This window comes from Adelges cooleyi, unplaced genomic scaffold (assembly GCF_023614345.1).
Source record: "Adelges cooleyi isolate 19-005CV unplaced genomic scaffold, UGA_ACOO_1.1 ACOO_flye_CR_arks_rails_tigmint_CR_PRNA_376, whole genome shotgun sequence".
NCBI classification, from domain to species: Eukaryota; Metazoa; Arthropoda; class Insecta; order Hemiptera; family Adelgidae; genus Adelges; species Adelges cooleyi.
The window spans coordinates 1,665,418-1,726,365 of record NW_026096053.1 but is presented as its reverse complement, the minus strand read 5'-3'; the positions used below and the strand labels follow the sequence as shown (position 1 = coordinate 1,726,365).

The 60,948-nt window shown below is 36.6% G+C and overlaps 3 protein-coding genes across 5 annotated transcripts in view; all 3 read right to left on the bottom strand.

Annotated features, from left to right (window-relative positions):
- Positions 1–302: 302 nt before the first annotated feature.
- LOC126840210 (tyrosine-protein kinase Fer) lies at positions 303–34,982 on the bottom strand. Of its 3 annotated transcripts, none has more exons than XM_050575809.1 (15): positions 34,254–34,982; positions 10,675–10,771; positions 10,200–10,395; positions 9,061–9,192; positions 8,769–8,975; positions 7,523–7,673; positions 7,043–7,423; positions 5,660–5,854; positions 5,415–5,591; positions 4,475–4,688; positions 4,164–4,316; positions 3,585–3,707; positions 2,658–2,780; positions 1,720–1,858; positions 303–1,590 (listed from the first exon to the last, which is right to left on the bottom strand). In XM_050575809.1, exons 1-15 carry the CDS (start codon positions 34,653–34,655, stop codon positions 1,506–1,508), a joined length of 2,775 nt encoding a protein of 924 aa, XP_050431766.1. In that variant the 5' UTR covers positions 34,656–34,982; the 3' UTR covers positions 303–1,505. The 3 variants fall into 3 exon arrangements, with proteins under 3 accessions (XP_050431766.1, XP_050431767.1, XP_050431768.1); XM_050575810.1 differs by having other exon boundaries at positions 7,199–7,423; XM_050575811.1 differs by lacking the exon at positions 34,254–34,982 and adding an exon at positions 11,970–11,988 and having other exon boundaries at positions 306–1,590.
- A 2,206-nt stretch (positions 34,983–37,188) lies between these two features.
- Positions 37,189–44,313, bottom strand: LOC126840263 (glucose dehydrogenase [FAD, quinone]-like). The gene is made up of 5 exons (XM_050575893.1): positions 43,932–44,313; positions 41,001–41,142; positions 40,155–40,283; positions 39,843–40,063; positions 37,189–38,912 (listed from the first exon to the last, which is right to left on the bottom strand). The coding sequence occupies exons 1-5, from the start codon at positions 44,184–44,186 to the stop codon at positions 37,758–37,760; spliced, it is 1,902 nt and encodes a 633-aa protein (XP_050431850.1). The 5' UTR covers positions 44,187–44,313; the 3' UTR covers positions 37,189–37,757.
- Positions 44,314–48,435: 4,122 nt separating this feature from the next.
- Positions 48,436–60,948, bottom strand: part of LOC126840439 (mothers against decapentaplegic homolog 6-like) — a 15,031-nt gene continuing 2,518 nt past the window's right edge. The window contains exons 2-5 of the mRNA XM_050576176.1: positions 60,056–60,109; positions 55,800–55,874; positions 49,890–50,105; positions 48,436–49,793 (exon numbers count right to left, since the gene is read on the bottom strand). Of these exons, the coding sequence (XP_050432133.1) occupies positions 49,471–49,793; positions 49,890–50,105; positions 55,800–55,874; positions 60,056–60,109 (668 nt within the window). The 3' untranslated portion in view covers positions 48,436–49,470. The remainder of the gene's footprint in view (positions 49,794–49,889; positions 50,106–55,799; positions 55,875–60,055; positions 60,110–60,948) is intronic.

Genomic DNA, 60,948 nt, shown 5'->3' with positions numbered 1-60,948 from the left:
TTTATTTGAATTCTTCAACTATTACAATAGTTAAGCGTATAATAAAAATAAATGATGACCAGATTGTCCAGATGAGGCAAAAGCTGATATTTAAATAAAAAAGAACATTGATTACATTTGAACATTGATTATAAATTTGATTATTGGAAACTGACGTTTTTAAGTTTACCGTTGCATTTGACTTAATATTTTCTAAGAAAACAACATTGATTTAGACGTGAGGATATTTTCATAGAACATTTATTAAAATATATATTTCATAATTTAAAAATATAATACTATATAAAATAACACATCTTAGTCATAAACGTACAAAACATTTATGGTTCGATTTGAAAGCACTCCGTATTTTTATTTATTTATACTAATATAAAACATGATTGATTGTTACAGCGTCCTATGCTATTTATCTGGCCGAATAACGTAATAAATATACTTAGAAATTTATCGATTAACATAATAATAATATACATAGAATTAAATTAAAATTTTAACAGGTCGACACAACAAGACGATAAAAAAAACGTAATTTCTTTATAATATATTGTATAAATATACATATTTCTATGTAAAACATTATATTGAAGTTATATTAAAATTCAAACAATTTTTTTAAAGAAAAACAAGTTTAAACAGTAAAAATATAGACATTTGCAATGACATATTGTTTGAATTTGGCACCGATTTAGATCAACAAACTAGTGTAGTTCTAATTACTTAGAACAATATTTTTCGTATCATAATCATTATTTTTTTTTTGTTCTACCTTATCCTTAACATAAGTAAAATAGCACCTATTGACTGAGATTTTTTCCGTTTTCGATAAAGTCCAAAAATCATATCGTTTGAGCGTATATAATAATAATAAAAATATAATATAATAATAATAATAATTTTTCGTAACATTGCAGGTAACAAATTATAATAATGTAAATTATAGGTACATAAAAATATGGTATATAATATTGTAAACGAGAAAGGTCGTCGTGTCTCGACTTTTATCACGTTATAATATTACCGTTATTAAAAATAATAATATTTTCCTAATGTTCTTTAACCGGTCGTATTAACAACTGTTGACTTCTGATATTAGTATCCAACACATAATGTTATTTACAAATACAATAATAAACATGTATAAGGCCTTCGTCGCTTTCGGACGGTCGAGCGCGTGCACAAATTTGACAACACATCATGACTTGTAAAATATAATATGTAAATCGACAACAATAATAATACAATGTGTCCGGTGATAAATAATAATTACTATAATAGGTACGAGTAACAATATATAATATAAATTAATATTTAAAAACGATCACATTTCGGAAGAACATAACACGGCGGCGGTTGCACTACTGACCGTTCGCCATGATTACCATTTCCGGAGACACGACGATGCGGTCCACCTGTACGCCGGCCTAGCAAAAAACAAAATAAATGAAACAAATCCCAACAAATAGATCATCGATCCTCGATCATCATCATCGTCATCGTCGTCGTCGTCATATGCGCAACATAAACAGAGCCACGTTGGAAATGTCGTTGGACTTAGCACCGTCGACGATGCGCATTTTAGGCGGTACCGGACTGAAAACGTACACACACACACACAATTTTCGCGTTAATTAAGCCAAAGCTACGTGGACACAAGAGATAGTATTCATAACACTCAGGTTAGGGTAAAACCCGGCTCTCGACGATGATCTTTAACTTTACCTCAGAGATTTCACCAGCGATTCCATGGACGCGTGGATCCGATCGAAGTGCGGACGGTTCTCGGGTTGGTACTGCCAACACTGTAACATCAACCGGTAAACTTCCTCCGGCGTTCCCTCGGGAGCCGGCATCCTGTAGCCTGCGAAATAAGACGAATTTAGGTAAATTATCCAGGGAAGGAGAGGCTTAAGAGTGGTTTAATGCAAGCAAGGCGGAAAAGAAATTCAGAAAAAATTGGGAAAAGAAAATAGGAAAACGGGTAAGACCGAGGCTATAGTGGGTAATGGCACAAAATAAATAAAAGTAGAAGGGTCGCTTTCAATGTAAACTGAAAAGTGACTACCATTTTGTAAAGACCTATTTAGTGTTATATCTATACACAACTAAAAATAATAATGTATAGATATAACATTATAGTGGTATAGCCTTAGGATGGCCGCTGCGTTTTTTTGCGATAACTGATAAGCGTCTTCCCCGTGTTAATTTGTATCAGTGTCCGGGGCCTGGTAAAGGTTACAATCACAGACGTATATAATAAACTAGATTGCTAAGTGTACATGCAATAAAAAAAAATTGCAGTTACCATTTTTCGTCATCTTTGTGGGAATTAGAACCTTACATGAAAATATGTTTATAACAATTATAAATTAAGTTGATAACACAGAATCATATATATGTATATATATATGTATATTATTTTATACACACATCAATCTCACAAAAATGGCGGACGTAGACTTCTATTCTTATCCTTAGTTAGCGATCTAGTTTACTAAATATATCTATGTTTATTATTATATATACAGTGTGTCTCCCGCTGTTTGACAAGCTTACACACCATTCCTATGTAAAATGACCAAAACACCACGGCGTGAGATACCTTATTAAGCGAAAAAGCTAATCGACCAATATTAATGTCAATTTTGACCGCGTCTTACCGGTATCAATTTTTTCTCGAGCTTTTGAATTGCTAAGTCCGCTGTACGGCGTACCGCCTCTAGCGAATATTTCCCAGCACAGAACACCGTAACTCCAAACGTCACAAAGCGTTGTGTATTTTCCTGTAAAAAAAAAAAAATTAGCTCGTGCTGATGATGGTAATTTTAAGATGTTTATTGTATTCAACGGAAACATGTCTTTCGTCCGAATTAACAGCAGGCATTAATATGCATTAACTAATATATATATATATATATAAATATACGAATTTGCTCAAATATATTTTCGGGTACACTGCATTTTTTTTTTGGTGTTAAATGAAGTATAGTTTTTTTAACATTGTGCTTAGTAAAATTGCTGTCCAATATTTGAGGAAAATATATAGTAGTGAGTAGGTATGTACCTACTCATATGACTCAATTATACACTTCAAATGAAATCTATGATCGACCTTTTGACTGTACATAATTATAATAAAACATGCGAAAAAAATTAATTTAGCGTTACTGTCGAAAAAAAGAAATTAATAACAAATTCCGTCTAACCCACGAAATTCCACGGAAAATTATGCTATAAAAACCCGTTCGTGTATGCTTCATCTTGTTTAAAACCGAATGTTACATTTTCAAATGAAATCAACCGCATCGTAACATTTCAAGGTCTTGTAACAAATAAAAAAAAAATTCCAGACAACCTGTCTAAAGCCGTTCTGATAATATGACGTTACACATACATCTAGGCGTTGGGTAAAAAATATCCAAGTTTCACCGATGATTGAAATTCATAAGTATTATGTCTAACCTGAGCATTTCTTATGACGAACGTTATCAAAATAAACATTAAGCACATAAATGTTTATACCTTTACGATATGCAGGAAACTCTGCCCCTCCCCAATGCTGTAATATGTAAAAAACAACATCTTACCGAAATTTAAGGCTTCAGGAGCCGTCCACTTGATCGGTATTTGTTTCATGCCGTCCGACACAATGTATTCTTCTTCCTCTCTGGACATACCGAAATCGGAAATTTTCACTATGTTGCTGTCACCTGAGTCGACATAAAAACAAATATTATTATGACTAGGTATAATATTAAATACAGGTCGCCGTCATAGATTAGATACACAAATAGACAGACCACACACCGTGGGTTTTTCTGGCAACCACGTTTTGGACGCAACCCTATATAGTTGACCATACCTTTATAAATTGGTCGTATAACATGTGTCCATTAGGCATCAGTGGAGAACCCTACAGGTTGCCAAAAAAAACACGGTGTGGTCTATCTACGCAAAATATGTTCGATCTAAGGTGTTGCCGACTACGGATACGATACAAAGACGGCATATTTTGCGTTAATTATTCAGTTACTGCTGTTGGCGATTTAAATTTTAGTACATGCATACATACAAACAAATGCGACCTATTCGCGAATGATGGCAGGCAATCGTGTCTTAAAAATATCATCAAACGTTATTAACCATATTATGCATTATGCACTCACCGACTAGACAATTGCGGGCTGCGAGATCACGGTGTATGCAGTTCTTGCTCTCCAAGTACATCATACCGGCGGCGGCGTCGCGGCACATTGAGACCAATTGAAGGACAGTCAAGGTCTTGGAGTTATTTCTTAAATACGTCAACAAAGACCCGCCTGTGTACAAAACAAGAAACACCCGGACAATGTAACATGTGTAAGTAAGTGCGCGGTCAGCTATATTATTAAATGATTGATCGTGGCCAAAGCCGGCCGTGGCACGCGCCCAACCGGCCAGTAGGTTTCTTTTCTTTTCCAATTTTGTTTTCTTTTACCTGCGACTAGTTCCATGACTATCATTATCGGTTGTTTCTGCACGCAGATACCGATTAACTTGACGACGTTGGGATGGTCGTACTGTTTGAGGATCCGACCTTCCTGTAGGAATTTCTTTTTGTGCTCGTCGGGCACGGTAACTCGGCACGTTTTCACCGCGACTTCTTTGCTGGTCGACCGCAGTCTCGCTTTGTAGACGTCGCCGAAATTGCCCTGCGAGGGAAAAAAGCCATCGTCAATACCACCAACGCATATAAATATAAGAGCGAAAGAGAAATTTTAATATCCTAGTTTCAGCAAGTTTTGTTGTCCGAACCGGGACCGTACTTACTACGGACCCTGAGCGAGCCCAGCCAAGGATCTCGGCTCTGAATTTTAAAAAAGGCACCTCATTTCAACGTATGTTGTCCAGGAGTCTCATTGGTATAAGACTATGGTACATTATCGATATTCCAACTGTGTTAAAATGTTTGAACATTAAAAAAAAAATCAAACATTTTAATCTGAGTTCATACCACTACAGCCAGTATGAAAATAATGTTTTAAAGCAAATCGCGGTATGCGCAAATTGATATAAATCAAATCTGTGATAAAACGAGTTTTGTATAATATTGCCTATACAATACCCCTTAAAAAATATCGTAAAAAGACTCATAAGTACTTAACTGATATGTGTACATTCATGTCTTATATTTAAATTAATATTTTGCAATAATATATGCTATAGCCTATGTCCCTGTCTTATGAATTTTTTAAACGATGAGCCTTTATGTAAAAAAGATAAGTTGGATACGAATTCCGGCTGTGAAATTGTTTTATTGAGGTAATAGCCAACTAATAATGTAATCTATTTTTTTGTGAAAACTCGGTGTCCGTACTAATAATAAATCTTTACAGGAAACAGATAGCCCATTTATTATAATTATTATTCTAGCTTACTCTGCCGATTTTCTCGAGCAGCATCACGTCGTCGTTGTTCAGCTCCCATCGCTCTCTGGGTATGGGCTGCCTAAGTATGGCCCCCGAACGGCTGGTCACCGGTAACGCGCTCTGATACTGATAAGTGATCAACTCTTGGATGGTAGGAAACGAGGGTCCCTCGAATCGAAACTCGCCCTGCGTTAAGTATAAACGAAAATTGTGTTATTATCGGTGGTCGTCTTATCGTCCGCAACAATACTTACGTCAGAAGTAGTCTGAACTATGAAGTGTTTGTGACCTCCCCAACAGACGGACAGTACCGTCTGGTTTTCGTCGTTTCTGGTCGTTTCCCGCACCAAGAAGTCGCCTTCTTTCGTCAACAGCCTGACCACCTCTTCTCTGGGCAACACTCCGTGAAACCATTCTTCTTCGATCAGCGACTTGGTCGACGAACCGATCTGAGACGAGACAATATTAATTAATTAATGACACAACAACCACCGTATATATTCCCGGCACGTCTCTAAGACATTTCACTGCAAACAAACAAAAAAAAAAGCAAGACGTCTCGAAAACACAAACGACGTGAGAAAACTAAAAAAAAAAAACCGTGACGGGATCAAACCCTCTCTGCATTGTTAATACTTTACAAGCCCGCGACTAAATAACAACAATCGCACAGTGTAAAAAAACAATATTATTCTTGCCACACACGAACTCGGTTAATGGGAATAATAAAACGTAACATTATTATTGACGAGCACACACGGAATGATTTCTATTAGCATATTATTAAGTAGGCACCACGCGTTATCTGAGTCATTTACAGACGTACGGGGATTTACCTGAATAGATAATAACTGTCATTTATACAATGCATATACGACCCGTGTAACGAAACAAACCGCAGTTCGATGGGTATATTATGATATTATTACTATGTTGTATATGCGGTAATTTTAATACACGTTCGTTTGATGTACAGGCAATGAAACGAGAAATTAAATAAATTCATAAATGTAACCCCAACAACCATCTTTTAAGTGCATTCACATGAATACCATGGCGTAACCGCCAAGAAGAGGTTTTCGATTGACTCGTAAGTATATTTTTATCTGAATTCTTTGTAATATTTTATTCGTAATTCTGAAAAATTAAGTTGCAAAAAGGATGTGACCGAAACCGTGTGCAATGAAACTGTAGCGTGTTTCCGTACGTGCCGACGGTGGAAAAATTAAAAGAAAGATGACGTATCTACACCAGATGAGTAGAGGGAATATAGCCTTTGACATGAATATTATGTCTTATGACTGGGGGGGGGAGGGTCAATCCAAAAGTAACGTGGACTTTTTCACGTCACGACCGATGACGTCAGATGAGGTAAGAGACAGCTGATAAGGGCAGAGGAAGGGGACAGAAATAGACATATTAATAAACAAATTCGAAAGTATGATTGTGTACAATTGTGTAGGTACAACGATAACTGAACAATTAATTCGAGTTCCCAAGTTTCGATCGAGCATCCTAGTTTTGGGTGGTGAAATGATTTTGGGATTTGTTGCGAGTGATTTTAATGCGAACCGAACAAACCTGTATTTTGAAATGACAGTAGAAGACGGATTAACGGTGTTAGGGCAAAAGCTTACCACACTAGGCACAAAGTTGTTAGCGTTGTTGTCGGCAAACGTTTGGTACGGCAAAGGCGTGACGATCGGTCGCATGTCGACGATGACCGACCCGTCGTTGCCGTCCATGCTGTCGGACTGGTAGTGGTTCCCGTTATCGCTGTTGTTTGAACCTACTCCTGAGCTGGCCGTGGTCGTGGTCACCGCGGCGGTCTGCATGGTGGAATTGTTGTTGTCCGCCGACGGGTTACCGCCGTTACCAGAGTTCGGTACCGATTTGCGGCGGAAAGGCTTGCGCAGGATGTCCACCAGGCTGGACGTGGCCAGTGTAGTGGCTATGGTCATCATGGACGATGCTTGGCTGACGTTTCCCAGAGACGGCCTCTTCAGCGATCCCTCGACCTGCGCGAAAACGGCATAAAACGATCGGCTTAAAATAACTCTACTACGAACGAGAATAGAAAAAAAATTGTTAAAAGAAAAAAAAAAATGTCTACTTACGATAATGTCCAAATCGTTAATGTCCAACGACGGTAAGTCACAGCCAGACGGCAATTCTTCGCAGCCGATTTCGAACAGCGCTTTTTTTATCACTTCCACCTGTTTTTGAAGTCGGTGTTCTTCGCTCCTGAGTTCGATCAGAGGTAAATCGCTAAAAATAAGAGAATACAATTTTTTTAATCTGACAGTACCTACTCGTAGTAAACAACTGATCCCGAGTGTACAGTTAAATGCTAATATTATATAAATATATATTTTCAAGTACGATGAGTAAATGGCAATAATCCAATAACCCACGCACAATATTTTTTTTTAATAAAGTGGGATGACATTTTTTTGTTAAGCCATGTAAATAATGTTATTTTATGGAACTATATTTATTATAAGAGTAATAAAACGGGCCTTGAGCCATCGAAATATGTAATTAATGATATTTCGGTCACAGCTATTTTCCAACGACAAACGTTTTTCATAGTACAATTTAGACAAGATTTGTCAAAAAAAAAACCGTGGGCGTGTGGTTATCATTCTAAATTATTTAAAAAATATTTGGTAGTATGTTGTAGATTATCCTTCAACGGATAAATGGAACAAAGACGAAAGTTAGGGTAGGGAGACATAAGTAGGAGGTCAGGAAGGTGAAGCCTCATAAAAAATATTAGTATAGCCTGTTGAAAATGTATTGATTGATAATTGAAACGTTTCGACTGTTTTTGTAGTGTCGGTTGTCTATTCAAAGTTCCTTAACGGTAAACCGACATTCGCGAAACGATTTCTCGGTCGACCTATGTTGCCGCTCTGACGTGGTATTCGATTGCTAAAACCAACAAAAGGTCAGGTATATTATATGTACACCACCTTAATCATTCAAATGGTTGAACATAATATAGTGGCAATACATATGTATATACATATAAACGGCAGGCGGATAGGATTATCGTGTACCGATTGGGATCTCGATTGTGCCATCAATAATCGACACGTCTATTGGCTGTAACGCGGACGTTAACAAATTAAATCGACTATACCAACCGGTCGGGTACATTGTGCGTACAGCGGTGCAAAATTACTAACGCCTAATCGATAGACGTTTGAGATAGACATAAGAAAAAATAAATTTAAACACTAGCGATTCAAATAATTTGAATAATTCGTGTAGCCCGTAGGGTCACTATATTTTTAGGTTATCGGCATATCGTTAGAGAAACTATTGGTCCGGCATGGGCTCTCTTTGACCATGACTTACGAATTGTTATCCGAACTATTGTCAAGGAGGCTGGTTTCCATGGCTTCTTGGCATTCCTTCAGTCGGGTTTCGAGCTCAGTCATTTTGTTCCGTACCCAGTCCATGGTCAGGTTGTCGACGGCCAGCTGATTAGCCTGCAGGTGTCCGGACGTGTCGTCCTGCACCAGAGCGTCGTCAAACGTTATCTCGACGTCACCGCGGTCAGTCCTGGCAAAACAATAATAACAACTTTGTATAATTAGAGTAAATCCGACTGGAAAATCGACCACCATTATAAGCTACAATCGCTCACTTTCTAGTGTAATCGTTGTACTCCTCGCAGGGCTGAACGATGTCCGTACAGGATTCCATTCGCACGCCTATCTGCACGAACTCCTCGGACGCCGGGTTCCACTGTGCGGCCAATTCGGACAAAGCGTTTTTCCTAAAAAAAAAAAAAAAAAACCCCACTACATTAATTTTAACGCTCATAAAATATGTGGTTTAAAAATATATCAGACGGTGTAGAGAATTATTATGACGGATTTGATGGGACGAGATGCTTTCATTCAATTCGGATTCAAAACAATCAGGATCATCCTAATAGCGGTCGTACAGGTTAACAATATTGTAGTCATATGGAAAATAAAAACTAAAAGTGCATTTGCCAAAAGTTACAAAGTTACAACGAGTTGGTCCCTTCCTGACCTAAGCTACAGTTTAAACTATTTACTCGTAACAGCTTAGGGTTCAATGTAGCGAATATGTGTTTCATACATTGCTGATTTCTCACAGACATTATTTCCCATTTTCCTTTTTACGAGTATAGGCAAATTTTTAGCAAATAAACGGTAAGAGAATATTTTTTATACAAGTTTAGTCTGATCTTCTGGTTTTCCAGCTCACAGACAGCTTATTAGAATGATAACAGAAATTATCAAACGGAAAACAAATTTGGCCCTAATAGCTAATATTTACTTATAGTGCTCCAGTCAGCACACGTCATCGGTATAGTGCTTATTATATTAGAGGTTCGGTTTACTTCTTTCACTCGACAATAAAATACGTTAACTGTGAACTGAATATATACGTTATAATATGGGTTTAAAGCCTACAAAAGTCACGTTTTATTTAAACTTTTAGGAGAATATTTCTAGAAAAACTACACGAGATAAGTTAAGAAAAAAAATGGTCGGAATGCTTAGTAATGGCTAAATTGTTATACATGCGGTTTGAAAGACAAAACACTGTGTCCTTGTCTAATGCATTTTTTACACATAAACACTAACGAGGCTTCTCGCGAGAAGTGAGTTTCGTTGTTGAGCAATACTCGATTTTTAAAAACAACTAGACGTCTTATTACAAATTTTTTTTTTTTGCAACCGTCCATTCATTTACATAAATTTTAGTAGCTGAAATCGAATAGGACAATAAATAATAGTTATTACTCACCAGTCCGCCACAATGTTCTCCAACTCCTGTCGGTGGTGTTGCATAAAGGCGGGCATCATGACCGTCTGGAAGTCTTTTTCCGACTCTTGGGCTTCGGCGATCAACAAAACGTATTCGTTGTGCACCAGATGCAAACGTCGACAAGCTCTTTGGTATTTCTCTCGGACGTCGTCCAGCTTTCTGCCTCCTCGTCCGCCTAACAAACGAAGATGTTAATGAAGTGTTACTCGTATTACAGCAAGTGCTTTTGGACTCGTCACTTTCAGCAAAACGGACAGAGCATAAGCTGACTCGGCTTGGGCTCGTCGAAATAAGGAAGAAAATTTGTATAAAACAGACGCAATGGACGGAGTGGGTGAACATTATAAAAATTATGAGAAATAGTGAACAATTAATGAGGTTAGGGTTGCGGCGGCATTCCACTTGAATGGATTGTATCGAGTAATGAAAAAAGTTTTAATATTATAAAATTTACTTTTGATGTAGTGTTCTTCAAATCTTGATCTCATCGAACGGTATATTTCTAGGTGCTTGGTGTAGTCGGCTCTTTTCCTCGCCAGCTCGTCGATAAGCTAAAAAACAAAATGGAAATCGTCATGCGTCATTAAAGAGCGTTACGCGCACAAGGATTCATATCGATCACATAATTACACTATTCTCTAAATTTGTCAAATCACCTGGCGACAATAATGACTCCGACAACCTATTAAGGCTGCATTAAGCACTATAGTAGTTTACACAACTTATTATCATAAGATCGATTCGCACCACGACGTTACACAAGATCTAGATTTTAAAGACTCTTTGAAATAAGCAGAAAGTTTTCTATCATACTTCCAACTTGGATAATTTGGGATCTCATACAAGGTTATAGGTATATAAAATACCAACAAATAGACCTTTACTTTAAAAATAGGCGATTATTATAACTACCCACCAACCGTTTTCATAAAAAGGATATTAATGTTTACCGGAGAAGATTTCATTAGCATACTTTTAACTGATTATTTTTTTATATTTAAATTGGGTAAATCACTACTTATGGTACGTGTTGTACCTCCGTACTTCAAAAAAACTTATAAAAATATAAGTACATATGGATTTTAACTATAAGAGACCTTTAAATTTATATTATAATACTAAAAATTGAAAAAGATTGAGATTAAGCGAAAAAATCTTAAAAATATTTTATGGTTCCTTTCCAAAAAAAAAAACAATCTCTGCTCAAACTCTGCTGTACGTTGCAGTAAGAATAAGCCATAAGTAGAATTCTATAATTGCATGATTCATGTATTGTAACTGTATTACGTATAATAACCGTTTATTTAGCTTCGTCTATTTCAACAGACCGGAGAAAAAACTCATCATACGTTTCGTCGCAAATTATTTTTTCGTTTGCAAATTAGTTGCGTTAAACGGTCGTGGTGCATATTTTAATGACGAACAATGATATTCCTATCTCGATCCTATATAATCCTAAATCTTAGTTTCGTTTTCTCCACGGAGCGATCGGATTTCAAGAGTCATCGCGTTTAAAAATCATTGTTACTGTACACTACGGTAAACCAATTAAACGGGCGTAAGTGCGAACACCTATATACCGCATAGTATTCGACAAGCTCTCATACGTTTGCCCAACCATTGTGTAAGAAAATCTCGAGGGAAAACCCATAATCGCAGGTGAATTGCACGCGCCAAACGACGATTGTTGGTTGGGCAACCCGTACTGTAATATGTAAATGGAAATCCTAATTGTATGGCGTTACATACCTGTATGTATAATAGTCGCCGTTACTATAGATATGCGGTACAGCCTTAACGGCACAAAAAATTTGCATTATAACAACACTTCCATCCGGCTCCTCAATGTCAGTGGCCCAGACCGAGTAGGTAACGAATAGATTTTAAGGCGAATAGCAAATCTTCTTATACAGACAATAACACTGCGCTTCTCCGCATCTAAATGACCCGCTACAAAATTCTATGTATTGCGCCAATAACATATTATCGTGCATAATATTGTATTTACCATAAAACAAGTTAAGTGTTATTAATGTACATGCGCGATTTTGACCTCCCGCGAGCACGACGTGATTTCCTACACATGTCCAATGACCTACTGACGTTCCGCCAAGTTCAAACGACGCAACGACCGACGATTATATACAGATGCATTATCATAATCAAAACGTGTTATAATATTATAATATGTGTTATCATGTTTTTCGCGAGACGACGATTTGCTCAACGTGTGATAATATTACAATGTTGACGAGGTTTGCAAAAAACACAAGGGAAATCTACTTAGATTTAAACTCATTTTTAAGAGATACATACACCACATCATGACAATAGTCTTATGGACAACCCTTCACATAATAAAAAATACTCTTCTAAAACAAAATACAATTGAATTTCGTTTTCGATTGACCTCGGCCAGTATTTCGTCTTTTTTTAAATTACTTATGCATACAAGTGTTGTAACCTAAGTTGGTATACATCTTTTTTGGATAGAAGTAGGCGACTAAACTCCCGTCTACAAGAGAAAGAAGTTCGCTTAGCAGTCGTGAAAAGTGATCCTGGCGTCTTGCCTGGCACATGAAAAAGCATATTATTATGCTATGAAATGTTAGATACGTTTTATTGATCGGACAACGCTACTATGGAAATAAGCAATTATCGATGGTCGTTAGATCAAGCATAAACGCGTAAATATATTAGAATTTTATAAGTTTAATCACCTACTCGCTTCAGACTATAATATATCATACAGTAAATCTTTAGATCGTAAATCATAAATGAAATCACCCGTCCTGTTTTCTATGCACCGCATTTTATACATTATGCTGTTAGTAGAACCTAATAGGTCTAACAGGTAACTCGTTGAACTTCTATCGCTGAATTATCATGACAATGACATTTCAATTACCCATTCAGTTACATAACAAATCAAATTAAGTAACAAATCACTAAATTAGTTTAGATATCGAAAACAAGATGTTAAATATATCAAATATATTAGGCGGTTAACTGATAATTACATCGTGTAACATCATATAGTCTATTATAATCTGAAATTTACATGTCATAAATAGTTTGGCCAGAGTCCGTTATAAGATATATGATCGTATTCAATCACCCAGGTCAGTTATTTATAGACACTGCCCACATAGCACAAAAATATTAATAGTTTTAAAATGTTGTCAAAAAGGGTTTTAATATTTTTAAATGAAAGAAAATATTGTCATATTATTTAAAATATACGTAATATATTAGAAATACTTTCATAATACTTAAACATTTTTGTAAATAATCTTTTAAAATACTTAATCTCCAATGAAACCATAATTTTATCATTTTTAAAAACATTTGTTTGCTGAATACATTGAAGTAAATAGTCCAAATATTGTAATTAAATTTTTTTTTTATAATATTTCATTGAAAAGTTGTAATATAATTAATTATACAATAATATGTGTCACCATAGTTTTTCATCATACTGGTTGGGTAATATATTGGGAAATTGGTCGAATAAAAAATATAGCTTATGCATAATTAACAAGTATTTAATCTCTAAAGACTGAGAAGGAAACCTTTCACTGTGGGGTTGCCCACTGAGCCACACGTGATTGACAATCATCCATAATAATCTTTGTACTTTTAAATCTTTTCCTGATTACAATTAACTCGCCCGTTGAAATTATCCAATTTGTGCAAGAATTTATTATTTGAAGACCACAAGCAAAAACGATGAGCTGCACATATAGTTTAAAACGAGGGCTCTTTGTTTTTGCCTTGTGGTTTTCTTTTGTACAAGTTCAAGTAGATTCTTTTAATTGAATTGTTCGTTTAGAACAGATAACGTGCTGGCTAAAATTCATGATAGTGCGAATGTAAGATGACTATGTTAACGACGGCGGCCGAGACGTTTATTCTGGGACCGAAGCGCGTGAGTATATTTCGAGAGCTGTGCAAGTATATACGTCATATAGGTGTACGTTGTCGGCAAATTGGCAGCGATTTGCAACGGCTTACATTATCTTCTGTCGCGCATAAAATAATAACTTACGACCGTCCCTAGTTCGTATATACAATGTATACGGTGCGGGTTATGTCGGCGGAGAAGAAACAAAAGGCATAAACCAAAAAACAACAATGGTCCCCACCTACCGGCGCTTTAAATAAAAAAACCAAAGATACCTACAAGAAATCGAACACGCGGTGCGAATGGCATTTCCGGAGTCTACTTAATATGTATTTTGCATAGCGGCACCGGTGCCCCCCTCCCATCCCCAGGCGACCACCCGACTGCGGCGTTTAAACATACTGTACTACCTCTTATGCGACGCTGAACAAGTACCACCTACCGAAAATGTCATTTATTCTCAAAAGCCAGTCCTGCCAAGTAATGAGAACCATACAAGAGAGCAAATTAAAAATGATACTTTTTAATGTGTTCTCGTGGGCTATTTTGATTCCCCCCTTGCAATAAACCTTTTAAAAATCACATAAACAAAGACAGATAGAAAAACGTCAACTTGTGTAACTTGTCGGTGAGCTGGAAGTACTGGGTTCGATGCCCGTAGCATTGCCAAGCAGGCAATGTTCGCCGCCCCACCTCCTCGCCCAACAAGCTCTGCTAATTTGGGGGCGTTCTAGATTATAAATGCCAACATAAAAAGGTTTGTCGACACGCGCTGTAAAATCAAAACTTGTTTAATAACCCCTTTAGGTCCTCATCCCATTATTTATAACACAACACTCTGGTCTACAATACGTTCACTATAGTGAATTCTCTGTCTTTCTCTCGCTCTCTCTCGCCGTCTATTGCGAAAACGTCATAGCCGCGTTTGCAGTTTACCTCGCCATTATTTTTTTTCCGATATACATACACTATATTATCATGTACCAGTACTAATACTTATACATAAAACATATATATATATATATATGATATACGAGGCGACGTAGACCTCCCGGCACACGAACTCGTCGCCTCACCTCTCTCCGAACACAAGTACCTATACAAAGAAAGAAATATATAAAAATAAAAAAACCGTAGCGGAGCTGTACCTACATGTATAATAATATTATGAGTGTACGTGCGTTGGCCTTGAACGCGGTGGTGGCGCGCACACACACACACTAGTCGTTTGCCGCAGTCGGTCTCATTGTTCCAAAGAAAAGAAGAAAAATATGAAGAAGAACAAGACGCAAGTGTATAGGATGCAGGACACGAGAACGACACTACACGGGCAAGGGGAGCGGCGAAAACTTCTATACAACGCAACACCACATATACGGTGGACGGGACGAGGACGAGAGAGGTCTTGCTTACTTTTTTTTTTATACACAATATTTTATTATTGTTTCGTGTCGCGTTTACCAGTGAGTTATGACGCATTAACCGGCACGAATCAGAAGCGAATCCAGTATACTCCTCGACATTATGTGAAGACTCGAGAAGCATGCACAAAATAATATGTAATCAAACTATCGTCAAACGGGTTGGAAAAAACAAAATAACCAAAAATCCATTTTGACGGGATCAAAGACGGGCCCATTCCATGTCGAAGGAACGGCTTATCAACTAATATCCAACTCGTTAGTAGTCTCTTATGAGTGCGCACACTACCTTTGGTTATTCTTTCGTGCAAAACATCTATCTTACGCAAGTACTGGGCAGTTAGTATAAAAAAAACACTTTTGCTTCGCTCTAAAAAGACTATGAAAACCGGCTCGGTTCGTGTACGTTTGCATTTGCTCGGTTGGTTAACATTGTCTCCCTCGCCTCGCCAACAATTCCCACATCAACGTCTGACCTCAACAATTATTACTTATAAAATAAGAAATGACTAAATATCTGGGTTGATTCATTTTTTACTCATCCGACTCCCCTACACTATCTACTATCTAGTGACTGCGCTGGTAATAAAGGATTTAAGAAGTCGCTATAAAGAAAAACTGTTAACTACAAATATCAATAATCAAATCGATATAGTTTCAGTCAGAACTTACAATATAAGTAAAAGATTCGGTTCAATGGAGAAAACGTTTTTATTTTTTCTGTTGTCCTTCACAAACGATTTTTCGCAAAGCCTATAATAAAAAAATATATTACAATATTATTATTCTGGAACAAAACTAGTAAACCCGTCGATCCAAACAATAATATCACATTTTGTAAAGTCGGACATATTTTCCAACACAATACTATTTATTATATGCCAGCGTAAGTAAATGTTAGCAATTTTGCATTTAGACAATTTCAATTGTAATTTTTATTCGTTCATTTGGACGTATTACAATTGTACAGAAAACAACCAATAATTGAAATGTTTTTTAAATCAAAAACATTCTTATGATAATTTATTTAGTATGAATAAATTCTACGATGTTATTTTTTTTTAATTCCCAGATAAAACATATCGACGCTCAACTTCATTTAATCAACTCGGCCACCTACGCAACACTGTTGGGATATTTGTACAATAGTGAATACTTCTAATCAAACTGTTCATTCTATCTGCAAAAACACATACATAATATACGTCATACAACTAGTAGCATATGAATTAAATTAATTTTATTCGATAAACATAAACAAAGAAAAGCGCAATTATTTCGCTATAATTAAAATCATGAAACGTATTAAAATTGTTTTAATTTGCATTGCTATAAAGTAATAAATCTATGTATAAACACATGATTGCAACGCATTAATAATTTTAAGATAAGTTTAAAAGACATGGTAATTTCAATTTGTTACCTTAGAATAATTGGTTTTTACTTATTATTAAAATTATCATAATAATTGATTTAATAATAGTATGTCGTCAGCTAGACAACCTATTCTCGTGTTAAACAAAATTTACTTTTAGAAAAACTAAGTTTTTAATTAAATGTTACTGTCGTTGGCTAATACATACGTGCTAATATAAAAAAAATTGAACCAACAATACATAATATCCGGTCACGATTTAGTGGGCGGATCATACCTTGGAAGCCGTATACATTTATTTATAATAATAATTAAAAGTTGCATTTATATAATTTACTTACACGGTTAATAATTCAAAAAAGGATATTATATTCAATAAATGGGTATGTCTTCTTGTCACGTATATTGTAATATTATATTATTGTTTCTCGACATCCTATGTTTTATCAATGACCTACAGTTAACAATTTAGATTGTCAATAACCCAATGTATCTATTAAACTAGTATTATAACAATTAATAATATGGAAAATACAAATTGTAAAACCAAAAAGTAATTGGCTACAACAACAAATATCAGTTCAAAGAGTATAGTACCAATTAAAAATAAAATAATAAATTGCAAAACCGAGTCAAGGACTTGCACGAAATGCCAGAGCTCAGGTACACACCTTTGGAATAATTCAAATAGTAATTGCATAATAATAATTTAGTCTATTAACTTTAATTTAGTGACCCGTCATTTTGAAAAAAGTATTTATTTTACAGTCAATAAATTGATTTTTAATATTAATTACAGTTACAATCAAAGCTTTCTTTTCTAAAATGTTTTTTATCACTTTCATGTAGGTAGTATAAAATCTACATTGCTAACTTTAATGTTTTCTCTTACTAGTAGTAAAAATTAAATGAGACAACTGGTATTTTTTAATTTAATTAAAGTAGAACGCGCATTTAGTACTAGTTTTGGAGGCAAGTTAAAATTTTTATTTCATACTTTTACGTTTTTATTTTACATTTAAAAAAAACAATATTTCTAATTTTGTTTTTATTGGTATAAGGCTTCAATTGCATAGATATTATTGGAATTAGACTACAACATTTTTTTAAATTACATATATAAAATGTTTACATATATTTAATTAAGGTAGTTTGCTCTTTTTACTTTACTTTACTTAACTTTACAAATGTATAGTTATAATCCTAATTTTAAAGATCAAAGCAGTACCAACTGTAATCAAATCGCTCCAATGATTGGGATTTCGAAACTGATGTTATATTTTCAACTTCACATAATAGTATAGTTATTGTCTCAATTGTATACAGCGAGCAATGTCTGCTTTATCGTGTAGGTATTATTTAATTGATTTAAAAACAATAACTCCGCTAAGTTTAAAAGAGTTCTATAAAAAAAATATACCCAAACCAGTTTTTATTGCACGTTTTTAATTTACATTATTGTGTTAGGTATTGTTTTTCCGCGTTCATGGCTACCACTAATAAAACTTGTAGACATTTTCAAGGAACAACTGAAATTTTACTAGCTCTTCCGTTTGATTTATTCTTTTTAGATAAAATTTAGGTCAAGCAAAAATCCATTCGTCCATTCAAACCGATAATTGTCGTCATACGACGTTGTACATATAAATGTACAACGTCGAAAGACCCTGACGTTTTTTAATTTTTTTTTTTTTTGATGCAGATTATTGTACCTATTTGTTGTTGTGTACATAAAAACATTGTTGACGCCTTTATGAATCATTATCACTTTCATTAACACCGCATAGGTTATATACCGAAAATTACGAATACCTCCCCCCCCCTACTTTCTATTATTTTTAACAGAGCTAGAGTTTTACTACGTTTAACATTTCTTAGTTTTAGCAATGAAAACATCTCGTCTGATACTCGAAGTAATGAGTGCTATAAGTCGCTAGCTAAGTGCACAGAGTAGATCCGTATGTCAATTTTTTTCTAATGATTTGAAAAAAAGATAATAAATACAAATAATTCAAAATACCACCGACCTATTATTTTTACATTTGTTTAGTCATATATTCAATTATGCATAATATGTATGTATCTATCCATAGTAATAATATAATATATAATTACATGCCTGTTGATACCGATTGTAAAGTCAACACACATATTTAATCAATAAATAATAATAGTAGAAATAATATTTTTCTCATAATTTTACATTTGGCTTTCCTATGTTACCCAACGGAGTTGTTTTGTTCAACTCTTTACAGTGTACCTTTTTACTCATGACATTGTTAATTTCACTTCACTGACAAAAATGTTATTTACCAAAAAAATTCCTTTGTAACAACAGACAGACCATTATTATGCGTCGTGTTTCATAGGCGCAAATACGGGGGGGCTAGGGTGGGCTTAGCCCCCCTAATGCTAGAAATAGCCCCACCAAAAAATTAGATTATGCATATAATTTTAAAATATAAAAATATATTTACTTATATATGTAATTAAAAAAAAATTCCAGCCCCCCCTAAGTTAAAAATTGAAATTGCGCCTATGTCGTGTTTTGTTTATTACATTTGCAAACATTTTGTATATCATTGTTTAATCGCCATATTTGAGCATCTTAGATCACTCGACGACTCTATTAAGTGTACTACATTGTAGAGGATTTACCATCAACTTGGTGAATACGTTCCAAGGTTAACCAAAAAAATAATGTTAAACATTAATTAACGAGCTAAATTGTTCACTGATTACGCTGCTACGCGTACCTTGTCAGTTCCAATGGATTTCAAGTGGTCATGCACGATGGCGAATTCCTAAAAAAACGTACTTCAAATAACTTATGTAGTTTTCTTTAAACTGGATTTCAGTAAAACCACTCGAGCACTAAGCGCCATACGTTTTTACCGAAACCGTATATTTTTTTTTTTCATAATATACAATATTAATTATATACTTATGTAAAAATATCATGCTTCTGGCTAAATGTCAATTTCGTAGACATCCTCACATTAAGTAGCTTAAATTGTTCGAAACATTTATAATACAAAAATTTTGTTAACATAATTTTTAAAACAAATGGATTTATTACTAAGCAAAATGTAACACAAATATTTTGTGGTGTGTGTACATAAAATTATTCACCGTTTGGATACAGAACCAATAATTATTCACAAATAATAATTTACATAACTGGTAAAATTAGTCGTTAAAAGTATAAAATCTAAACTATAAATAAAAAACATAAAAGCTAACGTTGATAAACAACGTTTAAGTTCACAGATTTGAATAAACTATACGAATGACAATTTGTAACAACATCAAAATAAAACCAACAAGCTAGTTTTGTGATAACACTGTAGTAATTTTATTAAAAATACAAAAATCACAAGCCGACACATCCGGAATTATCCGAACTATCGGATATTACTTAAAATAAATAATTTATTTATAAATGTCCATTTTTTTTAATTGCATTTTTAAAGTTAACCATGTCCATAAATCTTGTATTTATATTAAGAATGTAAAAAGTTCAAATTAGCTAAAATTACATCTTTTTTAGTAAAAATTATTGTCTTTATTTATTTTTTTTTTTATTGATCTTTATTTACACTAGCAGCTAAGTCTATTAGTATACATTAGGTTACAATTAGAAATACGTGAAAATTTTATATTAAACTATACAGTTCGGTTTTTTTAAGAAAACATATTAAGTTCGTGATATCTTGGGTGTTTGGTCCTAAGGCTTGATTTTTGTTTTCTCATCAATCATCACTGATGGTTAAATTAAAGTAGATTTTACCTTTGTTACTTGAAATGCAAATCTCGTCGAGCTAGTTACTATTAGTCTCAAACGTCCAAGACGGTTCTACTCGTTGAATAACATCCAAAAAATACACAATGTTCTTGTCGACAAACTACTATTACTCTATGCCAAAGCAGCGTCTTGTAATCCAAGCTTGAACCCGGTAGTGCTATTTTGAGCTCGGCGGTGTCGATCAGGGGACAACGAAATTTTGGTTATTGTATAGGTCGAAGATCAACAGCATGGCGTTATTATTTAAACACAAAAAGAAAAAAAGTTCAACCGCTACGAATATAATATTACATATTATGCAAACCGGTGTTTTAAATGATCTACAGCGCAAGCGCGATAAATGGATCGAGATTGCAAAACTCGAGTTACCTGTTGAGTGTCGTCAACATTGTGTATTACTGTAATAATAATATACTGCATGCGTTGTATGTGCTATGTGTCTGCGACCCGACCGGGTAAACTATTATTGTAAGTAATCCAATAGCGTCTGGCGTTTACAAGAGTCTTAAAGATTACAAAAGAAAAATAATAATATTAACCCCCGACTAGAGGCCGGGTTTGGAGAGCTTTTCTCGACATTGAAAAAGCCACGCAATGCTCGTTGCCTGTTTTACGATAATAATAATATTTGGACACTCATTGTTGTTGTTGTATACGTAACCAAAGAATCCGCTGGCGCACTGTAAGTGTTTAGTCTATAAGCGTTTTCCGACAACATTATTTAGGTCAACAAGTAATAATAACAACAGTGTATTATTATTATATTGATTGTTGTACACACCTGTATATAGGTAAACCATTCCGTCGCATGCGTCGTAGTAGTTTGGACGACTAACAAATTGGCTAAAGGTGCACCGTTTCAAAAGCATAGGCTCAACTAGACCTACATTTTAGGGGGTGCAAATATTATGATGTACACACGACTTAACATAATTCTTATCTCCAAATCATTAGATATAAAATAATATTATATTTAAAAATAGAAATATTCTAAAATAAAAAATGTTGAACCGAGCATGTACAAATCAATTAACAATCAATTACATTTTATGCGTTTACAAACAAGGATTGGGGTTTGGATTTTTGGGGGTGCTAATTTTGAGTCTGGCGTGCTAATGTCCCTCTAGCAACTCCCTAGTTACACCTGCGTTTAAAAGTATTTAAACCCAAAACACGTCCCAACTATAATATGGACTCGTTATGATTATTCAGACAGATTAATAATATAATTATCGAGCGGTAATGACAACGGAAATACGCTAAATTAATTCAGTCCTATGCTAGGTTCTACACGAGCGGGACATCATTATCGATATTAGCAAATAGTTTTCCGAATTATGTTAACAGTGGCGTTATCGAGACAAGCACAATATTGTCGAGTGCACGATAAACGATAAATGCCTTTTTGTACTTGATTTTTTTTTTATATATTGATAGAACTCTAGCAAAAAAAAAAAATGATTCGCAGAATTGGATATTATATTGCTACATAATATTATTATGTGCACACGATGTTACAACCGAACAGACAAAACAGGTATCGGCACCAGAACTAGCGTAAAGCAGACAAACGCAATGGGTTTAAAAAAAAAATAAAAAAACCCCGACAAGTTGCATAATTTTTTTGTCCATTTAAAAATACGTTTGCAATACAATACAATCAATTTTAGAACGCTCAATTTGCATGAACAAAAACATTCACAGTGTTAGCTGGACACAATTTTCTTAAAAAGTCAATACAGTGACGCCTGGTCAGGAGAGGTAGTAATAAATTAAAAAATAAAATTTAAAACCACTTTCGACATAGGTAATCGTTTCGAAGCCAATCTGTCCACACTGTCGAAAACATTTACTTTTATTGTGCACATTAAATTTTGTTACATAACAATGACGTACTTCAAACAAAATACAATCACTAAATCGTATATAATATATTGCATCGGTATTAAACGCTCAAAATTGTCTTGTATATTTTTTTCAATTTAATTAGTTAGATATTAATTGTGTTAAACTGTTGATAAATGGTTGTATAGACTTATAATATTATAAATCCATTACTATCGTTAAATGTAATTGAATCATAATGTTGCTACTTAGTCAGTTATGCCATACGAGTAAATAAATAAAAAACCATCGTTGAAATATTGTTTTGTAATTTATATTGTTGTTATTTTTAATTTAATATTTTATACAATTTGTTTTTTCTTGACAGTAGTTATATAACATTGTTACCGGCTGTCGGCCTAAGTAAACGTAGTTGAATAATTTAGATATGCATTGACCAATTATTGGACATTGGACAGGCGCACAATGTCTTCCAGCTGATTTTTCACGCTGGTCTCTGGAGTAAGTCTGGCCATAACGAACAATCAGTGTCTACGCCGGATTCTGGAATGCTTTACTATAAGAAACCGGCATGTCCACTATACGGACCAGTACGATACAGTCCCTCTAGATATGTAAATTCAGACCTCCTGATCGCAAATAAAAAACGGCGATAAGAAGTTACAACATTGTTGGTTTTGGTTTTACATTGGTAAAAAAAAATCAATATAGTTTTTTAATCGGTTATATCTGCGCGACGACTACATTTTAGTAGGTACTAGTTTTTTTTTTAAACATTACTTGTCGCAGAGCCTTATTATTATTTAACTTTAAATTCCCGGTCAGGTTCGACCGTTTTCGATGGCGTCATAATTATAATTTTGTTTGGTATACCTACTTGCCTTGTTGTGTATGGCCAAGATATAAATTCATCAGTCTTAGGATGGCGCGTTCGCGTTTTGGCGACCGACGACGAGGCTGTGAATCCCGTAAAGTGCTCCTCCTTAAGACCACCTGGATTTTACGATTCCGAGAAATGGAATACCGGTGCTTGTTCGCGTTCCCACGTATGGTGTCGACGGGGAGCATACACATACATCGTTATTATAGTCAAGACTACTCCAAGCACTATATCCATACTATATATAATAATATACAGAAACGCACAGCCGTGTTCGCGTACACGGAAATCGTGATAAAACCTATCCGGACGGCCGCCGGTAAGCAGTACTTGTGTGTGTGTGTTGTGTGTGATTGACAATTATAATTAATTGTTATTTTTACGGGCCTGAGACTGACAATCCGAAGAAAGCGAAAACTCGATCAAAAACGGCAAACGGTCGCACCGGAAACGCGCATCGCGCACACGGCAAATGATTATATTGTTGTGTTAGTCTGCTCATGATCGTCGTTTGCTGTGATTTATAATCAATTCACGTCTTAAGATCGGAGTGCTTATCGCGGAGATGACACTAAAAATAAATAACAAAACAGAATTGTCCGCCGTTATTATTATCTTTATATATACTTTTTTTTATTGCGAATCTAACTTTCGCATATACAGTGTAAGCGTACCTAATATAGTATACAAGGAGTAGGCGTATCCCCTGGCGGATCTCTATCGTACACCAGCCGTTATTATATTATATGCATATCATATTATACTGATAATAACTGGTTGTAAGACGCTGATGAGGTCAACGTGTGCGGTGGCGGCGGCGGCTGCGGTTATGCACCTTTATACATTTTACTAATATTATTATTATTACTACTACTACCATAATGATTCGTCAGCTCTGTTGTTGTTCGGGAGAAGGAAAGAAATTGCAAACGAGCGAACGTATCCTCCGGTTAATTAATTTTAAGTCCGTTCGCGGTTTTTTTTTTTTGTATGGGTTCCGATTTGATTTCACTGCACGAACCCCTCCTCCGTCAGATAATTAAATAATGTGTGTGTGTGTGTGTGTAATATTAATACATATAACGGATAATTATTTTTACTATAGTCGCGTTTAGGTAGGTATACATGCTAACAGAAAGATCTAACAGGGCGTTGAACGTTACCTCCGGTGAATTTCAGGCTCACAACAAGCCCACATGTACAACTGTAAAATGTGTAGGTACGTCGCGTCGCAGATTTTTTTTATTATTATTATATTAGTTCAGAAGAGAAGCTGCGGTAAATTAACTCGTATACACAATACCGGGAGACACCAAGCAGTGCCAATAACAATATAACGTTATTCAATTTACCGGAACCATATAGGAACAACAATAAATCAACTCTTTAATGTACACATAGCGACTAGCGTGGGTGTAATTGCGCACGAAAAAACTAACCGAGATGACACCTGCACATACAGAGATGTTAAACTCGGGCATTTCTCCGGATCGAATTAAAATCATATATATATATATATATATATATATATAATAATTACACACGGGATATCATACACACTCATAGGACCTATGGTCGTGCAATTATTATTGTGCGGTGTGTACGGCTTACAAGCATAATATACCTTGGCTGTATTGTAAGCTGTGTACGGTTAAACGGGCGTGTGTATTTAGTATAATGTAATTTATTAAGTAAACGGAATAATAGCTGCGACACGAGCTGTTTGTTGAAACAATACTTCCTGGCGGTGCACGACCGTAGGTATGTGTGTAATTGAATTACGCTCGAATCGTTATAACGGCTCAAGGTATATTATACGGACAATAAATTATTATTGTATATAAATAATAACGCGCCTCATAATCTGTATACAGTGTTACATTATGTGCGTCCCAATATGATAACCAAGATTAAGGACGCTTGTGTTAAAAAAAAAAAAAACACCCAAACGACCGTATGAAATATTATTAAGAGAGACGTAGGTAGGTACCAGGTAGACACATAAATTTTATTAAAAACGGTTACTTATCTATATGATGTTTGTACCACGCACTCGTATAATCGTACAAACGTAACGACCTCGGTCGAGGTTGCAGTAAAGAACTATATTACTATCAACGTTATAAGACAATAGTAGTAGCTATATTACTTTATCTCTAAAAAATAGCCGTCCATCATATTATTATGTTCGTCTGGACCGCGAGTAATCCTAGTTAGTAGTTACCCAATTGTACGATTAGCCACGGTAACGACAATAACAACAAAATCAACTGCATATTATCAGGACACAATATGAATGGATTGAATAAATGGAATAAATTAAGCGTTTACGGTGGAATGCGTTTTTCTTCGGATATATTGTAATGATGATGATAATGATAATAATACCTCATAGGGCTGAAACGAACCGTAATTAGGAACCTAACGCGGAGGAGGAGTAGACACACGTTTAGTCGGTCGTATCGTGTGTGTGTAGTGCCGATGTCTGAGTCCGGCGATACAGTAACAAAAAAAATACATATACGAGGAGGTATAAAATAAAAATTGTTGTCTATCATGGACTTGACAGATTGCGAGACGATCGAAAAATGAGCGAGAAATGAAAAATAAGCTTTCGACGACGACGACGCCATGTGGAATGCAAATGATATTATTGATGTGGACCTTGATGCTGTATATTAGATGTGAGAAAGTGGCTTAATCAATTTTGTGCTTGCAGTATACCTCAGTGTGGTGCCAGAAAGTGAAGGCACGATAACTAGCCGACGATTGACCGAACCATTTAAATAATTATCAGAATATAATATTATTATTATATATATATACATATATAATACACCTATATGTGTGCATCGTTCACACACACATATTGTGTATACGGCCAGGGGCACAACCATTAACTCAAAGCGTGATAATAATAAACGGGATACCGTGGTTCAAGTGTGTCTCGAGCTGATGGAAAAACTATTATAATAATATATATATATATACTGCGGTAGGGGATCGTCCGTTTTATTTTTTTTTCATAAACGCTATAATCGGTTCATTCCGGTGTTCGACGATCGTGCCTACTTCTTCTTAGGTGGCGTTCGCGTTAACGTGTCTAAGGCGGTGTTCAATGCGCACACTTACGGCGTAGGTAAGACCAAGTCCGCTTTTCCGCCGGTGTAAACATAATACTTCCAGCGGGGTAAAACAAAAAACATTTTCACATAACATTGAACGGAATGAGTTACTATTACCGAGACAGAAATTCGAATCTAACTCCAAGCCTTATAACATAAGAGTGCGGCAATAACATACGATTTATGCTTGTCGTTGAAACCACATAACATATGCATGGTTAGCCAACTATCATGCTATCGAGCATTATAGGTACTCGTTAAACACCATTAGGTATACACAGGGGCGATTTTACGGGGGGAGGGGGGGGTATAGGGGGTTAGACACCCCCCGAATGTCGGCTACTGGAAGTACTGGTCGGCATTTTTTAGATTTCTCACATTCCTAAAAATGACAGTCAGCAGATATTACACTATACATAATTACAGAAAAATTCAATTATATAAATATTGAAACTTCTATAATAACACATTAATACATAGTTCATTCTTGATTTATCCTACATTATTTTCGGCATTCGGATAATCAAGGATATAATATTATATTTAATGAAAACTAAAACACCGACAATATATATAAAGCTTGTATACAAGCTATACATATATATAATATATATAATGGAAAAAATTGTGTGTTTATTATGCCTCGAATACTTAAACATTGACTTCTAAAGATTTTGTCAAGCGCCACTATTATACCGACGACATATTATGTTATTTGTGTACATCATCTGATATACACGGATGCGCGCAGAACATGTCGCGTTACTCATCGTCTGCTGCCAGCCGAAGGTTCGCGAAAATGTTGGAGTTTCTATTGTGCACCGATCCGGCAGCTTAACGAATAGTGTTAACGCTCGAGTCAAAAAACACAAATCTTGGGCAAGTCAAACTGCTGACGGCTTTTCCTTTTTTAGAGTAAGAACACAATGACGCACGCTCGCGAAAACTAGCCCGGAGTGCAGTGTCGTCAAACTAGTTGGTCGACGGGTCGACAGCCTGCAGTTAACGTTTTGCATTACACTAGTGTACCCGGTTAAATCGTAAAACAATTACTTTAACTACGTCAAAAGGGCGATAATATGTCTATCCGCCATCGCGAACCAGTCGAATAGTTCGAGCAATTAAATTCTTCAAGTTTTGAAAATCTACGCTTATGATGTTAATTGAAAAAAAAAGTACACCTGATATTTTCACCCTAGTCCATTTATTAATTCGCTAATGAACAGATTTTGGTACCAATAAGAGATTCAAAAAAACCCTACCATTCTAGAAAGGGATGGTCGTGCTTGGCGAATCCAAAATTCACTAATTCGCATGGTGCTGGAAAACAACTCAACAGGAAAGAAGATCGCTCAGAAGACCTTGAATGCGATAGGAATTGGGTATATCTGGGAATAACTATGGAGAGGCTGTAGAGCTACGGGAAGGGTGTATGACGGAATTATTCCAGCGTTTAATTTAGCCCTAAAAAAGGAGCCAAATGAAATTCTAAAATTTCGCGATTAGACTAGAAACTGATGATGCAGACCAATACCATTGTAATTTGTATCTGCCACTGTCTGGACGGTAGAGAACTGTGTTTACAGATGTCATATGAGCCCTAGGATAATTCGAATAAGATGCTCGCTCTACTTTTCAAAGTTTACAAAACAAAACCTGGAAAAATTAAAACGCCTCCATATTGAATTAGTCTTAATTGTAATTGATTGCTTTTTGTCCATCGTGAAATGTAAAAAATCAAGGCCCATTGTTTACACACTTCTAATACATTCATAGCGTGTTAGTGACAACGTACAAGTCATACTGGCCCCGTTGCCTTCTGAGTTTGTACAAACCAAGGAAAATGTACTCAACCGGCTAGTCTACCGTCTTCTGACGACTTATTCTTGCTAAACAAACCGCTCTGTACACGACATTAGACTGTGTACAGTGAAACAATGTTGCACGAACCGAGTCTCAGCTGAGAAGTTTTAGAAAACATTACGTTTGAGCACAAGTGAATTGGTAAAACAAATTTTACACAATATTCGTACGTCCTCGAGCAGCTACGCGAAACACATTCGATTATTATTATGTAGTCGGCTTAATTAGTATTCCTATTGCGAACTTTTTGGCCTACTTAGATTTTCAGACGGTCACGACAAATGTGTAATTGATATTTATAAATTATAAAATCATGTTTTTCGCGAGTGTATTGAATTTAGATCAATGGCCATCGTACGCGAAAAAACTGTATAACTTTTCGTAGTTCCACGGTCACAAAATCGACATTAAAGGAAACACACAATATGTGTTTATGTGAAACACAATTTTAAATGTAATTTATAAAATAACACCAAGAAGCGATATTATTGCTCTCTCGAAAAAACCTATTAAGTAGGTAATGAATAATTGTATTTGTGTGTTTTATAAGCTGTCAAATTGTTGACACATGTAACAATAATCAAGTAATTTGGAATAAGAAAAACAAATTAATTTTAATAGCATACCTATCAGTATATAGATCACCGTTGGCATAATTAATAATAATCAATAGCTGTTGCCACTTGAATACTACAATAAGTAATAGTTTTCATACACTAGTCGAAACGAGACAATTTTTTGCATTTTATAATAATATAATTTGTCTACTTTTGCCAGTAAACGATGGCGAAAAAAACGTAAACGAATATTATATACGAGTATTATATTAATACCCCTCTAGTACAGTGACATGGTTTCACGGTTGTCGAAGTGTTATATTATTATGTGTGCTAGTGGTTCACAACGCATGAGATCACCTTTATGGTTTATATCATAAACAATAATAGGTGCCCGACGGCGAAGGTCAACGAGAGGGTCAAAAACCTTCTAACATAAATACATATTATACACGGTGTATAGCCGTGTTTTGTGAAAAGAAGCGACGACAGCAATCGTCGTCCAATTTGAATCTATAACGTGTAAACGACTTTTACTTGTTCTCTCTACCTGTATATATACCTGCATACATAGTGTAGACCACCACATAGGAACTAAACTAATGGTAAACGCGTCGTCTTCATGCCAATTACAAATATTAGAGATCCGGAGCGCGTTTCAAGAATAATATTATTTATACTGACCAGTGTTTACCAAAATGCAAACCATGGCGACATCCGAATGGCAGATATATATAAACTAAATTATATATAATAAACTAGACTGCTAACTTAAGTGATAAGAATTAAAGTCATATTTATATCTGTGCATCCGAACGGCAGACGTCGGCAGGTACGGCTCTTGACCAGAAGCGAATATGTCGATACCGATATCACACTAACACGGGTGTATTAGGTATCTTGCTTGTTTTCTGTAAATCCAAACCATCATGATTTATGATAATATTATTTCATTACTGTCGTCGGACGGGGCGACACAACACCGAATAAGGATAATAATAATAACAATAATTATCGTTATTATCATTATTGTTGTCGGCGTCGCCCCACCAGCTGATGCGGCAACGGCAATCTTCTTGGCGGCTGCTGTTCTCCTTACCGTCGTCGGCCAATCAAGTTCACTAGCAATAACGACGACACCGCCGAGGAAGGTCAACGGCCGGCAGGCAACAGTAGTGGTGCCCACGGCGACTATGGCGAGCAACAGACATATAATAAAACAAAACTGTCATCGTCTCCGGAATTACACGACAGACAAAATGTATTTTTTCATAATAATACAATTTAGAGTAACAATATTATATATTAGACGACCTAGTCGCATCACATTGTATAATAATGCATAGAGCCGAACGGCGTGAAAATACATTTATATTATTATATAGTACGTATATTATAGCTGTTGGGCTGTGATCCAAAAAAAAAAGTGCAAGTACAAACGATAGAGTTTTACTTTCGAAATCGTCTACTGAGCAGACTCCATCCAATGTGATGCGCGTCTGTGTGTCGAATCTTAAGGCCTCCACGCCAAGCGTATTCTTCTCCGGTGTTGGTTTTACAATGTTTCAACAAACTGGCGCTGAATGTCATTTGAACATGAGACGGCGGAACGCTTCAGTCGACGACTGAAGGGATCAAACTGTCTAAAAGCAAATCCGGTTATGGCGTACTTGCGCAACAACCTGGTTCGATGTCCGGTAAGTATAGGATACGGATGTCCGGCGTGAAATCTTTGTGCAGTTTCCTTAAGTGTAATAATTGATACATACGGCCTTCACTATTACAGACGCGGTAACTCCTCCGGCAATCGAGTTTCGTTGCACATGCAATGCAATCCATCTATGTGAGGCTGTGAATCAGCAACACTGCCACAGATTAGATAAAAACTAGATGGTGCACTTCGCCGTTTACTGATGTCTAAAATCCTCCTCGACTTAATGTGACCACAAAACATTTTACCATAACGTGTTATCAAATAGTTTCTTTATAAGGACTCTTTTGTTTCGACCAGTGGACACTCCGAGTTGAGGAAGGTTTTGAAGACCTTCCGGAAGACGCGTCGTCGTGACACCCAGGGCCGATCACCTCAGCTGCGCGTTAACTAATTTTCAGAAGGTCGAGGAGGCAACGGTCGGAGGTCGTCGCCTAAACATGTGGGTCAGTGATTTCAAGTTCAGAGGCACTTGACTCGGAGAAGCACTCAACACACACACACACACACACGGCCGGCCCTGTAGGCGGTGTTCGGACAAGTGCATAATAATCGTACTTTAGAAAATAATCGCACACCAGTTCTTTCCTCAGGCCGGGGCAAATCGTTGGAATTTCGACGGCAGCACTCGAGTAGGGTGTTCGACTTGTAACAACCAAAATAAAAAAAAATATTAAAAAATATTACCATTGAAAGCACCGCATGTGGAATATATGCGCCGGGCACCTCGTTCCAAGTCGTAAAACGCATTCCAATCGCCGTGTATATACGTTGATACTACCTAATAAGATGCATATGTATATTTTTGTATACGTGTTGGGCATGTTATCATCCGGCACGCGCCGTGACGCGTGCACTATCAAAAACCCGCACCTTTTCACCGGTCGCATCACAAGTGCGCCTTTTATAGGTTAAGTTTATTTTTTGATGGATTTTCTTGAACCGGCGAAATCTATTCCAAGTGAATCGTTCAGGCTGCATCCGAATTCCGTCAATCGTAGGTACAAATTCCCCATCCCAGGTAAAAACAAAAATACAGTACTCACTAGTTCTACTAAAACTTTCATAACGAGAACTGACAAATTATAAACACCTAATTCATGGCCGTTTGCACCAAAACTGCAGTCAAACTATAAGTTAAATTCTACTGAAGTACACTTGGTGTCATTAAATATTGAAATCGTCCTTACACAAAATGTGTTTTCGACGAGTAATATTATATAATATGTGTGTACATTTTACCTACATATTAGAACGGACATGTTAAAACGTTCAATTAGATAAATAATAGAATTATCTACAGCTGTTGTTTGTCGTACGTTTAAGTTTCGTCTCGATTCGAATACAATACGGCTGTTGTTTACTATGTAATACTTTTTTTTATGAATAAAGCATTTTTAAATAATTAACCAGATAATTCATGTACGTTATTTCGTGTGTTATCCATAGCTACCGGCTACTGAATAGATTGCAGGCGAATATGGGACGGAAATCGGATACTCGGAGAGCCTCAGAAAAAATAAAAAGCAGACGGGGGTCACTTTCAATGTAAACAAAAAATGTGACGACCATTTTGTAAAGACCTATTTAATATTATGTGTTACATCTCTATCCACGACTAAAAATAATAATGTATATATACAACATTATACATATAGTGGTGAATAGACTTAACGGCCGCCGCGTTTTCGTGTGACAAGTATCTTGCCCGTGTTAACTTTTATCAGTGTCCCGGGTCTGGCTGAACTAACCCAAGACGGAACTAGTAGCCTAATATACAATATCGTTAATCCCGATTTTTTATGTTTTTAAGACACCATTCGTATGCAGCCTGTGTGAAGTGTATGTGTGTGTGTGTGTGAAGAAACGGTTAGCGTTCACTTTCCTAAACGCTAAGGGGCACTTCTACATAGCTACTATTTAAACAACGGCTGTTGAAAATGAACCTTGATCATCAGTTGATATATTATCGTCGGACCAATGGATTTTTTCGCACGTGGATCAGTTCATGCCACGGTGCCCGATTGCAATAACAATATAATATTATATTGGCAGTCTAATGACCCCGGATTCGTAGATCCGTCTGGTCCGGTCCGCTCTCTAGCCGCAGGGCCAGACGGTTGACCTCGGGCCTAAGTAGTTGAGTCAGTTTCTCGTTTTCAACATAATATCGTATTAACCGATTAGCGTTCTCATCGTCAGCTACCACCACACCGCCCGCACGATAGATTTAAATTATATAACATAAATAATAAAAAATATAACCGCTGATCCCGTGTCTACCGGATAGTAATTACTAATTAGTCCCCCTACCTTGACCGGCAACGGTACTGACCGGCTGTGCCCGCCTCGTTTACTGGAAATAACATAATAAACTTAGAAGCGTTAAAAAAAACTGTGAACGATTCGGACCCGCCGCCGGCTGGAGAATAAATACAATTTTTTATAATACCTACACTAATAAACCGCCAAAGACCGAACCCATGGGAAAGTCAAATCATTTTGACACACTAAACACACGACCAACCGCGCCGCCGTCGAGTTGTGTTCTCGGTTAGGGGTCCGACGACGATTTTATTTTGGAACACGGCCTTACTTCAGGTGGCCAGTGTATCTGCTAGTCGGTTGTGACATGATAATATTATTGTAGCTTTTAAGAAATATTCCTCCATACGCGCATCGTTTGTCACGAACAATTATTACCAAAAAACGTTAAACTAACGCCCAACACGATCGTCCTAATGACCACCTTTGAACACCTCGAACACGGTAGTTTAGCATTTTAGTTCACTAACAATAATGAACCTACCTACCTACCTACCTACGCTGGGACGTTAGACTATTTGTATCTAGTGGCGATTCTAGGTGTTGACGTTGCGTGGACAAGAAAATATAATGACCTTGAGCGCAATCGACGACAACTAATAGAATAGAGAGCTTTGAGAGAATCTAAACCGCAGGCTGATACGCGGGAGTTGTAAGGATGCAAACATTACTCGGTTGTTTTTTCCAAAAAATTACTTATATTAGTTACAGGTAAAATTATGGTTGGTTCAGTTTTCACAGCTAATAAACATTCTTGATCGCAGTGGCGTGTTGACACTTTGTTCCAGGCATAATGGAAAGAGTGTCGTTTTACTTACATTATTATAGCACCTACCAAATTAAACTGTAATCAAAGATGGACATTGATATAAGATACAAAATGTAGTGCTTTTCAAAATACCTACGTTTATGTTTTAGTGAGAGATTTGTCGAAATAAAAATAAATGTAGCACTAATTTTAAGTTTTAAGATTTAGTATAGAAAAAATCCAACCTCCCCCCCCCCTCTCCGCTAATGTTCGACCTAATCTTTGACTGAATTATGGTATGTCCTAATATAAACTATGTATAACAATGTGGTAAGGCCCTATACGGCCCTAAAAATATTATATGGGAAAACATACACCGTTGGACGCGTCTCGAAATATTAAAATTTGGCTTCATTACTAAAATTTGTCCAATGTCCATTGTGCAACACCTACTTTAGTACAAAATGTACTCACATTGTTGTACTGCAGCGATATCCTGTTGTACTCGTCCTGGTAGGCCTTTTTCGCTTTCCTTTTCTCCGCGCAAATGTTGGCGATCCGGTCCAGCGTGTTCTTCTCGATGCGGTCGCAGACGCCGCGGATGGCCCGGCTGGCCGCGTCCAGCTCGTCCAGCAACCGCTTCCACGCGCCGGCAACCAGACTGCCGGTGGTTGGGTCGCACTTCAAGCCTTGCGCGCACACGGCGCTCAGCGAGGCTGCGTATTCGCGGTCGCACTTGAGCTTGCTGGTAACGCAGCGCCGCATCACCTCCAGCATACGGATCTCGGCTTCTTGTCGGCCCACCAGGGCCTCGTACTCCGGTTTGCCCTGGCCGCCGCCTCCACCACCGCCGCCGCCGCCTCCCGTGTACCCCATGACGTCTAGTCGGCCGAGCAAGTGGTCATGTCAACAGAGACACCGTCGTTGGCGGGCCCAAAACAACGCACAGCTGGTCGATTGTGGTCTTCGCCGTTGGCCAAGTAAACACAAATAGTCGGACTCGAAACGACAACAGTCCGATTATTATTTCATTAAGTTTTAAAAAAACCCGATAGTACACTTTATTGAAAACAATAACTAACTACAACGAGCACCGAACACGACAGGAACGAACTATACCACGGACACAGACTACACCGCACAAAACCCGAACCCGACTAACCTGCGTCCCGCGTCCGCGTCGCGACGGTCTACCAAAGAGCGGAACGAAAATAAACACGCACGCACGCACATACATGTACACACTTGCGCGGGGTTTGTCGTCGTCGTAGTCGTCTCGCCGCGCCGCGCCGTCAGTGTGACCAACCCAACACAAGACGGACGGTCACGTCTGACAAGAACTGTCTCGTCTTGAGTTAAAAATACGGCGCTCGTCTCGGCAGCTGAACGTACCTAACTCGATTACAACACTTCTTGTCATTCATTCGGGTGTAACATATTATTCACTCTTCAGACGATATTATACATTTATCAAATTGATTTTCAGTTTGAAAAAACAAATACCAATATTTTATGCCCATTTTTCGAAACAAAATCAAGTTATAGCTAAAAGCTACTGTGTAAGTCAACAGTATATTGATTGGTATATGCTAATAATTTTTTTTATAAGACCAATTACCATCACAGCGTCCTAAAAAAAAGTTTTGGGTGGCTTTTCATAATTGTTTTACCAAAACATAGCTACGCAGATTGAGTATTACTCTATCTATCCATGATGGTATTAAAGCAAAAGCGCCCATTATGACTGATGCCATCGAAAGATGATGACATTTCGAAAAAATGTCATATAATACAATATTTTCAATACAATCCTTATTATAGTCTTACATGAATGTTGACTACTAACAGCGTAAAGATCGTTAATTGTGTGTATAAGGTCTAAGAGAATGCCAACTCTAGTAAAAATATTAAATAAATATTTAATTATTTACTTTGTTCGACGGTTAATTTTTTGATATATTTTATTATACAAGCAAATTTAATTTACACCTATTAATTAAGTATGTAATTAGGTTGTTCAACTTAATTGCATTTTTTATAAGTTAGGCTGCTAGTATTGGAGGACACTATTTAAACAATTCCTATTTAAACAATATCAGCAGTGATGTACAGTCATTATTGATACCGACCAATTCAGTTTATCAGTTAAAATGATTTACCGGTAATATTGTTATGAAATTTCCCTTTAATCTGAATTTTGCATCGCTTTTTTGAGCGGATTGTGAAGTTTTTACTTTTTACTCATTAAGACCTATACCATGTACACCGTTTTTCTAGTCTACCCGATTACGAAGAATGCATTTTATTTGGCCCATGATGGTTTTAGAACAGAAAACACCTATTACAAAAAATATAGAACACACATTTCGGACACAATTATTATCTTTTGTTTTAAATACATGTTTTATTACTGTTTTAAAATAGTAAAAATATACCTATTTTTAAGTACCTATTGAAATCCTATACTAAACAATTATTATATTAAAAAAAAAGAAGAATATGTCATTTCACTATAATGGCGTAAATAATGTCTAATCCGGGGCATTATGTAGGCAATTCAAGTGCTCATATGAATAGCATGCCCAAATTCCTAACGTTCCAAAGAACGGCATTTATACCGAACAACTTGGTTTACTTTTTTTGATAAACAATTTAATGATTTTTAATTTTAATCGAAGAAATTAAATTATAAGATATTAATGAACCACATAATTAAAAAAAAATACAAATAATGTTGTCTCTTCTATAAAATAAATTGCAATTACATTTGACCCATCCGTTTATAAAATATATTTTGTACAAAAGTTATAGCATTGTCAAAATACTGGTGAGGCACCCTGTAAAAAGCTGTTTATTAATAATATTTGCTCATACAAAGCTAAAATATATTCACGTTTTTTTTTAAACCCAATCAACTAGGCGATAAATAACTGTAATCAAACCTTAAAATTTGAACACCCTTGTCCCCTCTTCTTATTACAATCTTTGTGTTTTTAATGCAACTAAAACAAACGGTTAAGTGCAGAAAGGGGACTTGTCTACCAGTTTCAAGTTGACCAGTGGTACGCTCACATTATTTTTTTGAAATTGTCGAGAAGATTTTATTTTAAGGGTGGATAATATGCTTATTTATTTATTTTGGCAACTAGCTCTTTCCCACTCTTATCTAAGACAGTTTTTCGTGTCTCCTGTAAAATTTGGTTTTATGGACATTTCCCTCTCTGTAATAATATAAAACACTAATAATCATTAGTAATTCATATAGTATCAAATATTTTTACAATTAAGACCCCAACAAACTCTCGATATTGCCTGCTAGAGCAGGCGATTTAACCCTTTTTCGGTTTAAAAACTGTTTTCAGATCATACACACACAACTTTATGTTCATGATAACTTTTTTTATTTTTTGGTACAAACGCCATTCGGCTTTTGACTATATAATACTTATAAAATACACATACAGATATAACATACACTTTATGTATATATACACTTTTAAAGATATAAATTAATTACTACTAATACTATTCTTAGAAAAGCTATAAATTGGGCTCATCACTCCTTGATAAGCTATTGACCAGAAATGACTCTTCTTAAAGGATCATCCTTTAAATAATTTGTTCTTACAGAATCTGAGTAGTAGAGTTCATATGATGGGGTTATCCCTGGGACTCCAGATAAATCGATCGAGCCAGAAACCAAGCCATTTAAAAATTTAATATAATTTCTCATTTCACTAAGTGTAGATACATTAGGAGCCGTTAAGACAGGCTAATATTCATGGGGTTTATGATGAATACCCATGGGAAAGCATTTTCAAAAATCGGTTTAGATCCGAACTATTGGAAATGTGTAATTTTTTTATTTAGTCACAGTACCTAGATATGGACACCGGCCGCAGAAGGTGGAAACTTAAACGCGCGCGCTGACTGGACATCAGATCGACTTTTAGCCCCCCCCCCCTCACACTTTTAGGTCTAAGGTACAGAATTATTATCCCGCCCGTGCCCCCAGTCTTCTTTGATCATGTCGGCAGCCTTTTCTCCAACCATTATGGTCGGCGCGTTCGTATGGGCGGCCGGCACTCGAGGAAATATGGACGCATCGACCACCCTGAGGTTTTTGACGCCGTGCACTCGCAGTCTCGGGTCCACCACCGCCGTCGGATCTCCGGCCGGTCCCATTTTGCAAGTGCCCGACAAGTGGTAAATGGAAAAGCTCATATGCCGGGCCGAGCACTTCCAATAGGCGTCCGAGTCGAACGGGTGATGGGCGCAGCCGGGCAAAGGGGTAGCGAACACGCGGGCCCCGAGCTTCCTCATGGCGTCCGTCTTCAACATGCGCTGCACTATCCGCACCCCGGCCACGATCACGTCCAAGTCGGTCTCGTCGGCAAAGTAATTGGGATCGATGAGAGGCTGGTGCCAAGGGTCGGTGTCCCTCAGCCATATGCGGCCTCTGCTCTTGGGCCGCATGACCATTGGGAAAATGTTGAAGCTATCCGCAGACTTGATGGGCCTGTATACCGCGTCGTACACGTCGGTCCGCAAACCGCATAGTTTGTATACCGACTCGTCTGCGGTGGCAGATCCGGACAGCAAAAGAAGCTCCAGGTTCGTATGGCCGTCGGGATCGCCGGGTCGGTCGGTGTCGAAAAACGCCAAAGCCTCCGTGCCGCCGGCCAACGACAACACCCCGCTGTGCCGGACCGTGTAATTGTAAAATATGTACGGGTCTTCCCCCAACCTGTCGGACCTGGTAGTCACGGTGTCGTTGACCAATATCAACAGGCTGTTTAGAGTTATGTGGTCCATCATGTTTTCGCCGACCGGCAAGTCGTTGACCACGGGCACGCCCTTGGCTTGCAAGTGCGCTCTCGGTCCGATGCCGGACAGCAGAAGAAGGTGCGGCGAACCGATAGCGCCGGCCGAAACGATCACCTCTTTCCGGGCGTACACCCTGTACTTCTTGCGGCCGGTCACGAACTCTACGCCGACCGCCGTTTTCGATACACGGTCGATCAGCACACGAGTGACGGTGCTGTACTTTTTCACGTGCAGGTTGCGCCTTTTGTTTGCCGGAAAGAGAAACGCGGTGTTTGTACTCCATCGTCTGCCTTTGTCCATAGTTACCTGAAATATACCGTCAACGATTCGATTTGAGATTTTTAATTTGAATTCATCTTTTTTTATTGTATACATTTCGAAGCATTAAATACACAGAAAAAAATACATAGTTGGTCCAACTAAAATTATGGTTAATATAGGGAGACAACAAAATTTAACTTCAATATGCAGCTGAGAAAATATTGTTATTACAATGTTTTATTTCTATTTTTCTATTTATGTATTTGGACAATAATTTCTATACCGCATACTGCTACTGCTACTGCTTGGAGGTTAACCATATCTCCCAGACAGGGTACAAACTTCTTCTTTATTTTGAATTTTAGTTGCAGTTTTAGGGTTTCATGTCTAAACATTAGACTGATAATAGATCTATAGTAGGGCTTCTTTTATTATGCAAGGAACCAGCAAAAAATATATATTTTTTTTAAATACTACTCATGTCGTATAAATTTCCTTCTCTATCTTTTTTATCTTAATGTGTCTAAGACTATAATTTTTTTTAAATAGTCAATTAAGCATAATTCCTTCCAGATACGGAATATTTTATAATATCAGGTCCATGGTTAACAACTACTGGTTTATGCGGTAAGTAACTTACTAAGTAGACTTAAGTTGTATATTTTGCAATCTGTCATTCATAATGTAAATTAAAAAATATATCCTCTCAGTTACATCATAACAATGTTTTATGTACAAACTACAAAGTATATTTACTTATAATAGTTTTATCTCACGAAAGCAGGGCACGCAACAATATCACATCCGGAAAAAAAAACATGTTTTTTTGCTATGTTAATTACACTTAGTTATACATATTTGAAGGTCGCTGTTTTCAAAAATAATGTGTTCATTTTCATTTTTGACCAATTGGCTATTGTTGCCGAGATATTGCCTTAGTTATGCATATTTCTTTCAATCGTAAATGACAGTTACTTGCAAGTAGTCGACGCCTATTTGCTTTTGACCGTTTATGTCTAAGACGGGATGTCCTATCTGCGATGCCGCATCCACAAAAGCTTTGGCAACGGGTGTCCTGTACAGCACTTCGGTGACCGATAAAGGCCCGTGTTTCCCGTGATAACCGTCGTCGGACCGTGTCAATTTGGCGTTTTCCGATTTCATAAAGTATTTGAGCACTTGGTCATAACCCCAACCTACAACAAACGACCACCTGTCAAGCGTGCACACTAATCGTTTTTTAATAAACATATTCTACTATTTTATTAATATAAAACCATCGCTGACCGTCGTTGCCCATTGCGGCCCAGTCGTCGTAATCTTTTCTGTTGCCTCGATTGTATATCATGAAGTTCAACACGCTCGAGCCTCCCATCACTTTTCCTCTGGGGAACTTACAGCGTCGTTCGTCGAAGCCTACACCAAAGTACATAGTTATAGTAGGTATCTGAACCGGATACCCGACTAATAGAATCCGTATGGGTAACAATTATTTAGGGTTAATAAAAAGTGCAGCATGTAAAAAGAAGAGCTGAATGCCACTTCTCAACTTTAGGTAGACAAATCAAGCATTTTTCTCTTAGATTTGTTTAATAAGTGAGTTTGATTTTAGTCGGAGTTTAAAATTATTGAATTTTAAGTGTTATGTTCTTCTTTCTATCTTTCTATATATATAAATAAAAATGAAATGTTATTCGTAGCTAATCGCATCACATGAGAACGGCTGGACCGTCTTTGTTTAATGTACGTAATAGTCCGAATAAGGTTTTAGCGGATAGAAAAATTGGAAAAGTTGCCCGGAAAATTTAAAATTGTAGTGAAAGTTTATTTCAATAGAGGCATTACGTGCGCAAATATCACAACTGACAGCTAATCTGCTGACATATGGACAGTTTGACTTATTGCATAGCCCCTAGCCCACTGGGCGAAGCCAGGGCAACGCAACTATTTATAATAACTATAACTATATCTAGAGTTTGGCATTTTTTACTCGAATAACGAATAATAAATAATCTATTCAAATAATCTAAGATGATTTCTTGTAATAATTTTTAGATAAAAAATCATCTACATAATGCCCAACTCTGACCATATCCGAATACAAATAATTATAAAATATATAGATTTGTGTACTTAAGCACGAGTTATTCATTGGCACGGAAGTATATTTCCAATTGACAGTCGTCGCTTGTAATAAAGGAGCAAATAACGGCACGTCCATTACATGTGTAGCCTTCTCGCCGGCTTCGATTAACAACACATTCCACTGGCCGATCTAAACACAAAAATTTATTAATTATCCAAAAGTCGTTTAAAATGTTTCAAGCAGTGAAACTTTAAACTATTTGAGTTATTCATTATTTAATAACAATGATGAGTTCGTAGATCGCGAGGAAAGGCCAAAGGGGTTTTGAATTAGAATGGCACGTTAACATGGTTCTATATTTTAAATTACAAAAATTTGGATTTTTCCACCACTCTGTTGTTTATAATTATTATTAATTAAAGAGCTATACTTAAAATAATGTCGCAAGAACATTTGTAAATGGTTTTGCGAAAATCATACTGTTCCTCATTTGGTTTTCTTAATTTTCTTCATACCACCAAGTTCATTAGGCTCTGTAATTTGTAAAGTTATCATAACCCTTAATATTTATGAATTCTTAATTTGTGGTAGAGTAAATAGAAATAACCCAAGAACAGTTAAAATAAGGCGTCTAGTTTTAAAACCAGCTAAAAGCAATTTTAGAACATTTTCACAAACAAAAAATAATTTGTTCGAATGGGCGATTTGAAAACCAACCAAGGTTTTACCAACACAGTTTGAGTTAGCTATAAATTATAATCTTTATATGATAAAGAATTAATTAATTATTTATTCAATAATAGTTTTACATATCATGTAACAGTGGCCACATGTATAAAAACCCGTTATTAAAATGTCTTTTAGCTGGTTTTGAAAGTAGACTCTTTAAATGTAAATAAACCAAACATTAGCTTTCTTCACACAAAGTTGTCGATCCACTTAATTAAACTAATATAAATTTTAATGTACATTGTGGAAAATCAAATTCTACAATAATGCTCATATACATTATATATATATATATAAATATATATATATGAGTTTTTTTATGAGTTCGTTCATAGTCACTACTCACTGTGTTACTTACGAAATCTATTTAAAATTCTGCTATAATATTTTTATTAATATTAGGTAAAATATGCTTTATTCATTATTGTACATTGCGGGAAATTATATGCTATAATAGTACTCTAGATTATATATGATTTGTTTATGCGGTCATTGTGTTACTTATGAGTTTAATTTAATATTCCAATTGTAATTCTGCTATTATAATTTAATTCATATTAGTAAAATAAACTTTCTTAATTATTGATTATGATCTAGGAGAGATAATATTTGTGTTAAATTGTGGTGAGTGTTACTGACAACTTATAACAAACAAATAAATACTAAATTTAAACATTAGAAACGTAAGACTAAACTAGTTTAGGGGGTTAAAAGAATCACCGGTTTATTGTATTGTAAATACTTTTTGAGGTTGAAATTTTAACTGTGATAAGTATTTGTATGGGTCAGCTGGGTTGGTAAAAATATAACATTAATTTTGTAGTGACTTTCATTTAAAAAAAAAAAACAGTAATATTTCTCAATCGAGTGGTTCTTAAAGGTAGTAGTAATATAATAGTAAACGGGGAAAACTCTTTTGGGGAGGTATTTTTAATTTTTATTAAAATTATGAAGAGGGGCCCCCAAAGATATTTTGCCTTATGGTTTTTAAAATGCCTAAATCAGGCTCTGATTGTACCGGCACACTTAACGTTTTACGTTTTTAAGTAGAAGGGTATGGATAAGGCGGCACTGGGTTTCATTTTTTTTTCAAATTTAAATTAAAAGTACAATAAGTATAATATTAGTTCTCAACCATTTTTTAAAAAGCAGGCACCTTAGAATATAATTCTTAGGTCGTTAAAGATGAGTGATCCATCTGATGTAAGACACTCATTTTCTTGGGAAATATGAACATTTTGAAAATTATTTTTTTTCTATACTTTTAAGTACATAATTAATATTTTACTATATTTTTCAATACATAGAAAATGTTTACCTTCATCGATTATGCGTAAAATACATTTTTGTCTACATATTAATGGGAGTAACATATTCTCATTAAAAAAAAATCAGACCCATACTTTGAAAATTATTTTAAAAATGAGTCTTACATCCCATGGATTACCTCGTATAAACCTTAAATACCAGTTATTATTTATCTAATCCGGTAATTTTTAATTTTGGTATCTAATTTATAAACAATGACAAATATACACCTAACCCTTGCTATGGTACTGGTATTATTTAATAAATATACATATTTAGCCAGTTCATTTGTTGTTTATCTCATGTTTTATTAATTTTTGAAGTTATGTTGTTTATCTCATGTTTTATTAATTTTTGAAGTTATGTTGTTTCTTCAATATCACATATTTCTTGCATATATAATTCGACACAAGGACTTTAAATTGGACTGAAAGTAGATTAAGCGTGTTTTTTTTCATGTATATACCAATGAAGCCTATAAATCTACATAATTTACATAATCACGTAATCTACGTCGCACAATAATTAAATACTTGGAATAATTTTTAAAGAAATACATAAAAAAGTATATTTTCATCAAATTAAATAGATCCGCATCAAACAATTTTTAGTGTAATTTGGCGCTATTACCAACATTAAATACATATTAAATTGTATTGAAGTTACTCTTAGTCTTGGCATACTTTTTTTTATTAGACTATAACCACTTATTTTTTTTTTTTCAATAAACAAAAAAAAACAGCAAGAATACAAAAAAATGTTAATTAAGTTTTAGGATCTGTTGGTTGTATTGGTATGGCATAAACGAGTAATTATCGAACCGGCTACAATAATAATAGTCTAAAAACCTGACTGGAAAATAATTCAGAACTTATGGTAAAAACATAATAGTATGTACTTGAGCAACACCAAAGTTTATTTAAGTATACCATCACTCTTACCTCGGATAATCTGCTGGCCACAACGGCCCCCGCACTGCCTGCTCCGACCACTATGAAATCGTACTCACGGAGGACGTGCTTTTGATTTTTCGGCTCGTTACGTTCCCATTGGTTAGACTCTTCTATGAATGAAAGTAACGGCTCCAACATCGGAGGCTGGCTCGAGTCGAACGAATGGCCGAAACCAAAGGAGTGGACAAATGCCGGAAACACATAGAAAAAGGCTAGGGCCGCCTTCCAAAGTGTCCAAGTCATGCTATTGCACGAGGTTGCTCACTACTCTGTTTGTATCCAAGACAACACTAGACCGCACTGGAGCTGGCAACGTTCTGTTGCCAAGATGTTGCGGTAATGAACTTCCAATGGACAAGACGAATACTACACTGACCGGCGGTCAACGATCGCTGAGCATGGCAAATAATACGGTCGTTATAAACAATACAGTCAACGAAACTAGTTTGTTGATCCAGAGGTTGCGCAACCCGTTTACGTGGGATCGTCTGGGCTCACATAAACATTAGACCTTGAAATATCAAAGTACCCGAAGTCGTTGGAATTCCAAATTTTGAAAAAATTCGCCAAAAATATAATTACAGTGGCGGCCCGCCATTTCCCATTAAAAAAGTCTTTAGCTACTAATAAATTATTAATTGAGTTTCTTGGTCGTCTTTCGTTTTTTGTTCCACAACGTATTACAACGTTATCAAATATTACCTTTTAAACTCCCATTCAGCAAACAAATTATGCATTGAATTGTCCAATTTCCCGAATTATGTATTTGTCAAATAAATATAAGATAGACTATTTCACGAATCAGTCATTATCCTCTTTTAAGCAACATTTAAATTGTACTTTACGTGCGTTAAATAGTTAAATGCGACCATTAGTTATAAGTGTTTACTATTTTGTTCTAAGCTCATTGTTAATACTTAGTCAATACTATTGTCTATTATCTTGTAAATTCTAGCTTAAGTTATTTATGAATTATTTATTATCAATCTATACAAAATGTACATATAAATGATGAATAATGTACATTTACTACTTAACACTGTAAATATGATATTACACATGTAATTGGGTTGTCAAACCCGTTAAATTCAAATAAATAAATTAATTAATTAATTAAAAACAGAAATTAATATGGAAAATTTTATCTGTATTAGTAAGTACATCCCGTTTTTTTATCAATATTGTAGGCCTCACAATCTATTATTCGATTTTTTGATGAGTTTATTATAAATTATTAATTTATTATGTAAGGCGGAAAGGGAAAAGAAACCTCTTGTCGCGAGAATACAAATCGCAGGAGAGGCCAAAACATCAATCAAGGTTGAAAACATATTTAAGGGGGGTCATTGCCTGCGTATTTTTGGTCGAAAACAACTCATCCTAATTCAATCAGAAAACGCGTAATCCGGCAATAATTTTGAAAACGGATATAAATTTTTCAATACTTCCTTGATGTCATGACTGAAATAAATTTTTAATTTTTGTTTTTAATATCAAAGTGAAATAATTAATTGTAGAAAAACAATTTCAATATTATTGCACAGTCATTACCTTGTAAATGTTGTACCAGAGTTCAAATATTTTTTCAAACTCGAAGAATTCTTAGGAAAATTACGTTTAAAGTGGAAACATATATTTTTCTACAAAAATAGATCCTACATGCGTTATACAAATTGAAAAAAAAATGTAATATGAAAATAAATCACTCTATCCCATGGTTTAAAAATGTTAGTTTAATGTTAATTTTAGTGAAACATTTTTTTTTTTTTTGAAAGAGGAAGCTTTCCTATAGGTGCATCGAACATAGATTTTCAAAATTCTGAGTTGGGTGTCGGGGATCCTCTGATTACTTGATTTTCGTAGTATTTTAAAGATAGAGATATAGCATCAGCAGAATGGAATGAAATATGATGTTGTCGATATTCCATCTGACGTTCCCCTAGTTGTACAATGTACATGTAGATGTACTACAATCCCCTCTTATCTTTGCTTTGTTTGTCAATGGCATCATACAAATAATTTGCTACTGTCAACTGCTAATTTTTGCAGGTGACATGAAATTGATTTTGCAAATAAACCTGAAGTCAGCCTACACCTACAGGAAGACTTAAACGCAGTCGTCGGTTGGTCAAGCATTTTCGAGGCTATTCCTCGTTTTTTCTAAGTATTTTTCAATGAATTTTCCTAGGTTTTGTAAGCCACTATTTTTTACTTACTTTTCTACGCGCTCTGTGGTTGAAGATCTTGGTATAATTTCGGTTCCAAGCTGTCCTCTCAGAGCCACATTGTTCTAATAAATTGCAAAGCCTGCTTTAAGTTTTGTGAAGCGTAAGCGCACACATTTTAACTCGCTAGTTAGCTCTATTCAAGAGTAAGGTCTCATTATCCGCCATCGGGCACCCTCATTCTGCTAGTGGTAGCCATCGACTTGAACGTAGTGACTATACTCTAGTGCTCCAATGTTTAGGGCTAAGTACATAAGCTAATCGTAGAGGTGAGGGCAATCTGATTTTTCTTTTAGTAAGCTCATCAGATTAAGTTGATATGTCTAGTTTACTGAGCAAAGTTAATTGTTATGTGCCAGGACGCTATTTTCAACATGTGGTTCGATTTTGTATTACTTTCGATTCAGTGGACTACCTAAGAAATAGTCTCTATAGGTATTTTTCATTATAATATGTTTTATTTGTGTTTAGTGTTATCAATTTACCTTTTGTACAAATTTCGTTTGGCGTTAGAATTATAGTTAATAAATAAATAATTCATTATAAAATATACAAAATAATAGAAAATTCGTTTTAATGAGTTATAGCCAATTTCAGTGATGAAAAATGACATGCGTGATGCGAAGACGTTACAAATATTACTTTTTAAGGCGTTTGGTGTAGGCAATTTTTTTAAAATCTAAGTTTATAGTTTATTGGTAGTTAAGTGGATTGCATGTGGTTTGTTTTTAAGGAGTTTTGTATAGGCAATATTTTAGAATTGAAAAAAGAGGTTTTTAATACATTTCGACCATTTTGATTAATTAACCGGTGAATTTGTATAAGATGCATGGTATTATTTTAAATTCAAATAATTTCTTTTATGAGTAAATGTCATTTTAGTTTATATTAGACCAGAAAGGCACAGAAAATTTCGACCACATAGGATGGTCCAATTTCAATTCTGTAAAGAGATTAGAGGTTTTTGGCTACTTTACTATGTTATGTAGGAAAGAGCGCCGATTTTGATTTAAATATTTCAATTTCTTGTAAATAATTAAATGTTTGCAATTTTTCCAATATTAAAGCACAATTTTTTTACATAAAAAAATTTTAAATAGTTTTCCTACTAACCCTTTTTTTTTTTTTATTACAAGTCCATAAGAACACGAGGAGGGTCACCTTACAGTATAACATTCCCTGTGTTCCCGGCACCGTTTATTGATGACAAGACTACGTTAGAATACAATATTATACAATAAATACAAAAAAGAGCGGACTCTATTCCACTAATATTTGGCCTTCGGCCCACATTAATAAACTGCTAAATACTATATAATATACTATTTGCCTATCTGCTCAGTTCCGCATCAGCCAGCGAGCATCATCCTACATAACCCTAGTAATGTTGTCAAAAACTCAGATATCTTTGCAGACACCAAATCGGACCATCCTAAGTAGTCGACATTTTGTCTGGCTTTTTGGTTTAAAACGTCAAAAAAACAGACCTCATAGATACTGTGAACAGAGCACTATTTTTTACCAAACAGATCGTTTACTATTTAACATTGATTAAACTACGACAAAAAAAAAACAAAACAAAACAAATATAAATATATTTTTAATTTTCATTTTATTCATAAAATATACAATATTTTCATGATATTTTATATACCCCTTGATATTTTTAAAATAAAAAAACATTTCAACGGTATTAGTGTTTTACAATCGTATAAAGCTACTTTCCAGACTTGAATGACAACAATAAGTTATGTTAGAAAATACAAATTGGTCGAGAAGAAAAATATGCATAAAAACATATACAATTATTATATGTAAAATACAACGTGTCTGTGTATTGTGTACACAATGATAACATTTGTTTACATTTTTATATTATTTATACATATATAAATATATAATTTTTTTTTTTTTAATAAATTAAGAAACTTAACAGTCGTGAGTACGGGGAGGACCAAGATTTTGATTAAGTAAAATAGAGGCTAATGATTTGTAATAAAAATAAATATACACAATTTTTGTAAAAATATTCACTTCATTTATATAACAATAATCATATGTATATTTAAAATAAACAAAACAAAAATAAAAAGTTTGAATATAATATAATAGTCATAAGACAGGAACAGAATTAAAGTAGCTTTAAAAAACCGACAGAAGTTTAAACAATTTCTATTTATGATGACAACGGGGAAAACTGAGCAGTTGAAATGCTGTTCGGTGTCTTGACAAAGTTACACTTCCAACATAAATATTATAGTCTAGGGTTTAGTTTTTTTTTTTTTTTTATAAGAAAATAGTCGTTTTTAAATATATATTACAATAAGAAAATGAATAATTATAATTGGTAACATCTAAAAAAATAATGCTTTTCGTGTAAAAGGTACAAGGCACATTTATTTCACTTAAAATCTAACATTATTCATACTCGTCGAAAAAAAAAATGCCAAAAACATCATTAATTTAAATTACATTCATTCAGTTATTCGCTATTCTATTATTAAAATTCCTAAACCAATTTTGATCAACAGTCAATTTTAAATAACCTGACTAGATCACAAAAAAAAAATTACAAAATCCTAGTTTACATTTAATTATGGGAGCAGGAACTATCTGTAAAAACAAGTTTAGAGGGAAAAAGGTTATATTTTGTCAAAATATATATATATATATATATATATATATATATATATATTGGTTCATGGAATGTGGATGTCAATTAAGCTCAAGTTTCCCTTAAGTGTTGAAATAGCATCGTACCCTTGACAAAAAGAGCAGTCGTTAAAGGACGTTGAACTAATATCACAATGGTATCCTTTTTGTTGTTTTTACAAAAATGAAAAAAAAAAACACAATGATTTCGTTTGTTCGGAGGTCTTAGTCGACAATAATAAAAAAAAAAAAAAAAATTGTACACACAAGATCAACAACAAACACGAACCCCAAACGCGCGTTTTTTTTAACGTTATCTCAAACATAAATATTATTATTATTATTATTATTTTATTATTAATACTACTAATATTAATCAATTATTATTATTAACACAATTTGGTTTGAGTCGCGTATTCGATCATTTAATAATTACAATTTTCAAATTATTATAAATATTAATCTTAACAAACTAAAAGTACTTTTTTTTCCTTTCATTCAATTATTATTATTAGTTTTTCGAGAGTATGGTCTCGCGGGGGAGGGTGGGGGGAGCTGGAGGCGAGGGGAGGGTTCGACGTGGACATACGCCGCCTGCTCCACCTCGTCCATCACAGACTCGCGCGTTTGTCGTCTGCGGTCACCCTGTGTCATCTGCACGGATCGAGAAGCACTTCGATCCAAGTGGGACAGGACGTGATCTCCTGTCGGGAATACTTGGGTCCCCATCCTTTGGCAAAGCTGATCCGCACGGCGTTCGGGTCGACGGGTCCCACCCTCAGCCCGTTCGAGTACCGTATCCGGTCGCCGTGTGGATTACCCGTGAATATGTTCAGACAGTGGCCGGAAGGAACCCGGAACACCAGGTACGACTTGCTGTCCGGGTCGTCCAGCGTCGGCGAATTGACAAACATCGGCCAGTCGCTCAGGTTGTACGCCCACACGCCGTCGTCCTCTCTGCTCAGGGCGAGACCTGGGGGTGGACAAAAAAACAATTGTTATTATTAACCAAACCAAATTACAGAATACAAAAAAAAAAAAATTAAGCCACCCCATCGGGCGAACGTACCTTGTCCGATTTTGGTCCGGTTGCGGAGCACCGATTCGGGAGTTTGTTGGGTTGGCGAAAAATTGTGTTGGGTGAGAGCGGCCAGCGACAAGCCGGTGCCGAGAGGAACGTTCCAGAACACGTTTACCGACTTGGTGTCCACCGGGAACAGCCGGCCGACCCTCTGCGACAGTTCCCAGTACGCCACCTTGCACCATTCCTTTTCGTTTGGTCTTTCTGAAAATGTAAAAAAAAAACCGTATTATTTACTGGTAGCCAACATACATAAACGCGACAAAACGATAACACTAACAGGCGCGCTCACGCACACGGTCTGTTCCGACCACCATCACATTCCTTCCCCCTATCATATTTTATAGTACAAGACACACACGCGAGAGGGAGGAGGGGGTTTGTTAAAATTTGTGTCTAGAAGCGCAAAAAAGAAAACCTATAAACCCAAAAGGGCGAAAACGCAGACGATTAGTATTCTTCTGAGGCGGCCTCTTCTCTTTTCTCCGGTCGTCGTCGCCGCCAATAATAATAATGACGATGATAATAATAATAACGACCGTCGACCACATGTGATTTCTACGGCCCAACACCGTGTGTATACAGGCGACGAAGAGGTCGGCCGAGTTCAGCCGAACGCACACACACACACGCACAAAATAATAACCCGCAAGGGATTCTTAATACTATTATACAGAAGACGATGTGATGATGGTTATCGGTATCGGATTCCTAGAGCTAAACCAAAACGTCAGTGGGCAATTCAACAAGGTGCAGTTATTGCGTCCTATAACTCGTTAAAAATCAGATCTAAAAGATCCGCGGTTAGAAACGTCTCAAAATTGGTTAAATTTTAATAATTTTTATTTTCGACGGAGGGTTGGCATATTTATTAATGTTTTCTTTTCTTTTCTATCGTGCAAACGATGTGTTACCAAAATAAAAAACAAAAGTTTGTGTGACGCGTTTGGTTTTGGACGTCGATTGTTTTCTCAGGCTTTCTCATAATAATGTAAATGACCAGAAAAAAACACACACACCACGTGAGTCGAGTAACAGGCGGCGGTGGTGCGTTTTTGGTTACTCTTGGCGGCATTTCTGGCATTCCGGGCGGCCGGCCGATAGGGCGCCGCCCACCACTCGCCGCATTCCACCGGGCGACGTCGTCCTTCTTCCTCAGTGTACCTTTTTTTTTTTTTCTAAGGATATAACCGTCGCCGCCTGTCTGTGTAAGTACACACACACAAGTAGGTAACTAGTAAAATACAATATTGGTACGACGGCTGGTGTCTTGTATTGGAAGACTTGGACAGCCCCGAGAAAAGCCTCAAGACAATTATCATTATTATTGTTGTTGTATCATCGCAGTTTTTTTTTTTTTTAATAACATAAAACTCCCAATCTGGACAAGAACGTAGTGAGCACATGTGTTGTAATGAACCATTTTTTTTAATGAACAAAACATAATATTCTATTATACGATTTAATATTATGATGTCGGTCCTGCGTACTGTTGTTATCGCGTTGCTGTTGTATTTGGTTTGTAGCTATTACGAGCCGACCAACCTAACCTGGTATTTGTACGGTCCAATGAAAACAAAAAGCCAGCTAGTTTAAGTTTACACGATCTCAATAATAATAATAACGATAATGCATTATTATACAAATTTGGGCCGACAAAAATCATGCTTGGTGAATATTACAAAATTATGAAAAATAAATTTCCAACGAGAAAGAAAACATTATCCAAAATTTTCCCCTTTTAATTCGGAGCGTATTGAGAGGGGTTACGGTGGTCGTTTGCGGCTCACTGATGGTTTTTTGAGTAAACTATTACTACGATGACACAGGACTGCGGTGTTCCCATAAAAACGCAGGTAAAACGGATTTTTTGCCTTTTCGATCCACGCAGAGGAATCGACAACGCTTTCTCCCGAACATGATAATATATTATGCGGACAGTACACAATCATCGACACTGACCATTATTTTTCGGGCATAGATTTCAGCGATAAAAAAATGAATAGTTGGCTTTTGCGCACAGCCAACAGAAGAGGCTTGTAGCTACAAAACCATGGAAGCCTATACATACATAATGTAACCACCGCTTCGAGAGCTTGCCAAAACAACAAAATATTGTTGCTCGTCGTTAATGCGAGAGGCGGCGTTGTGAGAACAGAATGAGCTGCCGTTATTATTATCGACATTAAAGTGTAGTAATGAATGAACCGGTCACAATGACAACCTGAACGAAATCGTAAGATCCGTACGCCGAAAAAGAGAAGCACACCGGCCGGGCCGAACCGAAAAAAAACCGTGGGAGGGGAATGGAGGTGAATACTCGGCGGCGGACGACAATATTAAAATATTATTATGTTAATGAACGGGCGACGCCAGGCCTCCCACCAAGTCGCGCGCGCCATCTCCTCATCACACGGCCCAAGACTCTCAACCGGTTTCATTTGTATTACAAGGCGCGCACCAGCAACCTCGCATTATCATTACCACCGGCGCGCACACAATATAATAAATATTATTACAATAATATGTACATTTCGCCGGACGGCGACGACGGTTACACAGTGTACAGAAAACACCTTTGTTCTATGACCTGTACGATATTCAAGTAGGCGGTGGCGCCGAAAAGCTTTGCTCGACGACTAAATATATTATTGAAGCGAAAAACAACTAAATAGTAAAAAAAAAAATAACTGCACTCCCTGGCCGCCAGCCCGGTATTCGCGTCGGCGCCACCGCCGTTTCGGACCGACGAATTTTCAACAGAAAAAACAATTAGCAGCTTTCGAGGGGAAATTAACGACGATGATGATGATCTGTCGACCTGAAGCGTCGGGAGCGCGTGCCACCTGGCACGATAATAATAAACGTTAACCACGTTTAATATTAATAATGAGTTATTGTTACGTTATTATGTTACGTTTTGGGGGGGGGGAGGGGGATTTTAGGCGCCACACAGCCGGTGCTAGCGTTGTGTGAACGCGGCGGACGGGCACGACGACTGGGCGGCCAACGGCAAGACGGCGGCGGCGGCGGCCACAACCGGTTCTCCGAATCGAGCGGCGGCCGCGTATGGTGGCGCGAGCGGTCGCACGGTGGGGGCCCGTGATGAATGGCCACGGCACGATGGATGCCGGCAACCGGATCGGAGCCGGGCGCCACGACGGGCCGGCATTAGAGGCACGCACGCACGCACGTCCAACACAGATGACGGCGGCTGCGGACAATACTACAACAAAACAAAACAAAAAACGTTTGTTGCACGCGACTTGACCGGTATTCGTTAACCATAGACGGAGGTTACCAAAAAAAAACCCTCCTCCCCCCGTTTTCCAAAAAAAAACCACGGTCTCGCCGTGTATTACGGTTTTTACGCACCGTCCACGCTTTAAAAGGCCAGGGAATATACATATTATATTATTATTACTATTATATACACATTATGTAAATGTGCGTGTGTATTTTTGTTGTTGTTTTTTTTTTTTTTAAATAACGTTCGACAGCGGCGGCGGCGTCGTCGTGTTGTTCACGAATCAACAGCGTTGACGTGACGTCACGGGCGCCAGCGATACGTCGGCGACGACCGCCGGTCGTTTGTAATGGTTATTTTTATCGGGGCCGAGGCGGCAGTGTGTTTGTGTATGTGTATTATACATCGAGCGAGTGTGTAGTGTATAGTGTAGCGTGCGGCGGTTTGAAATATAAAATAAAAATATATATATAAAATAAAACACGGACGGTCTTTTCTTTCTGTTTTTTTTTCCTATCCATCGTCAACGTCGTGGAGTAGCCGCCGACACGGTAGACAAACGCACCACACACACATAATATACTCTCATAATAATAATATATAAGCCGAATAATAGTCGTAGTAGAAGTAGTATTAAATAGTGGTAGTGTATATTTGGTGTGGCACATATTATTTATAATAGTAATAAATATTATTATTATTGGTATCGAGGACGCCGCCATTATCACAGTCATCACCGTCGTCACCATGATATCATCCTTGATCGCTCCCCAACACGCGCATAATAATAATATTATAACACCACCACCTCCGTCCAACCGAACAACACACCCAAGTCCCCCAATCAATCACCGCCGTACGGTCGACGTCGTCGCGCCAACGACAGGCGCCGCTCATTACCGCCGTCGCGACCGCGAAAACGATAAACAACACACGCGTGTACTTGTGTAGGTCCTTCCCTTCCAACGGCGTCGGAGCTTAATTTTTTTTTATCGTAACTATATAAAAAAGAAAAAAAAATTATTAAAAAATTCCTGCCCATTGAAATTTGTCGATGATAATAATTATTCGTGACGGACGCGTGGCTTGTTTCTGGAATAACATTTATAATAATAATAATAATATACACATCAGCATATTATCATCAACGTGAACCCGAGCAGAAAAAAACCAAAAACGATAAACCCATACCGACTGATAAGGTGGTAACCGTCGTCGCCGCCGGTGGGGTTTTTTTTATTTAATTTTTTAACGGTGGCGCCCGGAGTCTGACCTTACTTGCCCCGGCCCGTACACACACGCGATAATGCACAGCTGCAGCTGTACCGCCGCCGCCAACCAGTGTGGTAAAATTATATTATATTATACTACTTTTACTATATTGCTCGTTGTTATTATTATTATCATCATCAGAGGCACTTCTTAGTTCTTCGGTGGCGGCATACGACGAATAATAATCATCGCATACACAATACAATAATAATAATAACGTCGGTGGTTTAGGTGTGCGATGCGAGGTCGATGGCGGTGGCGGCACCGCCGTTGGTAATTAACCTTTGACGGTATTTTTTTTTAAAAAGTTTGGTCGGGCGCCAGTCGGTCGGTCGCGCGGGTGCACCGCAAAATGTCATCTGTCCGACCCCGCTCCCCCACCCGGTGTTACGCACTATAATGATGATAATAGTAATAATGATGTACTACTACTACACTACTACTCGTGGAATATAATCATGAGTATTTGTGTTTTTGTACGAGACGACTTGGTAGTAATGATATTATTATCTATGTCGGCGGCGAGCGCCCACCACAGTTTGTGAGTCCTGTCGAGTGAGACGACTATTTTATGCGAAAATATATTATATATTATAACCGTGGCCATTATTTTAAGAGTGTATGATTGTGTATTGCAGACGGTAGAAAAAAAATTAATAAAAAAGGACTGGGCGCATAACCGGTTTCGTCGTAGAGGGAGAGAGGAGACAAATGATGACTTACTGGGGTAAGTGCACCGAGAAACTAATATTACTGATCCATTAAAACGTCTATTATTTACCGTCTTGTTATCTTATTTAACTTTTTTTGTTTTAATGCAAAAAAAAAACGCGTTATAATATTTTACCGTTGACGACCGTGCGCGTACACCCTAATAGACCGGGAAGTCGCGAAAGCGCGTAAGAAGTATTATGTAGTTTCATAGCCGGCCAAGTATCCGAGTAGGTAGGTATGTGTACGGGAACTTCCCGGTGTTATTAGTTTCGGCCGTAGAACGTTATCTGCAGCTCAGTGAACAGAGTAAGCAAAAGAGTTGAATGGAGACCTCTTGAAACGGCAGAATCGAAAACCTTTTCGGTGGCGACGGAATTCACCGCGGTGGGGCGTTCTTACGGTAAAAAATGCATTTTTAAAAATTCACTCGGCCCTAGGAGTAAGGAAGAGGGGAAACCAGATTCGAAAGATTATCCCACGCGACCGACGGAAGTCGTTTCTAGGAAACCGAAAGCTTCCAAGAATACATCCAGACAGCGGCCGCAGCCGGACATATTGTTTTTTTTTTTTTAAGTTGGTAAGACCCGCCAAGACACCGTGTGCGTTCTCATTATACTTGTTTGCTAATCATTGGACAAGACAGAAAAAAAATAAGCAATGCTTACCGTCGCCGTCGGTGCTGAACGAACCGCGGAGTTCGTCGTCGTTGCTGTCCCAGCTACACTCGCTGGGTGCTCGATCTGTAAACAAAAGACATGAAAATATTATTAAAAAGAAACAATAACGACCAAAAAAATGTTTTTAAAAAAAACGACACAATATCATTAATTAGACATTATAGTATATTTGACGTCGGTGGTAGGCGCGTGTCACACACGACCGATAAACGGTTATTCCCACGTATTAGCGTTATCGGTAATACAACGGCATTGAATAGTATCGTTTATTATTATTATTATATTATGCACGCACAATCAACGGCAATAGATATCATACAAAACAAAATACCAAAATATTTTCTCTAACAAAAAACCGCCGTGCAAACAGTTTTTTAAATTTCCATACAACAGCAGAGTATGCTTTAAAGCACTAATATAATATTATTATTATTATTATTAGCAGTAAGCCGACTCAGTCGTACACGGTACCGCCGAAAATACGGTGGTTTTTTATTGTTACTCTTGACCTGAACCTCATCGACTCATTAGTCTTGGCGTTCATGGGAAAAAGAAAAAAATCGTACGTGATCGGTTTGGACGTACACGCCGGAGGAAGACGACCGGAGGGCAGGCAGCACAGACAAAGGTATGTCGTCTCCGGAATGATAATATTGCGGCGATGATGTTATTATGTAGAGAAGGATAAAAAAAAAACAATACTGCCACCGAGTAGCCGTATATATATTATGATGATATGATACGTGGCGTACACAAGAGATATTATTAGAGAGCAAAAAAAAAATCTGTTAACATTTTCATTGTGTGAGAACGGCAAAGAGAGAGACCAACGTGGACGAGGTATTGCAGCAAGTGTGTGTATGTACTTATATATATTTATTATGTGTGTGTGTGTGTGTATGTTTTATATAATTCCTGTTCTCCTCTCGATCAGCGACGGCAGCGGATGACCACATTCCCGAGGAATGATTCTTTTCTCCCTCTCTGCCCTTGGTGGCCCGTCCCGTCCAGTCTCTCTCACTCACTGGCTCGGTCGTGCGGGTTATTTTTACACACACACACATATTATATTGTATAGACGCCCATGCGGTTACATGTTATCGTATAACTTATGTCATTTTTTTTTTGTCTTTGTTTACTTTGGACTAGTTGATTTTTTTCCCAAGTTGACTTTCCGGTCTATACCGGCGGTCGTTGTTCGGCAAACAACAATATTGGAAAATATTTAGAATCGAAAAAGAAAATTTCGATTACAATAATATCACAGTGCTGCTTAAGATGAAAAATTACCAGAGCAATAAATAAATAAATTAATACCATCATAGTTATTTATTAAACGGAATAGGTAGAAATGGTATAGAATATTGTTGGAAATCATTATACATAATAAAATATGTAGCAGGCAAAGGGTTGTAAAAATACATTTAACTTTTTTATAACTCTAAAAAATGTTAGAAAACATTTTTTGCTCTACATATCGTATTTATAGTATTGAAAGTAATTCCCACGAGCATTAAAGTTGATAAAAAAAATAGGTACATTAATGATGATGATTTCGCCTAGTCGCCGGACCGGCGGCCATTAACACGGGGCCAGGACAAGTCGACCGAATTGAAAACCGCAACGACCGAGCGAGATAATGATTTCCTAATCTAAATTTACACCGAGCGAAAAAAAAACTGGAATTTTTTATTATTAGACTGCCAACCACCGTGCTAACACGGATTCAGGTTTAAATGTACTTCAAAAATATACTTATTAAAATTTATTCGCTCCAACCGGTCGCGAAGTTCTTTCACGCAAAGTACTTTTTCGTTGTTATTAAAAAATTAATGAACAAAATTTGTTCTTATAACCAATAGAAAATAATTATTTATTATTGAAAAAAAAGAACTTTACCAACTCTAGAGCAGCTGCTTAGACGACAAAATTCAATACTATTTTTGTAAACAAAGGCCGTTTTAGACAATTATGTAAAAAAGTAAATATACTTCATCCGTAAAAGCTACACTATCAGTCACAAGTTTTGATACAAGACACGAAAAATTTATCATAAAATATCAATGTAAAATAACAAAAACCACAATTATTAGAAAAATAAATATTATAATTATACATAAATAAATGACAAATAGATTATGAACTTATATAACTTACGTAATAAATATACATATCAGTAAATTTTGATCGGCAAAACTGTAAAATACAAAAACCACAAATGCTAGACAAAATAACTTCTAAAAAAAAATGGTTTTTTATACACTGGACAATAGGCTAGATTAGCTGCTTGCTATAACCTCAGATTAGATAAAACCAGACAACCCACTGTTAAAGCAACGCAATTGTCCAAAAATGTAAAAAAATCAAAACCTCCCTTAGCTCAAGAGTGACCACTGGTTGATAAAGAAAAAATGTCTTAATGAGAAATTATTGTTTCAAAACTAAGCGTCACTCACAGTGAATTTTTGCGGAGTTAAACCAAATTAGCGGACAAACATATGAATCGGACTACGACCTCCGACGTATTACAAAAACTATAATATTATTATAGTAAAATGTTTACTGCACTCTCGAGTTGAGGAAGTTTCAGTTATCAGTGTAAATGGCGATGTACACCGCCGTCTGGTTTATTGCAGTATGTGCTTGGTGATGAAAATTCGCTTTCTCCGACAACGATCAATACGAGAGGAGCCAAGTACCTTTGAGCGAACAAAGAAAAGAAAAAGCAATAATACCTTCACAGACGTCGGGCCAGCTCCGAGGGAGTAAGAGTCGGTGGAAAAAGATATTAAAAAAAAGAGAGCTCGGATTTTCATCTCCCCTATACACGGTATCCATTGGCATACATACCTACGACCCAAGGGCCGCCGCCGGTTCGTTTTTAATGACCCTATTTCCCGGTCCCTTCGCTATTGTTTTGCACCCTCGGGACCGGCCTGGCAGAAAGAGCCGGCTAATCTCCAAGCTTCCACTCGAACGGATTATTTTATGGGAGCCGGTGGTGGTAGTGACTGCCACCGGCACACGTTTGCAATCCCTCGTGGGGCGAAGGAGAGGTGGTGGTTTAAGGACTATGTAGGCGGTGCACACGTGTACCTGCTGCTGCTGCTGCTTCTTGTCGGGACTACCGGCGGCGTCGGGGGGGGTTAGAAATCGGACGAGGGTGAATTCTCCATAATATCGTTTTTCACCCTCTCAGGACAGGAGGAGCACTACACACAAACGTCGAATGCAGCACACGCAACCGAGACCGGAAGATTACTTTTATTCAGCGACCGTTTTCGTCCAGCCTCCCCTACCCCGTCCCTGAGTAGGTAATTCCCAGTAGACGCTGGGCGAGAACGAGATCCTTTATGATGTGTAACCGACCGGAAACCCGGCGTCTACGGGCAACGCGTTGCACGCGGCAGAAGAAAATATAAAGAGGAAAAGGGAAGTAATAACTTGTTCAATTAAGAGGAAAACTCTGAAAACCCCGGAACAGCCGCAAGAGCTCTTCATAGTAGTATATACCGAACGGCGGTTGTCTTGAGGAAAACGTACCAAGTGAAAAAAATATTTAAGAGTAATGCTCCAGTATAATTACAACTAAAATTAAAAAAACACACCAATCGCTAATGTATATTTAAAACTCTAATAGCGTTCCACAAGTTTAGGTGGGTTAATAATATTGAAGTAGAAGGAATTGAAAACTTTATCAAGCTTGAAACGAAACGTTTATATCGGTTCAAAAGATATTACTAAACTTCAAAGTCAAAACTGTTTTTTTTTTTTGTACAAGTGAAACCCGCTATTAGATGATAAGATATGTGATGTAAATGTTGGTTTTGGTAATGTTTTCAATATCTGAATTAAATGAGTATACAAAACACTGCACCACCTTAGAGGGAAGGACGGTAACGGCTGTTTTGGACCGGCCAAACGGAGTGAAATTGAAAGTCACCGTTCGTCGTATACTCTATGGCCTCGTGCCATTGCATTGCATTTTTTTTTCGACTTAAACGGGAACAATAAAACGACAGCTCGATTAGTAAAATAATTTTACCGCAACAAATATAATTAGAAGGAAAAATAATAATAGTAACGAGAATCGGGAACGGGCGAAACAGGAAGAACCCGAATTATGTAATTAACTTGTAATTACACGGTCTATCTTCAATTTACATTGGCGCCAAGTCTTTGCATTATACACACATATTATATTTATATATATTATGTAGACAACGAATTTAATAAACGCTTACCTTCGGGTTTGAGTTTTTCCTTCACGAACCTTGAATAAGGCGGCGGAGGTCGTTCTGAAACATAAACGGAAACGACAATATTATAATACAACAAATAATACTATTGTTATTACATAATCTAGTCTGAAAACACATTTGAACAGGCGACCTTGCCCCAATCGAAAAGGGTGCTTTTGGACGACAATCGACCGATTCCATAGTTTCCCACGATTTTAACTACAGAAGTACGATGGAGCTGAATTGTTGGACGTTATTTTTTTTCTTTTGCATACGGACAACTCTAGTTTAAGTACTACATTGTAGCTCGACGACAATTGTTTTGTTTTTAATTATTTTTTTTTTTTTTAATAACAAACTCAAAAAGTATGCATCGCGTACTCTGCACGTGTCGTACGCAGAAGCCAATTTTTTCGATTATTATTATTTCACGCGACAAATCAATTGTGTCACAAATCGCATACATTAGCACAGCTATTGTAACCGTAGGCCGTTTTGAGTTTTTCCGTTGACGGCGGCCACGACGACGGAGACGACCACACATGATCTCCCGTCTCGTTTCTTTTGTACACACAACGCCGGCAGACTATTTTTACACTCACGTCACACATACCGACGGTCGCCGCCGCCGTTGCACACAAACAACGGATTACACACATCTTGACCGAACGCGATGGATTTTTCCGTTAGAAACCGAAGGTTTTATTTAGTATTTATTATCAAGAGCGAGACAAATGTAATAACAACCATTTTGGTGGCAGCTGGGCAAAGTCCAACGTAAACACATACACAGTCTTGTGTAAAAAAAAAAATCTTGGCGCCGGGATTTAAAAATATAACGAGCGGCTGTCGACTTAAGACCGAACGTTAGCTTAGTTTTTGGTTGGCTTAGTTTT

What these genes read in the sequence shown, in the direction of transcription:
- LOC126840210 (XM_050575809.1), bottom strand. Translation starts at nt 34,655, where the DNA reads ATGGGGTACACGGGAGGCGGCGGCGGCGGTGGTGGAGGCGGCGGCCAG. An exon ending in AATAGTTCGGATAACAATTC is followed by an intron (nt 7,674 to 8,768) that starts GTAAGTCATGGT and finishes TCTTATTTTTAG; the next exon opens with CGATTTACCTCTGATCGAAC. An exon ending in AGCCCGCAATTGTCTAGTCG is followed by an intron (nt 3,708 to 4,163) that starts GTGAGTGCATAA and finishes ATGTCGACTCAG; the next exon opens with GTGACAGCAACATAGTGAAA.
- LOC126840263 (XM_050575893.1), bottom strand. Translation starts at nt 44,186, where the DNA reads ATGACTTGGACACTTTGGAAGGCGGCCCTAGCCTTTTTCTATGTGTTT. An exon ending in TGGCCAGCAGATTATCCGAG is followed by an intron (nt 41,143 to 43,931) that starts GTAAGAGTGATG and finishes TTTTGTGTTTAG; the next exon opens with ATCGGCCAGTGGAATGTGTT. An exon ending in TAGGCGTCGACTACTTGCAA is followed by an intron (nt 38,913 to 39,842) that starts GTAACTGTCATT and finishes GGTATATTTCAG; the next exon opens with GTAACTATGGACAAAGGCAG.